General features: G+C 43.9%; 4 protein-coding genes across 7 annotated transcripts in view; 1 reads left to right on the top strand and 3 right to left on the bottom strand.

Moving 5' to 3' along the window:
• The window catches only part of LOC134024531 (pleckstrin homology domain-containing family G member 1), a 45,057-nt gene extending 33,797 nt beyond the window's left edge, over nt 1-11,260 (bottom strand). Inside the window, exon 1 of the mRNA XM_062467009.1 lies at nt 10,972-11,260. Within this exon, the coding sequence (XP_062322993.1) occupies nt 10,972-11,068 (97 nt within the window). The 5' untranslated portion in view covers nt 11,069-11,260. The remainder of the gene's footprint in view (nt 1-10,971) is intronic.
• Nucleotides 11,261-26,433: 15,173 nt separating this feature from the next.
• ostm1 (osteoclastogenesis associated transmembrane protein 1) lies at nt 26,434-32,275 on the bottom strand. 4 transcript variants are annotated; one of them, XM_062467866.1, is made up of 6 exons: nt 32,168-32,274; nt 31,128-31,242; nt 30,677-30,774; nt 30,435-30,548; nt 29,509-29,674; nt 26,434-29,231 (listed from the first exon to the last, which is right to left on the bottom strand). In XM_062467866.1, the coding sequence occupies exons 1-6, from the start codon at nt 32,180-32,182 to the stop codon at nt 29,176-29,178; spliced, it is 564 nt and encodes a 187-aa protein (XP_062323850.1). In that variant the 5' UTR covers nt 32,183-32,274; the 3' UTR covers nt 26,434-29,175. The 4 variants fall into 4 exon arrangements, with proteins under 4 accessions (XP_062323850.1, XP_062323845.1, XP_062323846.1 ...); XM_062467861.1 differs by having other exon boundaries at nt 31,802-32,272; XM_062467862.1 differs by having other exon boundaries at nt 30,435-30,545; nt 31,802-32,272.
• An 11,387-nt stretch (nt 32,276-43,662) lies between these two features.
• nr2e1 (nuclear receptor subfamily 2, group E, member 1) lies at nt 43,663-51,222 on the top strand. The gene is given in 11 exon segments (XM_062467413.1): nt 43,663-44,267; nt 46,927-47,072; nt 47,821-47,908; nt 48,121-48,362; nt 48,729-48,875; nt 48,993-49,089; nt 49,353-49,502; nt 49,683-49,788; nt 50,093-50,139; nt 50,142-50,195; nt 50,198-51,222. Coding segments are annotated over 11 exon segments (1,191 nt in total). The 5' UTR covers nt 43,663-44,209; the 3' UTR covers nt 50,254-51,222.
• A 1,172-nt stretch (nt 51,223-52,394) lies between these two features.
• The window catches only part of snx3 (sorting nexin 3), a 12,538-nt gene continuing 9,492 nt past the window's right edge, over nt 52,395-55,440 (bottom strand). Inside the window, 2 exon segments of the mRNA XM_062468080.1 lie at nt 52,395-53,113; nt 53,115-53,166. Of these exon segments, the coding sequence (XP_062324064.1) occupies nt 53,087-53,113; nt 53,115-53,166 (79 nt within the window). The 3' untranslated portion in view covers nt 52,395-53,086.

The raw sequence follows: 55,440 nt of genomic DNA, 5'->3' as shown, positions 1-55,440 counted from the left end.
GAGAGAGATTTAACCAACGGAGGAACGGACCTTGGACTACTATTGGGAACGTCATTCTGGGTCACAGAAACTGTGATCTAAAGCTTTAGTTTATGCTCCCAAACGTGCAAAATCAACCATGCTTCAGTCAACCATGTGATTTGTATTTAGTCAATGACACTACTAAATTGTTTCTACCAGCTCAGGAGATCTGTAGAGAGCTTTCATCTCTCAGGGATCAATAACATAGCTATCAGAGGCAGGCCCATCTTGGCTCTGACTGGCATAGACCTCTTCAGCTCTCTTACTAAGATGCAAATGGAGAAGTCTATTTGACTGATACGGGCCTCTCTGACTGACATAGGCCTCTGTTATTGATCAGAATCAGACAGATCCCACTGCACAATGCAACACTATAAATGGGTTCCCCCAAACAGACCCAACCATGTGACCTCTTCCAAATGTGTGTTTTTGTTTACTCTTCCACTGGTGTCTGAACCTGGCAGCGTGTCAGGATAATCGTCTGAAAACGTTTCGAAACCCGCAGATACTTTGGCACCGCAACAAAGAGCAGCTTTCACTTGAAGCAGCCTCCCCTGACAGTGCAATAAGCTGATAACCACAGAGAGACAGAGATGGAGTGAGAAAGTGTGTGCACATATGTATGGGTGTTTGTGTGAGCGGGGAGGGAGGGAGGGAGTAATGGGATGCATGGTTGGCATTCTCACATTTCGGTCATGTGCACGTGTGTTAGGAACTGGCATGCGTGTGCCCTTGCGTTGGTATGTGGGTGAGTATGTGTGGCACTATATGTGGCCTGGATACCCGTGGACAGGGATAGTGCAGGGTGGAGATTGGCAAATAGGAGAGAGAGAGAGGGAGGGAGGAAGAAGGAATGCTTTATATTTAGCTTTGTTCCTTGCGAGCTCACCGGCGTGTGATTTAGATGCTAGATCCTGTCTGGTCTTTACTGCTCATGAAGACCAGACATACACAGTGCTTAGAGAGGACTCAAACATCAACCTCCTACTACTCTCAACTGCCCTCTTGCCCTACTAGAACAAACATCTCCGAACTGCCCCACTAGAACTGCTTCTAACTGCCCCGCTAGAACACTGACGGTGTGGTATAGGCTTCTGAATACTGATAACTGTGCATGGACATCAGCATAGGTCATCTACTAGGAATTTAAGCTCCGTTTTAGAATGCTGTAACTGCAAGACACTTACTGCATGGAACTTCCTGAACACATTCATTACTGTAGCACAGGAACTGCGTGCGTGCACGAACACACGCGCACACACACACGCACACACACACGTAAGAGGCTATTTATATGCCACTTCCTTTCATTTACCCAGTTCATTGTTCAGGCAACATCTGCTGAGGACCAAGGGCACAATGGCCACATCACTGACCACACACACACACATACACAGTGACCATCTCCCTCACCAGCTCTCTCCTCTTTCTTTTCTGGCTCTTGCTGAACACATCTGTTGGGGTCTTGCAGTACAAAGAGCAGGGCAGCAGCCAGACACAAGCCAGCATTCAGACACATCTCCAGCTATTGTCCACAGTCACATAGCCAAACTCTGACTGTGGCACCTGTTACACTGACATACCAACTCTCCTCTCTCTCCTTTACTTTCCTCCCTTTACTTCTAGCTCCCTCTTCCTCTCTCGCTCTTTCCCCATCTCTTAGATCCCTTTCTCTCTCTAAAACTATCCATCTCGTTCAAGCTGACACACACATTCAAAACACTCCATTCCAGTCAACTAAAAATCCCCCCCCCACCCACTCTAACCTCTGTGTCATTTCCTGTGAGAGGGGAGCTGCCCAAAATTGCCCTCCAGGGGTAAACAACACAGTTATCACCCCTTGCACACTCACCCCCTCCATAGGGGGTGAGTCTGTGGGACATGCAGCTGGCCTCCTCTCTCCTCACCCCACCCCGCTAACTGGTAAATAACTGGCAGTCTGAATCACTAGGGTTAGGATTAGACGGCCTACCTACTGTAAATTGTAGACCAACAGTTGACCAGACCAACAGGTCTGGGACCAGTGGTCAGATTCTGGAGCAGCTGTTGTTAAGGGCACAAGAAAAACAAAGCAACATACAGTACTGTACCTACGTATGCCTGCGCACAGACATACACACAGATACACACACCCCCCTCCCCTGGGGCCTTTCCTACCTCCTACCTTCAGTGCCCCAGACAACAGTGATTGGAGGGTAGACTCTTCATTACAGCTTCCAGCAGTCAGCTGGCACAGCCTCACCACAGCCCACTGCAGCTCTGCCTCCCTACATGCTTCTGTTTCCCCCAGACAGGAAATGGCCGTTTGTCAACGCCACAAATAAACCCTGTTTGTTTCCTGTCCTTGATTCCCCCAAAAAATTATCCTGTCTTTCTCTGTCTGGAAAACTTGTACCAAAATGACAGTTGTTTGTGTGTGTTTTAGCTTTAAAGGGGAAAAGTAACGGGATAACTATGGGCTACATTTATCTTCTTTAAAGACCAGGATGGAGTTTATATTTTCGGATAAAGTCAAACATTGGTTATCAACTGAGGTAATAGGGGGGTAACAGTTCCAGTTTAAGCACTAACAGAATTCATGAGTTCCTGTTTCCATAAACACCGGAACAACCTGGAGAGCAGAGCAGTAAGAAAAACATTGGGACACCCAGCAAACGCCAGGGACCAAGTCTCACAATCACCCCCCACCCCCGACACACACACACACACGTGGGAGGTGACATTTCCTGGTTTACATGTCACACACTGGAAAACTGTCTTGTTTACAATACAATACAATTCTGATGCACAAAATCCAACGTGAAATACTGTATGTGTCAGATCATATCACAACCCTGTCTGTTCACAAACAAGGTTTTAATCATGAGGTGGAATGTGTTTTCAGTTGGGCAGTGACACATGGACAGGTGTTACAGGTGAAGAGACACCCTGCAACTGTTTGTTTCTGTTTCTGTTTCTCTCTCCCTCCTCTTCTCGCCTTGTCTGGGGTGTAAAAACCCCAGCACCCCTCCACCTTACAGGAGGTCCGGTCCCCCTCCCTCTCTGGGTGGGGGGAGGGGGGTTCCCCAACCAGCCAAACACAATAAAACAAAGCCATTGAGGACGGAAAGTGAGAGGAACAGCTGCTGAGTGGGAGAGGGAGAGGGGGGGGTAGAAAGGGAAGGGGGGAGGGGTTCCTTCCTTTCTTTTCTGTCAGTGAAATAAATTAGTTTTATGTTAGTGCCTTGTCTATAGGCGATACTTTTGTTGGAGTGGGCAGCATGGACAGCACCACTTCTCACTCCCCTCCAGGGAAAATCCAGCCACACACAAACCACAAACACACTGCAGACATACCTATAGCAACTTGAAGCCCAGCAAGACACATTTCGAAGTGTCTCACACCTTGTTCAGCAGCACTAGTAAAAACGACACACCGCACGTCCTCCTATTTGTTTCCATCATGACACTGCACCGAGAGGATTTGTACAACTTCAGACTAAACTAGAAGAGAACCATGGGTAGAGCTTGAACTATGTGAGATGGGTGGATGTGCAGTGGGCTTCAACCCCTCCCCCACTGGTCTGACCCAGGGGGATGGTTCTGTTTGGTACAGTCCTTAGTTCTGCATAGGTGCAGCTGCTACCATCCAGTAGCCTGTCTCTAGTTAAGTAGTTAACCTCTAGCTGAACAACACTCAGCAAAAGGACTGAGAACAGGAGGAGAAACGGGGCTGGTTACAGGCTCTCCAAAATGAATTTGTCAGTTACAGAACTCAAACCCCCAGTGTTTATTTTTGTTCCCGTTTTGAAGCCTTTCTTCTTTCCTGCCTTTCTTTCCCCTTTCTCTTGGGAAGCCTTTCCACATGTGCATTAAAATGACACGTTACCATAAATAGGCGAGATAATTTGGAGCTTGTAGACAAAATAAACCCCAGAGTAAGAGACGCCAGCCACCTCAAGACCAAGAGAACATCGCTGTGTAGAGAGGTGTGTGTGTGTGTGCGTGTGTGTGGCTATACATTCATACCATTCAAATGATAAGGACTTTCTCATTGGATTGAAACAACTGATGATTGACATTGTATGCCTACACCAATCAGAGGGTCAAGATCCCCTTACTAGCCCCGCCCACACATTTCCCCTGTCTCTCCAACAGTTCTATCCAAAGAAGCTTCCCTGCACAAGACAAGAACAGCACACATTGCAGTCTGTGATAAGCTCCAACTGGTCAGGTTAGAAATATGAAACGTGGGAACCACTGGTCATCATTGGAAATCACTGGCACTGCCAGGTCTGTGTGATGGGATGTTAACCCCCATTTTGGAGTTCTCTCAGGGTCATATCAGCATCATTAAAGAGCTATAAAACTGCTCTGGATAAACATAATGGGCCAGTGAGGGACCCTAAACCCTGCAGGGAGTTAGCAAATATGAGATCATTTATCTTGTGAAAAACAAGAGTTTTTGACAAATTCCTTCTGGGATGGATTACTGGATGGATTGACGGATGAATACACACACAGACACACACACACAATAGGCACAGGTTCTATTGAGGCCCAGACATCTGAACAGCACAGACCTCAATGAGACCTTTAATTGGTTTAAGCTGCTGTGTCAAATCCTATTGCTTTACAATCACAGTAAACACACACACAGAGATAAGTTAAACCCTGGTTGTCTGTGCCAAAATGCCAGAAACACACACATCCACAGGGGGGTTAAACCCCTGTCCTCTGTGCCAGGTGCTAACAGTTTTAAGTGTAAGCCTGTAATGTCAGTCCTGAACGCACCCTGCCACCCTGACCATCTGCTGGAGGCTAGGAGAGAAAGGATGAACTGAGATGGGTGAATGTGAGGCTTTGAACTCACACAAACACACACAGCTTTCCAGTGAGCAGTGTCGGGGGAACTGGATCACACATGGCCGTGTTTGGTGTGTGTGTGTGAGGTCCACATAGGACAGTGTTTTGTGACTTCTTTATTAGCCTCACTGGAGAGCCCCTGGAGAGGCCCTGGGCCTCACTCCTCCCAACCCCCAGGTGCCCTCAGCCCATGGCCCATATGCATGGGGCCCCTCTGTAGAACACTGGCCATGCTTGTCACTGGCCACATTGAATCTCAGTGATTTACCTAGACACTTCCCCTGGACACTCCAAGCACAAAACACGATAGGCCTGCAGACAACCTAATCTTTGTGTGTGTGAGAGAGAGAGAATGCGTGTGCGAGAGAGAGAATGTGTGTGTCTGTGTGAGAGAGCCTCAACCCTGTTAGCTACAGTACACACAGTTCTAAGCTCAAACCCTGTTAGCTAGCAAGTTACATTTACATTTACATTTAGTCATTTAGCAGACGCTCTTATCCAGAGCGACTTACAGTAAGTACAGGGACATTCCCCCCGAGGCAAGTAGGGTGAAGTGCCTTGCCCAAGGACACAACGTCATTTGGCACGGCCGGGAATCGAACTGGAAACCTTCTGATTACTAGCCCGCTTCCCTAACCGCTCAGCCACCTGACTCCCAAACACAAACAGTTACACAAACAGTTCTGTATACAGTCACACAAACATTCATGCACACACACACAATGCCAAAATAGATAGACAATGCCATCCTGTATACTGTAGCCTGTTGGTAACATTACATGTCCCAGGTGCTTCCCCCATCCTAGCATAGACGCTTCTCCCAGATATTTGGATATAATATCCAAGATATTTCAGTCTCACCCTGTGATGACCTCTGATCTTTCAGTGTTGAGTTTACACGGCCACGACAAACTGGGCGCCACCGCTGTAATGGGAGATGAGGCAAAGACACACCCCTGTTTTACCCAGCATGCCTGAACTGACACACATGCACACACACACGGACACTCACAGACACACAATAGTTTATACATTAAAGAGTGTATACTTCACAGGTGGAAGCACACCTCCCTTCCCAACCTTCCACTTGCCCTACAGGATAAGTGTTTGTGTAATAGTGAAGGTATGTATTAAAGCATTCTCAAAGGTAACCATCTGAGGCATGAAATCGGGGGGCCAACTTTCCCTCGCCAACCATGTCATTTAGCCAAACATGTTTTTACTGTAGATCCTTCTTAAGTGTCATAAGTGGTAGTTGGTACAGAGCAGAAAACACACACTTTCCAGTTTACCAAAGAGTACATCCATACACACATGCACATGCACACACTTTACACAAAAAGGCACACACACACAGAACTAAATGTCACTATAAAAGCCCAAACCATACTTCACACAGTCAGGAGAGTCCTTTCACCACTCTTATGACCTCAGAGGTCCAGCTCTCAGCCCTTGCCTGGAACCATAAACGCACACACACAAACATCATGGGTGTGAATGTAAACTCACAAAAAAACAAATACACAAACAGGCGTACACACACCTATTGTACAGCATCGTACACATACAGCATAATTTAACACACACACTCAAGCATGTACACTGACAATAGGCTGTGTCTCAAGAGTGTGTGTGTGTGTGCGTGCGAGTGTATGTATATAGAGTTCAGGTCAAGGTTTTCTATGTGGACTATCTGAATATAGGCCTTGAGGTGACACGGTCAATTCATCATCAATCTGGATCAAATTGTTGGGGCACTGACCTGTCACAGCTAAAATATCTTCATCACTGTGAACTACACCCCAGACGACTCTGAAAGCCATCAATCCACCCCTGGATTTCAGTTACTGTGGTGCAAGTTAACATTCTTTTTAAAGCTGTGGTCAGCTCCAGCTGTCTGTGTGTACTGTGGCTTCATGACAAAGCTGGTCATGGTTTTCAAACCTTTTTCAGTCATGTCCCACTTTAAAATCGGATGCATTTGAAGCCACCTCTCCAGTTATAATTTACATTTAGTCATTTAGCAGACGCTCTTATCCAGAGCGACTTACAGTAAGTACGGGGACATTCCCCCGAGGCAAGTAGGGTTAAGTGCCTTGCCCAAGGACACAACGTCAGTTGGCGGACCGGGAATCGAACTGGCAACCTTCGGATTACTAGCCCGATTCCCTCACCACTCAGCCAACTGACTCCCTAATCCAGTCCTCTTCAAATTGCAAAACATCGGTCAGGATGTTGCATATATTCAGGATATTGCTATCCACCAGGGTGTGTCTCCCATATTGTCAAAACAGAGTGTTTCACATCCAGAGTGTTTCTGATCCAGGGTGTTTTCATCCAGGGTGTAGATACAGCTCCGGTCAGCCCACTGGAAGATAACTGATTTCTGAGTCACCAATATGTTTAATTGGTGAACATTAAACATTAAACCTACACTACTACCTGAGATTCTGCAACCACGACAGGGGACAGAGCACCTCCTAATTAATGCTGCAAGGACAAACACACGTCTAAACCATTACCGGAATCCATTCTGTACATAAGCTTTGTGTTCTCCGATGAACAATGATTTGCCCTGACTAGTTGGGACAACATAAACACTTCAGCTATTTACACAAAGTCATGTCTCCCGGGCACATTCCTCACCACAGCAACCAAAAATCATTTAGGCTCCTAAAGGAAGTGCTGGGAGATTTTTTTCCTGGATGAGGAGGGGGAGGAGGAGGAGGAGGAGGAGGAGGAGGGGGGATCTGCCTGAGGCGCTGCTTCACTCGTACACAACAATCCCAAAATATCAATGTGCGGTTTGGAACAGGTCCATGCCTGCCCCCCTCGAGTTCCAGAGTCTGGGACATGAAAATGAGGGCTGGACATCCACACTCACTGGTTCATACACATCTACACCTCAGGAAACATATGGGGATGCCTTTCAGTTCACTGTCCTTCAACCAAAAATATCTACACGTGTGGGACAGATGACAACGCGTCTGTTTTGTGAACTACAACAGGAAACATCAGCAGATGTCCTCTAATCAAGGGCTCAGTCTGACATACACATAGAAATCTACCATCATGTCCCAGCCGGATGGACCCAACGGGCACTGCATCGTTCCAAAATGATCCTTGCTTTCTACCTGGTGAGACCAAAGCACCAGGCCGGGCCGAACCCAGAGGGACTGGAACGTTGCTTTGCATAATGGGAAAGGCCAGGTTTTGAATGTGGTTCTCCAGTCCCAGGCCCTGGTTTGCATGTTTCAGGAAGGCCAGACCGAGAGGGGGAGGTTCTCTATGAGACACTGTGGGAGAGACTGCAGAGTCTCAATACGCTACAATACCATTTCTCTTACAGTTATTTAGAAAGAAAAAAAGATTTAGTATGTCCCAATACATAGCATGTTTTATACAGTATTTTGAAAATATCAGGATGTTGTATTAGATAAAGTAGCATTTTGCAGTATGCAAGCAGGATGCTTTTCAGTCTTATACGACCCACAACTCTTTGTGCAGTGGAAAAGGCATCAACTGCTGAGAAGATAAAATAGTGTTATGTTTGTTGTATGCATACTGCATGCAACAGCGTGTACCGTGTAAGGGCAACTGCAGTATCGACTCCAAGTATAAAGGAAAAGTCTGATTTTCGGGCACAGCAAGCGTCTTGCTGTTGGCCCAGATCACTTCCTCTTCGGTAAGCAGGAGAGGTCAAGCAGCTGGAACGGAAAACACTCCGATCTGTCTGACAGGGCTCCAGAAGGAAGGTGTCGGAGGCTTTTCTGAGCTGCAAGGACTAAATGATATGACAGCCATCCATCCTCTCACTAAGAACACACAGACATCCGCTTCCAGACAGACACACACCGGTCCCAAAACCCAGCATATCAGCAAACATTCACATTGTGTTGCTGCCTAAAAGTGTCAACACTGTTGTCTGTGCTGTGGTCCATCCTCCCTGTTCTTCCTCTCCTTCCCCTTTCATGCCACTCTCCTCACCCCTCATCCATCTCTCTCCTCACCCCTCCACATCTTCTCCTCACCCCTCATCCATCTCTCCTCACCCCTCCACATCCTCTCCTCACCCCTCATCCTTCTCTCTCCTCTCCTCACCCCTCCACATCCTCTCCTCTGCTGCCCAACTGTCTTGTCCTCTGTCCTCTCCTCCCCTCTCTCCTCTCCTTCATGCCCCAGCTCCCAAACGCAACCTCACAGCAGGCAGGGTCACCAGTAGCAGGCGAAAGGTCACAACCCCACACACAAGGAGCCCCTCCTCCTCCTCCTCTCCCAGCCTCGGCTTCCACAGGAGCTTAAACCAGCCTCCAAGGGACACTGACATAGGGTGAGGGGGTTATCCAATCTTTCAGCAAACTCATTACAGAAGTGGCGCCAAAACACACTACAGACTGCCCCACAGGCCCCCATACACAGCCACACAATGCACAGCGATCTAGATCGAAACCAAACAGGTTTGATCCTGACTGAACCAGACAGTCGCTTACTTACCATTGGAACATTTATGAGAAGAAATACCTCAGAAGAATCCTCAAAAGTGGGTCCCTAATTCATGTTTTGTATCTCCCTTAGCAGGACATCCTACTCCCCCAGCCCCCCTTTGCCATGTAGTTACTCTGTAGCTACATCCAGCAATAACAGGACCCCCGCCCCCCCGCCACACACACATACAGTCCTCCCACCCAAAGGAAGACATCCCAGCCATGCGTTTCATGTCCTCTATGAAGAGGGGACTCACAGCTGGGTCTCTTCCACTTACAGCGGGTTTGAACTCCACACAATCTGGAACTGGGACATGTGTGCACATTGGCAGTATATGCAGCGCATATCTGCTTCTCTTTTGGTGTGCCTCCTTCTTGACAACCACACGCAACAATGTACAATTTCAGTCACTTGCCTTCAGCATGGGGCTACTTCTGTTACTTTTACTACTACACCACAGCCTGAGAGGACCCAGTAGCTGGGGCTGTACAGTATGTTACACACCTCCAGACAAAATACACCCTCCCACCTCCACCTCAATCACAAATCACAGGTGTCCAGAATCCCTGACAGCCCTGCTGTTTAAACCAAACCAGCTCCATAACCTCGTTAAAGACCAGTAAATCCCTGGTCTTTAACAAGACTAACTTCTACTGGGAGAGTAGTGAGGACTACAGCCTTCTCTCCCTGTCCCAGGTCCTGTCTCTAACCCCGTTCTCTTCTGTCCCTGTCTTCATCTCCCTCTTCCTCTGTCCTCTGTGTCCCATTTCCCAAGCAGCAGGGTGTAGAGCGTGGGTGTGTTTGTATAGGTGGTGGTGGGGGGGGGTACCGAGGTCATGTTCTCTCAGGTTATGTTCCCTGGAGATTTAGACGCCAGTGGAAACACCTGCCATTCTCCTGGACTGGTGACCCAGGAATGCTATCCCTTGCTCATCTCCTCCTCTCTCCTCGTCCTTTTTTATACTCTCCCTCTTTCCTTCTTATTTTTGTTCAACATGCATCAATAACGGCTTGCTCAAAATGTCAAAATAATATTACAAATCTCATGAATATATAATCAATCTGTACAAAACAAAATCTTTGAGAACTTTCATTATGTAAGCTCCGTCTGGTTATGTAACCCTGTATCAGACCAGTCAATCTCTGGGCGATGACTGATCCCAAACATGTGCACTAAGTAGACCATAACTCATCCAACACCAGGGCCTCAAGTTCTTCAAGCACATTACTCTCTTCTATCTTCCCCATCATCTTCATGACAGGATTTTTCTTTCAATGTTCCTTGCCAATGGTTATTTATGCCTCCCCTCTCTTGCACAATTATTTTTGTCCCAACTCTCCTCAAAACATAGAAATCACGTCCCTCATGGAAGTGTGATGTCTCGTAGCCTGCAGTAGTCTGTACATGATCATGTTGCCACGAAAAAACGTATGGGCCGCTACTGCACGTCGGTAGGTTGTTGAAGAGTCCATATGCAGCGCTCACAAGGCAAACTCGTGGTAACCGGCTTTAGGGGCACGTGCAACAAGAACGCTCATTGACATGGTCAATTATCATTGCTTTAGTCTCTGTTAATGTTGCAAATAGGTTGATGAGACAATTGTATATTAATCACTTACTTGCTCTTTTCTTTGACGCTTTTGGTGAACATAATTGCCCCAAACGTCTCAGCCCCACAGACGCAGAGCGCATTGAATTTGGGGAATAATTCTTCATTGAAACAGCCGCTACCAGATAATTTATCTTTCTTCAACGACTCGATAATTAAAAAATAAAGATAATTTGTGCCAGTGGCTACTTTCTTTAATTGTCCGAAAACAGTTACCAAAGTTAATGTCAGCTTAATCCAAACATTCGTGATCTAGAATGTCAAACTCAACACGCATGTCTGTTAGACCAATTATCGCAGGTACTACAACCTGTCACGCTTCTGCCAGTGAGTCTGGGCGAGGCGGTCACTGCTCTGCTGTTCAGCTGATTTGTTTACATACCCTACACCTCTGCTGTGTGAATGTTTTAGGGGAGTTTCTAAGTTTGTATATCATATCAAATTGAGACATTAAGAGATATTTTGTGTTTCTTGATTTTAACAGCATAGCTCTGTATGGCAAAAACTTGGTCTGCAGAAAAAAGCTTGATAACATATTTAGGTCTAAACAGTGACATAATTTCTCACTGATTACACCCATTACGCCATTACACCGAGTGATAAATCACCTACCAAGTTTTATAACATCTTCTAAAGACACCTGTAATCCAGGTGCACTAGTTTGAAGAGAAAAGCTAGAGCATTACACAATGCTTATCTCCTCTTGTTCCCTTGTGTGCTGTTTGTTTTTCAGGCGTGGACAACAGGTAGGATACGCACTGTAGATCAATAATGGGATGACAACAATGCTGCCCTACAACAGATCAAACACATTTTATTTTGGTTTTGCCTCATCATGAAAGACTATACCGTGCCATGCACTATAGCCAATGTCCACTAAAATCATATTGTGATTGGATGTCTTTGAATTGGAAAACCTAGACTAGACACAATCACACTATTGACACACACACATACATACGCCTGCAAAGTGTGTCTCCAGTGAATCTTAAAGGAACAGATATGAATAATATACAAACACCGTGAACAAAGAAGACGGAAGGCTGTGGAGTTGGCGTGGGGATATTTTTTATCACCTTGATTTATAGTAATGACCCTGCGACTGCAGGAAGCAGGGGCTTATGGGTAAATCACACCGGAGCTGGTCTGGACAGAGACGGTAGGTGATTGGCCCCTAGGGAACCAGCCTTGCCCCAGAACCTTTCTCCTCGCTGGATCATTTTTCCTGGCGCAGGATGACTTCATCGTCAACTGAGACACAGAGGAACCTAAGTTGTCAACAGCCTCTGTGAGGATGTATCCCCAGGTAGCCGGCTAACAGACAGACAATCGCTGCCAGGCCAACGACAAGCAATGCTATCCTCCAAGAGATGGTTGAGTGGGGCTTCCCGTTCAGCCAGACAGCAGCTTAGGTGAATGTCTATTGAGACAGTTATAAAGGGAGTGGCTGTCCATGAAGGCAGGTTACATAAAACTGGGTGGTGTAGTGTAGAAGAGAGAATCTACTGTGTGTGAGCTGCTAATGTTTATACAAAGTGGTTAATTTATTCCTAAATAGTAGTGTTTTGAGAGAGTCCTTGTCAGTCCACATGATTTGTAGCTAGCTACCGTTGTAGATCCTTTATACTTTCAGTCTAGCTGTCCTAGCCAAAAGGCCCTCCATTAGCTAGCAAAACACAAACTAACGGAACCCATAAATAGATCCTTACGTATATGTATGTAAATGTACATTAAAAAACATTGTTATTCATTCTTAGCAGTGGACCAACTGGTCCAGCATATTAGGTTAACTATTGTGACAACACTGCCAAGATTGCTGGCAGTTGTTTCCTCATGAAACTGTTGAACCATCGACAGTAGAAGTTCTCTTGCATCATATAGAGTAAAGGGCAATCTGATTACATCATTTTCATTGGGCTGAAATTGCCCTCGATTTCAGTTGTTTGCGTGAGTGTACTTTTCAAACATAGCTCAATTAGAGCATTATCTAACCATGAGGAAATGAAGCACTGGACAGTATGGTTCTTTATCTGTGGTGACTCAGGCCGTGGTAGGCTGCTCGATGATGGCTTCCTTGAGTTAAGATAAATACTTCCTGTGTTTGTCAATGTCTACACCCCTTTTCATGTGCACTGCATTCCTATTCTGAGAGTTGTTTGTCTTGCTTTGTCATAACAGTTTATTTCATCCTCTGTGTCCTTAAATAGACAATGCTGATGTTGTTACCAAATAAAAATAATGTAAAGTATATAGTTACTGTTTTACAGGCTTCCAGCCTCGACAGGTGATTAGCAATCCATGGACACAATGATTTAGCAAATGTATCAAAGGCCACTCTTTTTAAGCAATATTCTACCCCTTTCATTCCACTGTGTAACAGTCCCCATCACCTCAAGAACGTTCTGTAGCCTATTTTATAAAAGTACAGAACACTGTGGCCTGAAATTGGAGGTACAGCACGCTCTGTGTGTTAAATAAGAGACCAGGTTTGGTGGGAGACCATTGAGGGAGCTTCAAATCAACTTTGTGTCCTCATCACTCTTTATGTAAGTGGAGCGAGCTGTCACACAGGTGAAACCTAAGAGCGAAAAATATATAATTAGGAAAAGAAAGAGAAAATGTAGTATGTGTTAGAGATAAATAATGTAGGCCTACAGGTATCATTATATAATGTGCACTGGTGCGCATTCAACACAACTATCCATGGTTGTCTGAGAGGTTTGATTTGTTTAAAGATTCTAACATCACCTAATTGTAAATCTGCTCTGCCGTTGCAAGGACGGTATTGCGGTGAGCGTGCTTGTGAAACAACTTAGCAGTTTTTCTGGATGCTTTACCAGAAAACAGTAATTAAGGCTTGGTGGGTAATTGAGGCTTGGGCTGACAAACAGAAACAGAACAGAGTTTACATTGGCTTGTAGTGTGAGAGTGTGGGGATCAGTGGTGTGTCTGATCATTGCTAATGATGCCATTACAGTTACCCAGATGACGCACCGTCTGAATAGATGGAGGGATGAAGAAAGGGAGATTTATGGGTGAAGTGAAGTGTGACAGTGTTGTGATGAGCTAAACATGCAAACCCTGGAGGGTTTACTTCACGTAACGATTACGGACTGGGACTGTGTCTCCCCATAACTGACTTCTGTAAGTGTGTGAGTGTGTGTGCGTGTGTGTATATGCACTTAAAACAGAGTGACTGGTGGTTTCTATGTGTGCATGTGTGTCTGTTTGCTGGTGCAATTGTGGTTATGGCGAAGCGGTGGGAGGTCAGATGGTTAGCAGGCTAATCATGGGTAGCATGCTGTGGACCCAGGGTAGAGCCAGACCTCTGGCTGAATGGAGTCATGCTGGGAGATAAATCACGTCAGATGATCTTTTATGTCAAAGGGCAGAGGAGCAGATGAGGAGACTGCGAGTTGGGCCCCGTGAATAATTAGATTGATGCACAAAGATAAACAGGTCAGCAACACAATCCTTCCAACACAATCCATTCCTTTTGCCTTGAAATTGTCTTGCATTGGAAAAATACAGAATCTAACAGCTCTTACACACACACAACTAAGTGTCACCATTAGCTGAGAAACACTGGGAACATGTCACTTTAAAAGTGATCCGTTCTCTGAGAGAGAGGGAGAGAGAGGGAGAAAGGAAGAGAGAGAAAGCCATTGTAAGTTCTGTGTCTGAGACAGAGAACTGTAGGAGGCTGGCCAGGATTAATGGACATTAGCATATGAACTCTGATAGAGAGCAGGAAACGCCACAGGAAATGCCTCAGAGGGTTTGTTATGCCATCTCTGATGGCCAGCCCAATACTCCCCTCTGATTGGATGAGAACAAAAACACACAAAACACAACTCATTTAGAAAGCCTTTGGCAACATTGAAGTTAAATTAACTACTTTGTAACTACATAACAATACCTAGTAACAACATTGTAGCTACATAGGACCTGCTATATAGTCACACTTCATTAGTATTTGGTGGTACAAGTGGATGTTAACATTGATGAACACAATCTTCAACTGTCCCTTTACAGCATCCACTTACCCCTTACACCCCACTAACACTTAAAACCATTTAGGTACACAGAAATTCCTTTGTACTTACACAGTTTTTAGTACAATGTTATGGTATACAGTTTAGTAGTACTATATTGCTATGTTGTTACATGGTCTTTAATGTAATCTCAATATTTTGTGTTGCCAAGCCTTTCAAAAACGAAGAAGAAAAGGATCATGATAAAACACATTGTAGACAAAACAAATCTGTGACTTTAGCTACTTCAGAACTGTTTAACCAGCACCTGTCCTGGTGTTGTATACTCTCCTGCCCCCTGCTACTGTACTGCTGCTGTGTGTGACCAGCCCATGTGTGTGTTTCATACCCAGCCAAGCACAGCGAGTAGCTCCTATCAGATCACACACAGGAAGCAGCTACCTCACCCTTTCAGCTGCAACATTGTGCCCAAACACAGCTCCTTCAAATGCTGTCCAGTCAGGGTTTTATTATTATTGAGCAAATAGCTAAAAAAGTTGTTTTCTTCAGTTCAGTGGTTGTGAAAGTGTGGTTAGTTTCCCTGTCGGACATATAAAAACAGCTGGTTTCATTGCTGGAAGGTGTACACAGTATCACCTGTATTCATGGTGATGTGGTGAAGATGGACACACATAAATACGCATTCTATTCTTTGTTCTTATTGTTTCTTGTTCTTTTTGTTTTTAAGATGTATTTTATGGCATTCGTTATGCTTTATTGGATAGCTTGTAAGCAAAGTGTAACAGGGAAGGCAAGGAAAGAGAGAGGAAAAGACAGTCAGAAAAGGGCCAAGGCCGGGTTCGCGCTCAGGCCGCTGTGGTAATTAGCCAACATGGTACATGCACTCATCCGGTGAGCAACCGAGGCGCCCCCTATTTGTTGTTCTTTTAATGTTACACCTAACAATCACTCATATGTGTTCTCCTCCTCCAAGGAAGCTTCAATCAACAACCACAAAGCCTGCAAAAAATGTACATTCTTAAGGAGAATTAGAACATAAAAACGACTGATAGAATCTGGTGCTGAAGAAGGTGTCAGAGAAGATGAATATGTGTCATATTACATACAACGATGGTGAACTGTGTGCTGTGTGAAAAGGTCAAAAGAACACAGACACACCTGAGGGGAACATCTCAGTAATGTGGATCATCTATCAAGACCCAGGAAGACAGAATGTTAGGTAATGAAGAAACAGGTCGTCTTCTCCTCTCTACAAATCACTGTTTTTGCCTGGGGAGATCCAATACATCCATGTTTAACTCCTACCCCACCTCCTTCCTGAAACATGCTGATACATTCATTCTGTGGTTTTCACACCTGTTAGTCAGTTCCCTGTTTTGAAAATAGAAACATGTTTCAGCTTCCTAGCTCCATTATAATGGTATTCTCTACCTATAGACATATGGTCATTCAGCACATCTTCCTGCTGTCAGAAGTCCCCTTGGTAATCTTCAGGATGTTTGTGATGCCTTTCTCTGATTGGCTCGCTACATCAAATCAGGCCAATGAAAATCAGGCCATGGAGCAGGTATAAAAACATCTGTTAGTCAGATGTCTTATCCAGAGATGCCTCGTCTCCATAGTTGTAAGAGCTCACTCCGACGCACACACACACACACACACACAGACTTCCGCCTCCCTTCAGCACACCCTCACATCTGAACCCGCTCACTCCAGCTCAGAGACCCACAAGCTGGTTCCCCCGGAGATAGAACCAGCTAGAACATTCTAAAATGAGATTCTGTGTCAGCGTCACCAGGCTAGCTCCCTCTCCCCCAACATCCTTTTATAGACAACGGGCAGATGGAAGTAGGCTGGCGCTATGTTAAAGTTAGCCACGCAATTAGTTCACACATTAATTAGCTGGGAGAGAAGTAGAGGTGGACCAGATTTCCCCGGTGTCACATAAAATAAAATAAAACAAGAGCAAGCGACAGCTGGAGAAGCCCGAAAATAAAAGTCTGAAACATGGAATCTGTGAGGTAAAGATAACGTAGCTAATTTGAAGGGAGAGGGTGAAGACATGTAGCAAAGCCAATTTCCAGGGCTAAATTCAACTGTAGCAACACCCAGTCCCAGTTCTAGACCTAGAGTCCAAATGAAGAAAAAAAACATTATTCGACAGGACACAAAACATTCACAGACAAAAGGGAAGTTTTGAAAACTTTCTAACAATTTCTCAGAACCTACTGTGTGAGCACACAGAACAGCTGGTGACTCCAAGATCATCATTTTCATTCTGATTTGAGTTGAGTTTGTCTCTCACTCCTCCTCCCTGGTCTGGGTTCAATGTGGTTTCACTTTGGGGCCCCGAGGTCCTTCAGAGGCCACGCTCCCATGTGTGCACAGTGTAGCTAGCACCGCCAGTCAGCCATAGCACCTCCCTGGGTAACAAGAGGAAAAAGTACAGGTCCGATGAATGTTCCTCAATCTGTGTGTGTGTGTGTGCACGTGTGTCTGTATGTGTGTGTGTGTCTGTGTGTCTGTGTGTGTGTGTGTCTGTGTGTGTGTGCGTGCATGTTGAGGTGAAACCACAAGCCCAAGAATGTGTGGAAAGGAAAATACAACAATTCCAGCTCTGTTAGGGGAGTGCAGGTCTGGCAGACATTCCCCTTCAGGTGCAACCTGGACCCAACAAAGGATTGGTCTGGAGGAGAGATCCATGTCACACGGATCGTTTATCATGGCCAGGACCTAACATTTCACTGGACAGACTCGCTTGGAAACCTTGGACATTCAGATCAGTCACATGACTCAGGACACCGGAAGGTCATTCTGTTGCATTCCACCCAGAAGTGCTTCAATACAGGTCATGCCATGGAACAGAATAGCTGTAAGAGTTTTTCCTTGATTATTTTGAAAATAAAAAAACTTTCATGAAAGTCTTTTCTTTTCGGAAAAGAGGTTACCTGGCCTCGTTGATAGGGAAACCTCCTGGCCCTACATCTACCATCAGAGGCTGTTGCTACATCATCACATGACTCTGTAACTGTCACCTAACACAACCTGTGAATCACACCATTATCCCAGAACTCCCAGACTCTTCACAGGCGTATCAAGTCACGTTTACCCCAAAATGCCACCAGAGCTACTTTCTTTCTTGATAGATCAGCAACCCCCCACCCTCCCCCCCCCCACACACACAGACTGCTACATTATTGTTACTTCCAGGATTCATCTGAAACACAGAGGAGAACATTCCCTGGCATCCAATCAAAGCACAAAAGTGCCTGGTCCAATAGCTGTACTTCTCCAGTATTCCCCTGGAGTGCTGGGGCGGTGTTCCTGCCTGTTTACCAGAAACTGGGGTGCGTCCAGGACAGATCAAGCGTATAGCCTACTGATCTTGACTGACCCGGACAGAGGTCTATGTTGTTGTTGTTTGGTTGTCGTTGTTGTTGTTTCCTGTGATGTGGCTGGATTAGGGAGCTACGGGTGAGACAACAGTAGCAGTCTAGAAGACACCAATTGTACATATATTTAGTATAGTAGTCATTACAAGTGTATGTAGTCAAAAACAAAACAAGGGTCGATGAACAGTCAATATATTTCCATGTAAAGTGTTTTCCCATAGTTAGATTCATGTAAATTAGGATAGATAAATTAACACAGACAGACAGATAGATTATATTCCCTGACCACCCCTGTCACCCCAGTCTCACACTAGTGCCGCTGCAACAGGACTCCATCTTGAACTCTTCTCTGATCAAACCCACAGCACCAGATGGAGACATATAAATCACTGACCAAAAGTACGCTAGGAAGCCCATAAAAGGGCAGTGGGCCGGGGGGAGACAGATAGGCGAGTCCCTGGTCTCCCCTTAAGGCCCAGAGGGCCTAGGCCTAACAGAGTTTCTGCCCCATAACTCTTCCATTCTTTTGTAGCAGAGCTCTATCTAATGTTTTGCAGGGAGTAAATCACTCTGGGGAAACGCTCCCTCAACGTCTGTGGCAGACACACACACAGACACACACATACACACACTTGCCCCCACCCAGAGATACTAAACAGATGTCAGAACAGGGAGTGCAAAAGAGAGTGAGAAAGTGTGTGGACACACACTGTTACATTCACTCAGACGAACACTGTTACACACACAGACGAACACCCACAAAATTACACCCACACAGCTTTGCCCAGTTACACTTGTCCTATGCGGGGAGCTTCATCCTCCGCCCTGAGTAGTCCAGTCCTCCTCCCTTGAACCAGCACTGTAAATATGAGCAGCCATCTGAGTTGATATGTTTAACCCCAGGACCGTTATTGCTAGTGTTCAGCAGTGGTCATGGTCTACAGGGCTGTTGTCCTGACCGTGTTTCAGTTAAGCTCCTGTGAGTGAATTTATTTTGTGAGGCACCTCTGACACTCATCTGGACCATAACAATACCCCCTTTCTCCTCCTCCCCTCACGCCTGGCTGGGCACTCTCAATACAGCCCAGAGCAACATAATCCATACCACTGAACCCCTGCTAGGCTCACACACACACACACACACACCTCCATGAACACATACAATGAGCACACACACACATTAACAATCACAGTAACACACACACACACAAGTGTAGACATGTGTATGCACTTATATAGTCACACACACCAAACCATGCAAAACATCTGCAACACTCCCAAACAGCACACGCACAAAGCACAACCCCACTCCAGTCACAACAGATGTCCTCCCAGCATTGGAAATCACAACACTGCACCCATGTGGTAATCTGGAAAGGAAGTTCCTTTCCACATTCAATGTCATGAAATAATGAATAACAACATTCAGCACAAAATGCTCACGCAATTTACACTGTTAACACTTCTTCAGGTCTAGCACTGAGTATAACATGAAAGCTACCCCCAGACATCAGTGGAACGTTTAATGGAAGTCAGTGTACCAGTCAGTGGCCATGAGGCCAGTCGCCATTTTGTGTGAGACTGTGAGCGTTAGCCATGGGGTAGTTTGAGAGCTGGGCTCACGTGAGGTCAATTAGACGTCAGAAAAGAGTCTCAACATGCTTGAACACCATGGGTAACAATGCTTTATATAGCAGTCATTCTCGGCTTGTTTCGCTGTGTGTGAGTGTGTGTATGTGTGTGTCTAGCTGCCAGACTGTTGTGGGCTGTATAAAGAGTGAACAGTAGCCATTTGTCCATGGAATGCCTGAGCTTGGTTGTGTTTGTAGAGAAAACGCTCTGTTGCCCAGCAACAGAACAGGCATCAGTCTGCCTCCATCTCCACTGCCTCCATCTCCACTGCCTCCATCTCCTCTGCCTTCATCTCCTCTGCCTTCATCTCCTCTACCTCCATCTCCACTGCCTCCATCTCCACTGCCTCCATATCCTCTGCCTTCATCTCCTCTACCTCCATCTCCACTGCCTCCATCTCCTCTACCTCCATCTCCACTGCCTCCATCTCCTCTGTCTCCATCTCCACTGCCTCCATCTCCTCTGCCTTCATCTCCTCTGCCTTCATCTCCTCTGCCTCCATCTCCTCTGCCTCCATCTCCACTGCCTCCATCTCCTCTGCCTTCATCTCCTCTACCTCCATCTCCACTGCCTCCATCTCCTCTGCCTCCATCTCCTCTGCCTCCATCTCCACTGCCTCCATCTCCTCTGCCTTCATCTCCTCTGCCTCATCTCCACTGCCTACATCTCCTCTGCCTCCATCTCCTCTGCCTCCATCTCCACTGCCTCCATCTCCACTGCCTCCATCTCCTCTGCCTTCATCTCCTCTGCCTCCATCTCCACTGCCTCCATCTCCTCTGCCTTCATCTCCTCTGCCTCCATCTCCACTGCCTCCATCTCCACTGCCTCCATCTCCTCTGCCTTCATCTCCTCTGCCTCCATCTCCTTTGTTTCTCCTTGTCCCAACAATGAAAACAGCAAACCTTCAGAAGACTCTTACGGTAAAGGTTTTGAAACGGTTTCTAAAGAAAAGCACCAGAACTAATCTTTTCTGATTGTGTTTCTACTGTTTCTACTCGCTATGATGAACCAGTGCAAGTCTCGAGTTGAATAAAGAATAGAACCTTATAAACATTATAAATAACATGGTCTATCTCTGCCATAGTTTTCGTCATTGTTCTACGTCTGTCTGGAGCCAGAGGCCCCTTTACTTTGACATGTCTGTCTGCTGTGTCTCTGCTGTCTGTCTGCTGTCTGTTTGATTCCGGGCAAGAGCACGTTTAGCGTGTAAGCGTGTTAGCATGTTTGGCTGACAGAGGTATGACGTGCTGACAGTAAGCTGACAGGAAGCCCAGAGACTGATGAACAAGTGGGAACAGAGATCGAGGGGGGTAGAGAGAGAGACAGATACAAGAGAAACAGAGAGATAGAGAGAAGTATGGCAGAGAACGAGAGAGAATGTAGAGAGGGAGAGAAAGAGACATATGGGGAAGGAGAGTTAGAAAGATATAAGTTTGTTAACAATGTGTATGTGTGTGTGTTACGTTCCTTTGGGTTTGCTTTGTACAATGCAGGCATGTGGCCTCTGTTTGCATGTGGCTCTGTGTATGTCCTACACAGTGTGTGTTAGAGATGACAACATAATTGACACCCCTACCCCTCCCAGTATGTCTCCTGGTGTTTCCTTACCTCTCCTCCCCTGAACTTCTCACCTCACCTCACCTAATCTCTCCTCTCCCCTCCTCTCCACCATCTTTTCATGTTCTCTTCTCTCCTCCCTTCTCTCGTCTCCCCCCTCTTCTACTCTCCTTTCCTCTCCACCTTCCCCCAATCCACCCTATGCAGTCTCGGTTTTCCTGAGCAAGATCAAACACATTTTTGGCTGTGTTTGGGTCCAAACAGACTTGAAGGAGACAGAGGTGTGTGATGGTGCCTGTGATGGTTTGGATTGTCTCTCAGTGTCATTACTCTGGTCTGAGGCCTCAAGGCCCCAAACCCCACCATGTCACCTCTATCTGGATTAGCAGCAACCACAGGGTCATATTATCTCAAACTGACCCGGTTGCCTCAACCCAGATTTTTATCATGCATAAGTGAGTGATGAGGGGAAACTCTGAGCAACTAAATGCATTCTGTAGACTGCACCACAAAGACTACACATGAGCTAAACTGCACACCCTATGCTACACTCACAGACTATCTACAAACAGGGACTATGATACAAACCATGACTATATAACACACACAAACACTATATACCACACACACAGATCATAAAAGATCTAAAAAACGCTACTCACTTATGAGCATGTCATTATGAGCACACTCAACCCACTTGTTACAGTAGCAAAAGTAGTTACCTGATGCAAGGATGAAGCTAGCAGACACACATTTCACGCTTAAACCATGAAACTACTAGCCTGGTCCTAACCAGACCCTCGTACATTTCATTTGTACAGAGGGTCTGGGATCACTCCATTGACAAGCGTTAACAACCACAACCGCAGAATAGCTTCGCTTGCATCTTTCTCCGCCGTCATTACTGAACTACAACTCAAACTAGTGCACGACATCAACGTCATCGTTCTCAGCCACTCCCTCTGTTCGCTGATTGGACCTACAAAAAAATTGTTTCTGAAAACCGACTGATGCACTGAAATCCCAGACCTACTACAGAAGCAAAATCCAAATTGAGCGGAAGTACGTATGAGGGCAGAGCCAGGCTATGAAACTAATGCCATCTACTAGTAATAGAAGGTACTATGATGTAGGAGAGATTATAGCAATTTCTGCCAACAGAGGGCAGTATAACCTTTCTGTTGGTGAGTCATAGAACAAAGCTACCCCTGGTTTCATCAAACATCATTGTTGAATACATTTTTTCATGTCTCTTCACACTCAAACGTGTGTTTTGTGTTTTTACTGCTTGATAGTAACTAAATTTGCTATTTTGATTCCTCTGTAATGGTGACACATCCCCAGGGAGATCAATAAAGTGATATTCTTCTGAACTCTACTTTACATAATGTAGAGGCACACTGAATCCTGGATGCATGTTTCTGACACGTGTGACAGACAGGTTTTTGCTAATCAAAAACTTGCTTCAAGCCCCTTTAGAGGCCTTTGTGACATGGTAAACATGGTAAGGGTTAGGATTGATAAATGTATTGATTGCTTGATTGATGTAGTTATACTGTAAGATTTACTGAGACAGGACATACAAAGACAACAGGCAACAGGAAATAACATATTACAACACCCCATCACTGTTCCCTGACCATATTAAATCTTCTGCCCCTTACACACGCACACACACACACACACACACACACACACACACCAGAGACAAAGAACAAGTGAATAAGTGTCTTCTCAAGCTGATGGCAAGACCATGGGCACATCCATCAGTCTGTGCCACCGGGGGTCAGATGTTCTTGCCCTTAAGAGGTGCCCCCCACCTCCCTGCCCCCCTGGCAGCCCCGGCCCCCCTGGGATGAGACCCCCGCTCTGGGGGCACTGAAGTGGCCCCTTCTCTGCCATCCACATCATTCTGCCACAGGGGACACAAGTCAGCCAGCAAAGGTTTCTGACATATGATCCAGCATATGTTATGTCAGCAACAGCTGACCTGTCATAAGACTATTGTGACAGGGGTGGGACATGGGGGGGGTAACTTTCAATGGTCTTTTAGAAAGAAAGAGAGAGAGAGAGAGAGAGAGAGAGAGAGAGAGAGAGAGAGAGAGAGAGAGAGAGAGAGAGAGAGAGAGAGAGAGAGAGAGAGAGAGAGAGAGAGAGAGAGAGAGAGAGAGAGAGAGCAAGAGAGAGAGAGAGAGAGTTGAGGAGGAGGGTTTTGCATCAAGATCCTGAGATTACAAACTGAATGACTGCTGTAAGAGAGTGATTCTATAATCCATCATAATTCCATAAAACCATGGATTGACAGACTTTGACCCCTCTTGCAGGTGTAAACTAAAGCTCCTTCACTTTGCTGCACATGCTCTGTGTGTGCTTGCATTTGTGTGTGTGTGTGTGTGCTTGCATTTGTGTGTGTGTGTGTGTGTGTGTTTGTGCCTCCCAGGCCTGTATGTTTACTCCCTCACCAACAAAGCATCATATTGATGGTGAAGGCATTGAGAGGTGGCTTAGCTTTCACTTGCAGCCAGGTCATTAATTGACAGCTTAAAGGGTTACAGTTTTTGCACAACAACTTAAGTCCTAACTAACAGTTTCTTAATATTACCGTGAAGAAGGAAACATTGGCTACTTCATAACATGGGAGGCCGCAGAATACCCGAATACAGGAATAGGGCTGCATGGTGGTGAAGGGCTCAGGATTGGAAGCTATTAGTAGGCCATGACCTTGTAGAAAGTACTGCAACACACACACACAAAAGCCATTTGTAAAGAACAAGATTTGATCATTTCTTGACAAATTGAAAAAATAAAAAGTAAAATGGCAGAAAAAGGAAGGCAGGGTTTAGAAATGTTTAGGATAATATTAATTTCCTACAGATTTTTATGAACCAATAAAGGCTGCCATTACTGATGAGATATCTCTTTAACTGCTGTTTACCTTTTGCAGGGCCTTTAAAAGTGATAGCATGGTATACCTTGATGAACACTGCTAAATCACTCTGACCATGAGACAGAAGATGAGTGGTCATGGTTGCCATACTGCACATTGTAGAGTTGAGGATTGTATATTGCAGTGCGCCCAATTCCACTCCCAACTCTGTCCTCCTCTTACCCTCTTACCCCCTAGATCCTTTGTTGTGTCCTTACCAGCTTTAGTGGTGAGTTACCCAACACTTCACACATTACGAAAGTATGTAGAGGCTTATAGGAGTGAAACATAAGCCTCATGTCTGTCTTTTCTTTCTTTGTCCTATTGTTCTTTTCTCTTCAAGGTCATGGCTCAGTTTTACAACTGTTATTTTGCCTTTTTACTCAGTTAAAATAAAGGTAAGCAGTGTCAGAAACAATATGTAAACCGGGAGTCAGTTGGCTGAGCGGTTAGAGAATCGGGCTAGTAATCAGAAGGTCGCCGGCTCGATTCCCGGCTGTGCATAATGACGTTGTGTCCTTGGGCAAGGCACTTCACCCTACTTGCCCTACCCTACTATGTCCCTGTACTTACTGTAAGTCGCTTTGGATAAGAGCGTCTGTTAAATGACACAATGTAAATGTAAACCAAAGTGACTCAACGAACTGACGTCTTTACCGTTCAAACACGAAGACCACAATCTTATACAAGTTACTGGTTGAATAAAGGTTAGACAAACCGAAGCATTAATTAAAGCTTGAGAGGGCAGAGTATAAGTCAGTTTCCAGAATCGTATTTTCTATTCAAATAAAAGGTCACTTACTGTGAAATTATTAGAACAGTAAATTCCTGTGAAAGCTCCTTGCGAAGGTATTAGACCTGTTATAGCAGGGCGTCCAGTGGTGCACAGCAATGTGGGATTGCATCAGTGATGCCCTTAGGTACCCTTCTCTGCAGGTTAAATGATTACATATTCTTGAAAAGAGAGAAACAGAGAAAGGAAGACGGGGGGAGTGGGATAAAAAGACACATTTCATAATGGAAGAAATTATTTGTGGAGGTCAATGTTCTGGAGAGGCAAACGCACACATAAAAGACCAGATGCGTTTTAAACGGCAGGCAAACTTCAGCCTAGCCAAAGGATGTGGCATACAGTATGAATGCTCCAAATTGCAGATCTGATTATACCATTTCATAATAATTACATAAAGCTGCTAAAGGTTCAAAGTCACTTTCCTGATACTTGAGGCGAAAAGTGACGTGGGTCTAAATATTCCAGGCCATATTTCCCCCAGTCAGAATGTAAAGATGTTATGTGCCTTAATGACACGTCACTGAATCCTTAAGTATTTCAGCTTTGCCATCAGTTTTCTCCGTCACGTGGCGGCTTTAGGATCACTTGCATTCTCGTTAACGGCTCAGGAGGCCTCAAGACTTTTATGACTTCGAGCACCGCTTACCGGAGAACCCAGTGTGCTGCAAAAAAGCCACGAGGTTTAACTGAAATGAAAGCTGTCATTCTCGAGCTCGGGCCATAGCCTTGCACGAGTCGCTCAGTGAGCGAAGGCGCGCGAATGAAAGGCCGTGTTTCAGCTTTTCTCCGGGGCGCAACGGGATCATATGATTCGGGATATCAGGGGCTAAAGGTAAGGCTATTAGAACCGGTGTTCTGGCCAGCAGGGATACAATGGCTGCGATCCATAATACCAAAAAGCCAAGGGAGTTAAAACGGATGTGTTGTCGAGATTATTCGGCCCCGCATCTCTATCCCACTTTTAGATTAGCTGCTATGACCGAGAAACACCGGCCCCGTTGCAATCTAACAAAAAAGCTATGTAACCCGAAAACAAGAAGCATGTCTGTGTGAAGAAATAGCTCTTTTACAATTACACCACAGCAGTCCTCTTGAAAATACAGGGGCCCTAGAAATGATGACCCCAATGAATAGAGTACAAAGAATAAAAAGAACACAAAACAATTGTAAAGCGATGCGTTGACACATAAAATGTTTTATTAATTGATATTATGATGTGACTGAATAATTCTGATGGTAAATAAAGACAGTTGAGATTGTAATCTTAACCCCCAATCTTAAAAGTTTTAAGAATTTCAGTTTTTTAAATACATATTCAACGAATACATTAAATTAATCCTCCTGATCAGAACTAATAGTCCATTTGATACTCTTGTTTGATAAGCAGTTTGTCAAAAATCATTTTTTATGTAAACATTCACTCTAAAGAGGCATCCAATATGAGAACATGATATCTTAAATTGCGTAATAGGCTACCCATCTAATTACAGTGAATCAAATTCACAGTATCAGATGAATATGGAGAATTGGAGACGTTCATAGCAGCCCAGTTAGCAGGCTAATAGAATCTAGTCGAGTTGGACAAAAAGCTTAATAGCTCCTTGGCAAGGAAAGAAGGTTGGTTTGTGATACCATGGAGTGCTCTCACCTATAGGCTACATTATGTATTTCCTTTTTATGTTGTATTTCAGATGTGGCCTTCTCTCCCTCCCTCCCTTAACACTGAGGATATGTGTCACCACTAATGGCCATCAAGTGCTTTCTGTCTGTCCTTACCAGCTTTACAGTGGGCTCACATTAGTGACACAAAACCCATTTCTTCCTTCCTCACAGGAAAAGATAAGTAACACACATAATACTTCAACCTCACATAGCAGCTGGTATGTCTGTAGTCATCCAAGCCCCAGTATAGTCCAGCATACCCTCTATGGGGAGCGGGCCTTATGTGTCATATGTACAGTTAGGTCCATAAATATTTGGACATTGACACAATTTATCATTTTGGCTCTGTATACCACCACAATGGATTTGAAATGAAACAATCAAGATGTGCTTTAAGTGCAGACTTTCAGCTTTAATTTCAGGGTATTTACATCCAAATCAGGTGAACGGTGTAGGAATTACAACACATTTTATATGTGGCCCCCCCCCCCTTTTTAAGGGAATAAAAATTATTGGACAAACTAACATAATCATAAAATCTAATTGTCACTTTTAATACTTGGTTGCAAATCCTTTGCAGTCAATGACAGCCTGAAGTCTGGAACCCATAGACATCACCAGACGCTGGGTTTCGTCCCTGGTGATGCTCTGCCAGGCCTCTACTGCAACTGTCTTCAGTTCCTGCTTGTTCTTGGGGCATTTTCCCTTCAGTTTTGTCTTTAGCAAGTGAAATGCATGCTCAATTGGATTTAGGTCAGGTGATTGACTTGGCCATTGCAGAACATTCCACTTCTTTGCCTTAAAAAACTCTTTGGTTGCTTTCGCAGTATGCTTCGGGTCATTGTCCATCTGCACTGTGAAGCGCCGTCCTATGAGTTCTGAAGCATTTGGCTGAATCTGAGCAGATAATATTGCCAGAAACACTTCAGAATTCATCCTACTGCTTTTGTCAGCAGTCACATCATCGATAAATACAAGGGAACCAGTTCCATTGGCAGCCATACATGCCCACGCCATAACACTACCTCCACCATGCTTCACTGATGAGGTGGTATGCTTTGGATCATGAGCAGTTCCTTCCCTTCTCCATACTCTTCCCATCATTCTGGTACAAGTTGATCTTGGTCTCATCTGTCCATAGGATGTTGTTCCAGAACTGTACAGGCTCTTTTAGATGTTTTTTGGCAAACTCTAATCTGGTCTTCCTGTTTTTGAGACTCACCAATGGTTTACATCTTGTGGTGAACCCTCTGTATTTACTCTGGTGAAGTCTTCTCTTAATTTTTGACTTTGACACAGATACGCCTACCTCCTGGAGAGTGTTCTTGATCTGGCCAACTGTTGTGAAGGGGTTTTGCTTCACCAGGGAAAGAATTCTTCTGTCATCCACCACAGTTGTTTTCCGTGGTCTTCCGGGTCTTTTGGTGTTGCTGAGCTCACCAGTGCGTTCTTTCTTTTTAAGAATGTACCAAACAGTTGATTTGGCCACACCTAATGTTTTTGCTATCTCTCTGATAGGTTTGTTTTGATTTTTCAGCCTAACGATGGCTTGCTTCACTGATGGTGACAGCTCTTTGGACTTCATATTGAGAGTTGACAGCAACAGATTCCAAACACAAATACCATACTTGAAATGAACTCTAGACCTTTTATCTGCTCCTTGTCAATGAAATAACGAACTCCCATGAGGGAATAACATACACCTGGCCATGGAACAGCTGAGCAGCCAATTGTCCAATTACTTTTGGTCCCTTAAAAAGGGGGGGGCCACATATCAAATGTGTTGTAATTCCTACACCGTTCACCTGATTTGGATGTAAATACCCTGAAATTAAAGCTGAAAGTCTGCACTTAAAGCACATCTTGATTGTTTCATTTCAAATCCATTGTGGTGGTATACAGAGCCAAAATGATGAAAAATGTGTCAATGTCCAAATATTTATGGACCTAACTGTATTTGACTATGGTGGTGGTGATGGGGGGTAGTGCAAATACATTTCAGCTTTGCACTTTTAACATTTTCTTTTTAATTTAATTTAATGCATTAAAATAAACATTTCATATTTTAACACTGATGATTTGGCGTTGTCCTGTTTGGACTTCACAGGGACCTTTTGTGGAGTCCTGCCATTGGTGTCCACAGGCAAATAAATTACAACTCAAATAAATTACAACTCATTTCAAGAGGTTCCTAGAAGTTGTTCTGGACAAACTGAGTAGGAAAACCGTTCCTATTCTTCCTCATCCCTTGCTCCACTCAGCTGAATTTATCCTGGATGTTCATGAGACTGGTGCTGGACTTTGCCCGTTTGGCTGGAGATGGGACAATGGGAGGAACAGTTGTCAGAGAGAGGAGGGAGAAAGGGAATGAACAACAGTGTTAGAGAGGAGGGAGAAAAGTGCTGACTTAGTCTCAATCTACCATGTCAACCAAGAACTGTCCATACTTTCACCAGTAAAACCTGTGATCCCAACCCCATGAAAAACTAGGACCAAACTTCCATACCCCAACACACAGACACCCCCCCCCCCCCACACACACACACACACACACAGAGTGTAACAATAGGGGAATTAGAAGGTTACTCACGGTGTATGAGCTTGCGTTTCTTTTGTTCAGAGTGAAGGAAGCTGCTCAAGTAGAAGATGATGGGCAGAAAGAGCATGAAGCTGGACACGGCGATGACAGGAACCGTCTCCTCACGGGGCAATGAACAATTGAAGTTCTTACTCCACTGTCTACGGGTCATATTCATCTACCAGACAGACAAGGTTTATCACACAAACACATACACCCCGGACACCACAACAGATTAGATCATCACAATGGGGACAATGTCTCTCTCTCCATACTCTGAATGTAGCTGCCTGTCTGTCTCGCTGTCTCTCCATACTCTGAATGTAGCTGCCTGTCTGTCTCGCTGGCTCTCCACGCTCTGAATCTAGCTGCCTGTCTGTCTCGCTGTCTCTCCATACTCTGAATTTAGCTGTCTGTCTCCGTGTCTCTCCACACTCTGAATCTAGCTGCCTGTCTGTCTCGCTGTCTCTCCATACTCTGAATTTAGCTGTCTGTCTCCTTGTCTCTCCACACTCTGAATCTAGCGCTGTCTCTCTTTCTATACTCTGAATGTAGCTGCCTGTTTGTCTCGCTGATTCTCCATACTCTGAATCTTGCTGCCTGTTGGTCTCTGTCTCTCCACATTCTGAATGTAGCTCTGTCTCTTGCTATACACTGAATCTAGCTGCCAGGCTCTCTTTCCAAACTCCAAATCTAGCTGCTTGTCACTTTCTTATTCTTGTCGGCCATAGCAGCTCAACTGTGCAAAGCTTCATCTTTTTGACTGATGTCACTCTTCTCTAGTTTTCAGACCTTTTGAAAGACAATCTCCAACTTAAGCGGTTTTGTTAAAATTAAGGCTTCATGTACACACACACAAACATATTTATATATATATATTTTTTTTTTTAATAAAACATGAGGTGAATAGGATACAGTCCTTGAGCTGAGTAACGTACCGCGTCCTCGATGTCAATGCACAGAGTGCTGTTCTTCTCCATGCGTCCATACAGCTCATTCAGTCCCTTGTATGTCGCCTTGCACTCCATACACAGCTCTGAGTGGTTTCCCTGCTTTAGTGGAAACACAATACATGTACAAACCGGCTTCACTTTTTGTTGATGACCTTCCAAGCCGACCTAAGATGCCTTGGCATTGGTTATTTGCATTTCGGAAACCACAACCACAAAGACTTACGCACCTGTTGGTACCTCTCAAAGCAGGAACGGGTTTGGTTGAGGACAGCCATGAAGTAAAATGTGTCATTGGTCAGCTGGTTAAGTCCTTCGTTGACACAATCTTGGAGACAGTGACATCAAAGATTAACCTTTACTGAAATGGCCCACTGTGAAACAATATATGGACATAATCCGACTGTCTAATTTTGGAAAATGTTATTAGGGAAAATGTTGGCAATCTACATGGTTGTGTCAAATTTAATTGTGGCTATGGATAAGAGTAAAATGCTCAAAATATGACAGTACTTGGCTTTTACAGTGTCAGAGATGTCAGTTTGTAGATGTAAAATCACAGTAAAATGTTTTCTAACAAACCATACTATCTTTTTACAACTGCCCTATCCCACATCCTCCAGTTATACCCATGTTGATACATAAGCACATATGTTTAAACGGATCAGCCAGGTAACTCACGGTCACAGCCTGAGGTAGTCCAGATCTCCTCCAAGTTGTCATACAGCAGATAGATCAGCATTAGTCTGTCAGAGCGCAGGAGACTGTCCCTGCAGCTGACGTTGCCAGGGCCCATCTAGAAAGGCAAGGCAACTTTATTTATATAGCATATTTCATACACGAGGGTAATGCTTTACCCGATGATGCATAATACATTATTTTATGTTTGCATCTTGTAAATTAGACATTTGAGATTGGTAATGAAAATTATAACAATAACAATAAGCAGTAGAAAAATGTTTGAAGAATAGAAAGGCGTTAGTGTATTAGTGGTTTGAGGGTCTGTCATGATTGAGATTGCCGTATTCTGGTCAGAGACAATAAAGCTCATTCTAACTCTAACCATGAAAAAGGAGAAAGAGGCAATCTTTTCCAAAACTGACAATAATCGTTACAATAGCACGGCTAACATTTGTTACTAGCCACGTAGTAAGACTATGGCAGTATGTTTGACTTGTTAAGGTCTTGTGATCTGAGCCAAGTTCCTCAAATGTTTTTCCAAACATCCTTTATCACGAGATATGGGACATGTGACCAGTGCCCACCAATTACACTCGCGCCACAACAAGGAAGAGCAAACAAGAACGAATTAATGGTTATGATTTTATAGTTAGGTTAAAAATAAAATCGTCCACCTGGTCCGATGAGATGTTGGTGTAGATCTCAGTCAGACTGTTGTAATGGACTAAGCAGTTCTCACACACTTGGACAGGACGCGCATAAGACACCAAGCAATTGACATTCGAAACGTATCGCTGTCCAAAGATACGCAGTAGCTCGACGCAATAATCGCTGCCCTCCAGATCTTCTGTAAAAGCTGACAAGAAGTTGAGAGAGACGTGTGGACCAAAACTAGACTGGGATACGGCCAACTCGGACACAACCGGTCCCAGAACTGCGCCGTCTTGGCTGGGATCTGAATTTGGGATAATGGTGTTTACGCCCTCGGTTGATGCAGTTATGATACTGTACATTATCAACATAATAAACAAGGCACTTGCGTTAAAGAGAGACATTGTCAACGATATTTGATGCTTCTTCTTCCTCTGACCGACACTTCTCTCCTCTTCATAACAACATTCTTCACTTCCTGTTTCCAATTTTTACGGTCATGTGATAAAGCAAGAGGGAGCATGCGCTGTCCACGCCAGTGCTTGTCAGTCACAGTGACTGAATCCTCAGAATAAAGGAGAATAACATACGAAAGTTTCACTGGGCGTGAAAACAATGGGAAATGGGAACGCGGTAGTAAAACAACCGAAACAACAACAAATCATTAGTAAAACCTCTCTGCAAAGTTTTAAATGTGTAGGTTATAATATCTTTGCTTTATGTTTATTTAAAAAGCCTAGGCTCCTTCCTGACGTGCAGCCATGTAGACCATATCCTTATGATGAAGATTATATGCCAAACTCATCGAGGTCTTAATTGCAGGAAAGTGTCTAAATTGGGCCAATATCTGACTTTGAAAAAAAATATTTAGAAATAGCATTGAAAATGAGGCTATAGCTTTATACGGAGTTCTGCCCACAATACATTACATTTACACAATTTAACAGAAAAGTTGCTTGTAATTGCATGGCCCATAGACCGGTTACATTAGACATGAGACATAAATATTTGACTTAAAATTGTATTTCCATAAGCTATTGCTCGTGGGGGGGGGGGGGTTGGAAGGTGTGTGTGCGTGCGCTAGGTTGTGTGTGTGTGATGCAAAACTAGAGGTCAGATAACGAGTGCGAAGAAGAGTGTGAGACCGTGTGTTGGAGAGCTTGGATATGGAGATACGCACCCCTCTGATGCCCCCGTTGCGCGCCCCCTCATTATTTACCTCGGTAAGGATTTGACACCATGCAATTTTCAAATGTGCGCGTGGATTGGCGCAAATAATCACGGAGTCAAGGTAAATGATCTGGGCTCAAATTCTGATTGTGATAATTGTCAAAAACCCTCGAATCAAGCCACTGCAGTCAATGGTCTTTAATGCGAAATTAGTGGCTCTTGATAACTTGCAGTCCGCAGCAATTCCACAGCCATCAGAGCCTAATGAAAATAAGGGAGAGAGAATGCTGGCATTAGGGCCTATTCTGATGCGTCTCACTTGTCTGGCAGTAAATATGCAGTTTTTATGTGGATTCTGGCCTCCGGTGCTCCACTCAAAGCCAACTAATGTCAGCTCATAAACCGTTTTGTATGCGCTTGAGACCATTTAATTGTTCAGATGTTCCTTATCCCTTTTGAGAGTTTTCACATGGCGGTACGAGAATGGAAGACATCTTTCTAAACTTAAATCGATATGGGTCATAGTGTTAAACTGTCAAAATATTCGATTGGACTATTATTATTAGGCCTACTATTATGTTAGGCTTTTTATTATTTGTTTATGATGTTTATGTTGTAATGCCTTTTATTAGACTAATGCAGAATATTAATTTGAATAGGCCTACACAGTAGCCTATGCTAAACAAGCCTTGTTTGAAGTCATTAGGCTAGGCTATAGAAAACTAAAGTTTAACAAATGTTTCTTTTTGATTCTCGATGCATTTCCTTTTTCTCATTCGACTATTGATTTGGATAATCAACATTAGACTTTGACAAAAAATATGCACATCATTATTTGAGATGACCGTTAATTTCCAATGGAAATGACAGAGGAATTCATTAACATCAGATAGAATAGAAACCAGCTCCACGAGGACAAAAATCACTAATTAGGCTCGCGGAGTGTCTCCCATCGCCTCGAGTGCTCTTCAGTAAGGTGATGAGGGCACGAGACTCAACCAAAGAACCGCCTTGCAATTTGGCACGTTAGATAGAAATGACTACAGAAAAATGGGTCATCTCAAACTAAAAGACACAACACATTTGGAATATATAGGTTCAAATAGGTTTCAGGTTTTAGAGCAAAATTATGGATTGTTGAAAATTATGAAACATCAGGATTTACTTATAGTATTGTGCCTATTGTGATGTTTAATTCTCGATAGTGTAATACGCTAAGAGAAGGTGTATATGCAGTAGCGTATTTCAATTGTGCTGTTATCTATACCTATAGATATATATATATATATACAGGCTTAATTTAAGCAGATAGGATAGCCTAACACCCAAGAAACGTATTGTGAATGTCAAACATTAAACGTGTTTTATGCTTCCGAAAATCTGTGAAACTGGATGCCTTAAGGGGTTAACTTAAACCGGTTTAGCCGTAAACTTGGCTCTTGAGGACGAGGGGGAAAAATAGCTGTAAAGTTATGCAGAAGTTATTCTTCATCCTTCGGGCCGTCCCTAATCCGCCAAAACCTCATTCTTTCATCGGAGAACTGTGCCTCTTTTCTTGTTTCTCTCTCTCTATACAACATAAAGTCAGTCTGCATTTAATGGTTATGTCGGGATGTGAGAGGGCTTTTGGAAATGCTAGGCCCCTTTCACCGATGCATTGCCCTCTCTTCATCGTGTGAGTCTACCAACCCATCGCGGCCCCATATTCTTCCCTGTGCGTCTGACTCGAATCACAAACTAGCCAGATTTTCACTACATTGCTGGGAATTGCAGGCAGTGATAATAGAGATTTCGCTTTCATTTTTTACGCTTGACTTGGTTATTGTTGCTTTTCTCTTCCCCGTGATTCTCCGTCCAGGGATTAGCCCTGACTTCGCCTATACTGGCGGCCAAAGTGGCCCGAAACGCGGGATGGTGACAATTGATGGGGATCAAGGCGAGACCATTCTGCGCAGTAGCGCGCTCTAAAGGAGTGATCTGAGCCGGAGAGAGAACCATCAAGTCCGCCTTCAATGAAGGCGTTCAGAGGATTGAAACGCCCTCTCCCCTTTTGGGGGGATGGGGGGTGGAAAAAAACGGATGCTCTCAAACTGCTTCCCAAGACCGCCGGGACTCAACTGCCAACAGTATAATTGCTTTTGCAAAGTTAGAAGACATTGTGCCAAACCGATTAAAAGTTGGTACTCTAGGGTTGAAAATATGAGCGCGGGGAAGGTGCAGTTAATTTTTTTCTTACAAGGTACTATCGTCCATCTTATGTCAACTCAGGAACAGTGAAGTAGCTAAAGCCTAACCGCTGCTCATGACGATGATGTAAACGCAGGGACAGGTTGGGGAACTCTTTGTAGAGAAGGAAGACAGTAGGCAATAGTACTATTACTTGGGGACATATAACCTAACTCAACAAGAACTTTTGTCTGACATGAGACAATTGCCTACCGTTGCCACTTCACGCAGTATGGTTTTAATTAATGAATACATTTTTATTTAGGCTTTTTATTTTATTCATTATTGCAACGTCTTCAATCTGCAGTCAAAGTAGCACTCAACAAGAGCTGTTAATCTTAACAGTGTGTGCTCTTCCGTCCACTGGTTGGTTGGATCTCTCTTGGAGCCCAAGTCTGCACACACAGACGGGATAATTAACAAACACGCAGCCGGCAGAAGCAACACAAAAGCCGCTTTGACTTCCTCACTGCTGGTCGTCTCTTGGGATGGGCTGGCGCAAGCCTGCTCTCCCTGCTCGCCTAGACCGCTTCTCATGGCTCCCGCGAGCTGGTAGGCAGAGATGTCTTGTTTCATAACAAGACAAAAAGCTGACTTCTTTCAGCTCCGCTGAACTGAACATAAACCTCGGCTGACAACCTCCAGTGCCTAAACAGAACTAACGGGCGGGTGGGCCAGAGATGGCGAGAGGGGACTGGGGAGGAAACGGGCGCACCATGCAGGAATAAAATTGTTGGTCGGCTTAATAACGACTTAATGATGGTTAAGCTGTCGATCAAATTCACTGTGGCTGAAGGATTGCCTTTCAATCTATCTTAAAGTTAGGCTACCATTTGCGAATGGTAGGCTATACGAACTAAGACAGGTTACGCTTTGTATTATTATAGTTATTTACCCATACACACGGCATTTTAATTGATATGCATAAACGTTAGGCCAAACATTTCGCCCAGAGGTTTCGTTTGGCCTGAGTCGAGTTTTAGGAAAAAACTCCCTTTTTTACACCACCTTGTTAGTGGCTAACTTTTTCTCTCTCTGAAGAGCAGTTTTGTGAGAGTCGCTTCTCATTCACTTCTCGGCCTTTGTGGCCCGTCTCCCCCTCTCAGTGCTCAGTGCGTTACACCAATTAAAGAACGACGTGCTGTAAATGTAATGGACCGAAGGGTGATTGTTTTTGACAAGCAACAAAACACATAGACCCTCCCCTACCATTAGTCCGCGGGAGGCGGTGCAGCATGGGGTTCACGCCGGTTCGATCCCGGGGGACGCAGTGACAAGGGCTATAGGCTACTTCACAGGGATAGGCTATATGTCATTTGTGTGTGTGTTAGAGAGAGAGAGAGAGAGAGAGAGAGAGACAGAGAGAGACAGAGAGAGACAGAAGGGGGGGTAGGGGGGTCAGAAAGAAAGAGTGAGAACTTGAATTATGTTTAATACTTTTATACGCCATTGTCTTACATTTGTCTTATTTAAGTAAAGTCATTACATTATTAAACTAGTATTCAACATCATAATCCTCATCATCCTCATCATTGTCATCATTACAGATGCCAGTCGGTTTCCTTATAAGTCCATTCATGTGATCTAGACCTCAGTGCCGCCATAGATCATATATTTCAAAGGGAGGAATTAATGTGACCATGCAAAAACCGTAAAGAAGACAATGAAAAAGAACACACAAATTAAACTGTGTATACTGTACATAAAATAATTTCAGCTTTGGACTACTTTTGCACTCTACCAAATTAGTACTCTGTACAATAAGATAAATGTATACCCTTATAATCACCTATTAAAATCAAATTTGCCATTTGAGATCATGAATATATTGATAGAAATTAATAGTAATTTATTATTTAAAATACTGCTTATAATTGCTATTGAAAGCTAAGGAATTATTATTTGGTCAGAAAGGGGAGTTAGTCTAGGGGAGTTTGTTAGTGAAATAGTTAGGCTGCCTGTTTGTTATTTAAGTAGACATCAGTGGCTCACCAGGTAGAGCGAGTACAGCCTCACTATTCCCCTCACTCTTTTCCCTACATTTCTTGTCTCTCTGTAACTATCACTGTCACATTAAGGCAGAAATGACTTAAAAAATATATTGAAAAGTCAGTTAGGGTGATAATATCTTATGTTGTTTTGTAACTTTTTTTCCTGAAGTTTGTCTAGGGCTGGTGGAGAGGTGTGTGGGGCTCAGGAAAGTTTCTCTGTGCTCAGAAGAAAAGGACTTGGCTTGGCCCAGATGCCGGCAGAGATGTTAACTTTGAGTGGCCCCTGTGGCTTGAGCGTGGTGTGCCCCCCCCCCCCCCTATCCTCAAATACACCCCTGCCTCCTCCCTCCTCCCACCTCCCCCTCTTCCCAAGCCCCCAGGTTGCCTTTGCATGACATCATCTGAAAACTATGCCCCCCATACCCATGTGAATTTGAGCTGTCACAATCGCCGGCTCCCCCCATTAGACTGTACTGCACTGGAAACACATACGTTTCTTTTTCTCTCTCCTTTATCCCCCCCCCCCTCTCTCTCCCTCTCTCCCCTCCAACCAACCAATCTCCTCCTTTCTCTTCTTCTTCTTTTTTAACCCCCAGAAAAGGCTTTGTTTGAGAAAGGGCTTGATCAAAAAACTGTTGCCCGCCAACCGCGGGGCTTTCTGTAAATTCAATAAGCCCACCTTAAAGATTTTCCTAATTAATGGATGACATCTTTGGCTGGAGGAGAGGCGAGGCATTCTCCTCCGGCTCGCTCTTTGTTAACCTCCTAATTAACTTTGGTAGGTCACTCAGGTCCCAGCAACCTGGGAGTGAAGAGCCCCCATTGAGGGGGGAGTTGTAAACTTACTTTTTTTTGCCTCGGCACTTAAAAGGGGAAAGCAACTATAGGGAACAGAAAATATCCTATTTAAGTCCTTTGTGAGTGAACTGCCTGCACATGTTCTTATAAAGAAAGTCTTCTAAATAAGCTGTCGTGTTGCTACCCCTCTATACCCCCCCTTCCCACCCTCTACCCCCCCACCCTCCTCCTCCACCTCTTTTCCCCGGACCTCCACAGAAAGGTTATGAATGATAGTTGTGGGATAGAAGAGGGGGACAGCGGGCCAAAGGACAGCATTTGGGTGTTGTCTGATTGTTTGTATTTGAGACTGAGAGGGAATGTGAAGATGGAAAGACTCTGCTGCTGGGAGGCAGGGAGAGGTGAACCAGTGGAGGAGAATGCAGAAGGGGCACAAATGTTTATAACAAAAAAAACAAAGAAACCATGTGGAGTAAAACACCCATACTTGTCTCCCCCTTCCAGAAGTAGAGGTCCTAAAAGTCCATGAATGTGCATATTAAAATTAAGTTACATCAACTTGGCACTGCATCATAACAGAATGCCAGTACAAGGGGAAGGGAGAGAACACAGGATACCCACAACAACAGGGTTGTTGTTTTTTCCAACAACAAAAAAACATGTAATTAACCTCACTATCACTGCTAACCCCTCAATCTCCTGCCCCCTCCCAGGACACTTAAATCTAACAAATAATGACTAGAGTGTGACCTTCCCACAGGGAAGCAAACATCCTTACTAGTAGGCTAACTTTCCTTCTGCTAAAACCTTGAGACTGTCACTGTCTATACTCACAACTCATCCCAGATATATGTTTTTTCCCACCTAATGGTCACAATGAAGACCACATCATTTACAAAAGTTTATTGTGTTGCTGTCATCTATGACAATTTATTTAACAATAAATAATGTCACAGCATGCTGACTGGACTCATGCATAATGTTACATTGGACAAAATCAATAATTCAATCAATATATCAATCAATCAGTCAGTCAATCATCAATCAATCAATCAAATCCCCAGCAGGGTCTGTAGTGCCTTCAGACTGGATAACAACACAGACGTCTGGTCTGCTTCTGTATTAAGTCACACTAAGTGACTGTGAGAGACCTGGTGACAGCCCATGTTACGAGAGGTTAATGACAGGGAGAACCATGACCCCAAACTGTGACCGTTGAACCTGGTCCGCCCAGACTGCCCCTCCTATGACCTCAAAGCCAGAACAAGACTCGACTGCGTCACAACTGCTGCTATTTCAACCATTTCAGGAACTCAGACACAAACAGCCCAGAGCTGGTCGGGTGTCATGAGTCTGCCAGGATACCGCAGGTGACCCAGAGAGGAGCGAGACTGTCATTGTGGCAGACCCTAACGATGGCCATTGTTGGCTTAATCAGTGTGATGTCCACGACTGAAGTCTCCAGGACAGATTGTCAGCTAGACTGATGCCTTTCAAACACAGAAAATCAACTGATGGCATTCATTCAGGGACTGTGTGTGCGTTTGTGTGTGTGTGTGTGTGTGTGTGTGTGTGTTTGTGTGTGTGTGTGTGTGTGATTGCATGTGTGTAACTGCGTAACTGTCTCCCATTGTCTGGTGATAGGGTCAAGTAACCTAAAATAACCTAAAATGTCATAATCTGAAATGTGTCTGTCGTACAGTGTTGGAAGTATGTACAGTGGACAGTTCACTGCATGTTTACAGTAAAACAGTGATGCATAGATCCCCTTAGACACATAAAGTCAAACACAATGGAAGAGCTTACATCCGTGGTTCATGGACTCCTGCATGTTTGTCTCTGCAGTGGGAACGGCTTAAGCCTATCTGCTCAGCTGTCATAATTTGTTAACGAGTCTTTTCAAGGGGGAAGAAAAAAAGAAAGAGAGGAAAGAAAGAAAAAAAAGAAGGCTCTTCACGAGTGACTGAAAGCAAAGGTCTGTCCTGAGGAGAAGCCAGGGGCGACATCAGACTGATTTCAGAGCGACCCGTGATGGCATCTCTGGATATTAGAATATTAATAGAGGTAGAGGCTGCAAAGCCGGGCCTAAGCCTCTAACAGGTGCCTCAGCCCCCATCCAGAGGCAGAGCCCCGTACCCTTCACAGGCCAGGGGGTATCAAGCGTCCCCCTACCCAAGAACCCCCCCCCCTCCAGAATCTCCCCACCCTAAGAAAAGAAAGGAAGACAAGATGGCAGGGGAAGACAGAGTTACCAAAACAGGAAAAAAGAGATGGAGTCAGAGACAAAATAAAAGGATGAGGAGTTAGCGAGTTAGTCATCCCTGACCAATACGTTTTCGAGTCACTTTCCCGAAGACGAAACACTGGTCGATATTTTTTTCCCTCCCCTTGAGAAAGAGATTGACTTTTGTTTGGAGTTTGTGAGAAGTGGGAATCAGGAGCAGGACAATGAGGCTCCCTGGAGTGAGAGGCTGAGAGGAGCCACCTCACATCAGTCAGCCAGGGGACTGACTAATCCAGCCATTGTCCCCCCCCCCCAGTCACCGGCCGCACATCAACACATTCACCCCCCATTGTCCCCCTCTCTCATGCAGCGGGATCTACCCCCCCCCTCCCACCTCCCCAACAGCCAGTTTTGTCCCTGGCAGTTCGAGCGGAAGCTTCTCACTGATAATTTGCCCCAAATAGATTTGTCAGAAGGTCCAACCACCACACTGTGGCGATGGACCCACTTGTGGCTGGGTTTGGGTCGCCTAGTCGGGTTTTTCTTCTATCTAGGGTATTTCTTTCTTGGGGAATTTGGGGGGGGGGGGGGGGGGGGGAATGGATGTGATACAATGGGCAGAGAGGGTGTATGTGATGAGTGTATTGAGTGTGTGCATGTGTGTGCCCATCCATGTTTTAGGATTGTTTTGAGGGTCATTGTCTTCATGCGTTGTTTCCCCAGACAGAGGACCTTGGGTCCAATCCCCTGCAAAGCCTGTCATAGGAAGGAGTGTGGCAGAGGTCGTTTTCAACCCAGCAACCATGTTATCTTTGTCTTATGGTATTTCACAATAACAGTACACTGAAAGGTACAGTGGCCATGCAAAGGTGGACAGTACATTGGTGGAAAGGAGAAATTATTTTGTGGATTTCAGCTTGATAAAGTACATATGGATAGGGCTTATATAACCACTATCAATAATTTTTATTTTAAAGGATATTCTGTATGTCCCTGGAGGTCCAGAAGCAGCACATACTTTGATATCATACAGAGATAGTAACTCTCTTAAACCGAATGTGTGGATTGGAAATTATAGTTTAGTGTCAACAGTAAACAGCCATCAGTCTGAGAGTATTTCTGAATCCCAGACCATGGCTTCACAGGAAGCCCCGATGTCCACCTAAAGGGTCTAATAGGTGCATTCATCAAACGTCAAAATCTTGTCTGGTCCCATCCCACGTTGCCACAATAAATTAAGCAAATTGTGTACTGCACAATTACATTGTCCGTCCCTGTAAACGTCTCCACGTGTATTACAGTGTCATCCCGGGATCTGTCCATGGTGCTGAAATGTATATGCTTGACTAGACTTGTGAAATAGTGTTGTTTAGCTTATGCCTTATCATATATTAGTTCAACAGGTTTTTAGATAGATTAATTTATCGATTTTTTGTAGCCATACATTTTGAAATTCCTCTAAAACTTTTTTTTAAAAATGTATGGTATTCGATACTTATTTCTTCCTTTAAACGAAACGGAATAATAAACATTTGAACCAAAAAACAGCACCGTGAGTGGTCCCCGCACGGAATTAAGCTCTCCTGGGTCAGTTTTAAGGGTTGACTGGGCCTTTGGTTGGACCGGAGCGTCTCTTTTATGTTTGCTCTGCGGCGCTTAGTGACTTCTTTCCAAAGCCAATGGTTTCTGCTCGGCTAGTTACATTAGCCTTCTTCTTCTTCCAATTTTAGTTAAAATTACAGCCAACGCCAATCCAAGGCAAGGTAGTTTTCATGGCCACAACTGACAGTAAATCCACATATCTAACCGATATTGAACCGGTATCTCATATCCTCCTTGTTAGTCACAATGACTTCCAAAGTAAGTGTTGACACTTGCTTCTCTCGAATTTTAAATACTATTTAAGTAGTCGCATACCAACGCCGTCAAGCCAAAAACAGATACACAACCCCCTGTGCCATTGTTAACGATTTTTCATTGACTGCTATAGGGAAGAAGAGAGTCAATAATACAAAAAGTGAAAGCAGGCAACCCGGGCAACCATGATGTTAGTTATGTTTGTGTAAAGGCTATCAGTGAATGACGAGGATTAGAACGAGTTAAGGAGATTATCTCGCACATCGCCCCCCCCCCTCCCTCTCACAGACACCACACACACACTCACATATATAATTTGTAAAGACAGGCCTGATGATATATGATATAGTCGAACATAAATTTGTGTGGAAATAATTGTGAGAAACACTGTTTAATTGAGTAGTGTTATGCTGTCTATGTGTCGGAGAGAATCAAACTAATTTTAACAATTACTTATACTTATTTTAAGATACTCATAAGTTTTTTTTACTCAAATATTTTGCTTTATTTTGTGATGTGCGTAAATAAAAAACATTAGGCTACATTAGTTAATCTGGAAAATGTTTTATATATTCTTATTTAATAACCAAAAGGGAAGTAGCCTAGCACACGTGGAATGCTCGATCATGTTTAATATGGCCCTAATTCTGCAGCTGAAGGTTTAAGGTTGAAAGACTAATTGCAATCAACTGGCATTGTACCCCGCCCTTGTCCGTTTAATCGACACTTTCAGCGTCCATATGGTCTCCTGGGTACCGTGGGAATGTACACGATTAAAAAACGGAATATGGATTTCTGGAGTTACCGGACGAGAGCACCTCAAGCTGTCAATATCGTGGTAGGCTATCAGTGAATACGGGTGCGGTCCCCCCCACCTCCGGTCTTCCGTCCTCATGTGCTCCTCAGATACACGGCGCGCATATTCAATCCCGGCTAGCTAGACTTGGACAGAAAGACTACAACTGCAGAACCCCTGCCTCGAATGCACTACTCGGGAATTACCGCCTCTGTCCGTCACACGCAGCCATGGACGTGGAGAGATGTTGAACTAATATGTAACTGTCACGTAGCCTATGGGACCACCATAGACTAGACAGATCGTCATTAATAAAAAGCCAACTGCTCCGGTTGAACTTAGAACCACCTCCTGCACGACATAAACATAGACCAGAGAAATCTACGCACAACAAGGGCACAATAAAGTGCGCGTGACATAGCCTATAGACACATTATGTTGAGGAAAGTTTCTACACTCAACGCCTGTCCTGATTGAAAACGTTTACACTTTTTAAGATAAATATACCTAGACCTAACGCCAAAAGATAGCCATGACTACATAAAATTGGTTGCTCCGGTCAAACAGCCAAGATACGGATAAAGCGTTATTTAGCCACAAAAGTGTTCATAAATTCATTAAGAGCGGCGTTTATGATGGTTGCTTTTCTTTATCTCCTCGTTTTCAACCTATGTCTTTGGAACCATCACTTAATTTGCCTCCTGAGTGACCCCCCTCTCGCTCCCCTTCCACCGGATGACGTCATACTGGCACAGGAGTTGGGAGTAGAGAGCATGGGGGAGCTAAGTGGCTAAAGGAAGTGGAGTTCTCCACCCTCTGCCTCCTCTCACACTTCTCATAAATATTACTATGCTTTCATCTAACGACTTACATCAGTAAGTCACCACGACTTCGGGTTTAAACAAGCTGTCTTTGCGCTAGTTGTTTAGTGACACTGGAGAATATATGAGTTATCTTGGATCAGTTGTTTATACCCGCTCCGTATACTTTGCTGTCTGTTTCTTTCTTTAATTCTGACTTTGTGCGCCAGTTGCGCTCCGAGAAAACAAGGACCCGATCTCTTTCTCCCCTTTAAACTGTTCTGGCTCCCGGCTACTGCGTTTCCCTCAGCCAGTCCAAGACTTGGACTGACTCTACCAAGACTTGACGGAACCGATCCTACAACGTGACACCTGGATTTGTGCGAATCGTGGAGAATCTGCCAAAAAGTTGAAGAACCGGACAGCACTGAAATAAACTGGTTCCAGAGGATACGGAACGCAGATGTTATCATTAATCAGCTTTGATCACAAATATACACAGAGCCAGTAACCGTGGATTTTGACTCGTCAGAAGTACTGAAAGTATTCCTGAAAAGAAAGTATCCACGATGAGCAAACCCGCTGGTTCAACAAGTGGCTGTTTAGATATTCTCAATGTTAAATCAAGTAAGTGCGTTATTTTGTCTTTGCGCTGGAAGACTATATATAATAGTAACTTCAACAATCCAATAATAGCCCTATCATACTGAAGATATTCAAATTAGACAGCTATGTTGACATCCGACGTTAAAGAAATATGTTAGGCTACGGTCCGATGTCGGATGCGTATCTCTGTCTGTATGTAACTAAATGGTACATTTACGACTAGTTCTTGTTTAGTTGTAAATAAACGTTCGAAATATTCATGCACTTATCATAAATAATATGATATAGAACTACAATATAGAAGTAATTGTTATCATTGTACAATACCGTCTTTTAATGTAGGCTATTATATTAGGCTAGTAACTGCATTTCTTTGCTGGTGTATTTTTCATGGGGTAGGCTATTTATTTCCTTAGACATAGGCCTATAGATCTTAACGTGTAGGTTTGAATGTTATTTAATTTCTGTTAACAAATCCTATCTATTGGCTAGTAAGACTGTACAATGTAGAGATAAATACAATGCTTCTAATCAGTCTAACTTGGGTTCAAAATAGCCCTTTTAAGTGTTTAAAATAATGCATTAACACATGGCACAAATGTGGGTGTGCGTGTGTGTTGTGATCATTTGTAAAGTAACCCCTAATGGGCTGCCGTCATTTGGTGAAATTTGATAAACTGGTGAATTCATCGAGTTTGGAATTATGAATGTTTATTGTGAAGAGCAAAAAGTCATTTTCTCACCACAAAAAACCTTCAATCACCAAAACCACACTTCACACAACTTGGTAACTGTAGACCCAAATAAATTGAAATAGGAATAAGACGCCTATTTTGTAGATCTTTATCTGATAAAGACATAATTTGAAATCATATTTTGCAAATGGCGTTACATTGCACATATGTTTGAGACTATATATAATCTACTGACAGATGTATTAGCTTTTTGCAACGTTAAAAGTAGGCTACAGGACCGTTCACTATAAACGTCTTCAACAACCTTGTAGTTTCATTGCGTTTTGGTCTAAAGTTTCAATACACGCAGTCTTTATATAAATGTTGCTGCTTCAAGTTCATTCACACATTGTGGGTGGTCACAAAATTAAAAAAAAAAAAACTTTTCCCTTAGTCAGTAAAACTCAGTCAGGTCTTTCAGCAGGTTTTCTGCTTGATGGTAATTACGTTAATGGAATATGCCATATATCTTTAAGCAATTACGGAACACAATGGCGACGAATAGGTCCCCCATGGCGAGAAGTTAAAGACGTTTTCTCGTTGCACAACAAACTCGTGGGCAGTTTTATTCCTTCCAAACAACGTTATATAGGCTATACATTTTACCATAATATATGCTTTATTATTAAATTAGGCGATGTTTAGACAATCTTGATGTGCTCGTGTGCGGCCTGTACATAGGCCTCAAATTTCAGGACACACTCTGGCCTGTAGCAGTGTAAACAACTTGCAGGCAAATATTTCATGTTTTCGACATGACGACAAAATAACTACAAAGAGTGTATTTCTTGCCAAATAACAATTACAAAGCATTTCTAAAACACATTTCTTTACATCGAATATTTTTTCAACAACGAATTATAATATGTTGCTAACTAATTTTAGGCTTAAGTTGTTGTTCAGTTTTTTTTCAAATAGCCTAAACTTTTCCTTTGCAATATTTGACATTGTGGATTTTTTTTTCGATCTTTTTATGTTAACTAAATTGTAATATGCCATTTCAATTTAATTCCGCTTTGCATATTTGGGGTAGAAGTCCCAAATCTTCACCGAAGTCGATTGTTTTTGCTTCCCTGTTGTTATCAGGCGGGCAGAATACGAATTCCCATGCTACCCTTTTTGACGGGTCACTGGTGCAGCAATGAGCAGGTGGCAAAACGTCAGTGTAATTACATAGACAGCTTTCCCCTCCATGAAAAAGACTCCCTCATATACATACAAATATACTTCTTTTAAATAGATTTGAATACAGAATCTTTACAAAAATCACATTTTTTCATCTACTCCGGGTCGATTAACATACACTTCATTTGAGTTCGTGAAACGAGTTGGTGTGTATTATTCTCGGTGCCGTGTCACTCCCTAATCCGCAGGCCTATAGACTAGCAGGATAAAGCAGCTGTCGAGTCCCATTATGAAGGGGAGTTGGCAGCTTGTCGAGATCGGGGCAGTCAGACGAAGTTCAATAGGGAAAATCATTAAGTTAACACTTTCCCTAATGTCTCCATTGTGTTTCCACGGACATTGTCTTAGAGAACCCAGATATGACGCTTCCCACCGGACTCACCAGAAATGCGCGCGTTACATTCCCATGGCTGGACAGTAAATTAAGGCGCGGAAACTCTGTCTATTGTCATGTTGCTCTCTCTCTCTCTCTCTCTCTCTCTCTCTCTCTCTCTCTCTCTCTCTCTCTCTCTCTCTCTCTCTCGCTGTGTGTGTGTGTATGTGTGTGTTGTTTCCCCTGATGTTATAGTGGTGAGAGGGGCTGCATGATGTTGGGGGAAACATCATGAAAGTTGGCATGACACCAGAAAGTTTGACCCTTTTGGCCACACTCTTTTAAAGTTTCGATCTTTGTTATTCGTGTTGTTATTTTTGGAACGGGCTATTACGGATGCCCGCAAAGCAAAAGTGAAAAATAAGTCCTAACATGTATTTTTCCTCAGGTCGTATATTGGATATCCCGTGTAAAGTGTGCGGCGACCGCAGCTCGGGTAAGCACTACGGCGTGTACGCCTGTGACGGCTGCTCAGGGTTCTTCAAGAGGAGCATTCGCAGAAACAGAACCTACGTCTGTAAATCCGGCTCACAGGTAAGACTTGTTTGTAATTATTTTAATGAAACAAATGGGAATTTATCCTTTAATACATTACTTATGTAATGCCCAGTAGGTACACCCAGGTGATGCCCCCCTATCTACCGTTTTTTTTGTGATTTCATGTGATTTTACGCACGCTTTTACGGGTGTTAAATCTCCTCCACTGCGAGGGGTCTAGGGCCTAATCTCAACACCCCAAGTCCCATTAACTGAGGGCTAAACACAGTCCCGCTTTAATGTATTAGGTGTAATCCAATCTAATGTAATGACACTAACGCGAGGATTTAGCCAGCAGTGGGCGGGAGAGATAGAGCCTACTTATCCACATGAAGGGATGAGACTGCTGTTGAAGCCGCAGGGATCAAGTCAATGACTATGATAATAACACGATCCTTCACCTGTGGATTGGCATACTGTGAAGAAAATGTTTGAGAACCCTTTGACGTTCACCGTGAGAGAGCAATTCACCTAACCCCAACCCCAACACACTCTCTCTCTCTCTCTCTCTCTCTCTCTCTCTCTCTCTCTCTCTCTCTCTCTCTCTCTCTCTCTCTCTCTCTCCTCTCTCTCTCTCTCTCTCTCTCTCTCTCTCTCTCTCTCTCTCTCTCTCTCTCTCTCTCTCCTCTCTCTCTCTCTCTCTCTCTCTCTCTCTCTCTCTCTCTCTCTCTCTCTCTCTCTCTCTCTCTCTCTCTCTCTCTCTCTCTCTCTCTCTCTCTCTCTCTCTCTCTCGTTTCTATCAAAGGGGGGATGCCCCGTGGACAAAACGCACAGAAACCAATGCCGAGCGTGCCGCTTGAAAAAGTGTCTGGAAGTGAACATGAATAAAGACGGTAAATAGGGTTAATTAAATTATCATTTTGGCTATACGCCGGTAGTGACGTTTTGATTTGAGGTGGCGAAATCGGATGGGAAGTCGTTACGTTCTCATGAGAGGCAAACCTATTCACCACTCAGCCCCCACAAAACACACATTTTAGTAAATAAGGCGTTCACAGACGAGTAGGTTGCTAAAGAGTCTCGTCTTTGCCCCCTGATTACACAGCCGTGCAGCACGAGAGGGGTCCAAGGACATCTACCATACGCAAGCAGGTCGCCCTATATTTCCGGGGGCACAAAGAGGTGAATGGTTCATCGACCCATTTTCCGGGTTCGTCTCTAACGGGGCCACCGTTCTTCACTACGGTCACGCAACTGGAGCCACACAATTTGGAGATGAGCACGGTAGCCAGCACCCCGGAGAGACAGACCATTGTGGGCCTTGCACAACCACGCCCAAGGTAAAAGGTCCCGGCCCTACAGTTATCTTCTTTCTGCCATTCTTTCGGCCATTCGGTCCTATTCCCAAGCCATGTTTTTTTCCACTCTCGTTCTGTCGTAAGAGGTTTAGAAGTACACATTCTGGTCCAGATTCAACAGCTTCGAGGCACACAAATCTGTCCTTCACATTTGCTCCCGAAATCCAGCTCACAGCACGAATATATAATATTAACACTTTTGTCAGCAGGTGTTTATGCTACATTTTTTACCTGTTAAATATGATATCCACAGAGCTAATGTTGTCACATTTTACATTTTACAGAGGACATTTTGTACGTTTTACAAATGTACAAAAAAAAATTATGACTGTTTTGTAACATATTTCCATTACAGTACCCTCACGAGGTCAGCGGCACGCCAATGTACTTGTACGAGGTCGCCACCGAGTCCGTGTGCGAGTCTGCTGCGCGCCTGCTGTTTATGAGCATCAAGTGGGCAAAAAGTGTTCCTGCCTTCTCCACTCTTCCGCTACCTGACCAGGTATGATTGCGTACTAACGAAATCAACCATAACTCGGCTTGGTCAGCAGGTTTAATGTCTAATGTGTGCTCAGTTGTGGTCATTTGGGAAACTGAGGTTTAGTGTCCCCTTTTCCAGCTGATCCTCCTTGAGGACGCCTGGAGAGAGTTGTTTGTACTGGGCATCGCGCAATGGGCCATCCCCGTTGACTCCAACACTCTTCTTGCTGTTTCCGGTACGTAAAGTAATGCGCACGGGCTGTCATAGCATTGTTTAAGATAATGTTAAGTATTTTTAAAAATCGTTTATAATAATCTGACGTTAAAATAGCCACATTTTTATAACATGACCCTCCTACGAAAAAGATATTAGGCTATGACCGAGTGGCACTAAAATAGATCAATTTGCATAGTAGCCTAGGTAAGTCTACATTATCACGTTATTTATTTTATAATGCAATTTAATATTTACTAAAACATGTATCATTCCCTCTCTCAGGCATGAACACAGACAATACAGAGTCCCAACGATTGAATAAGATCGTCTCAGAAATACAGGCACTGCAAGAGGTCGTTACCCGTTTCAGGCAGATGCGTCTAGACGCCACCGAATTCGCCTGTCTGAAGTGCATCGTGACATTCAAAGCCGGTAAGTTGAGGAGGTGGTTCAGTCTAGTCATGGTAAATGCAGTAATTAGGATACAGCACTACATCAAAACAAGGATTGATTTAACGCTAACAACGCAAACAAAGAAGAGAAGGTAAGAAAAATGTAATGATGCAAAAATATTTTTGTATCATTTGTGTGTTTCTCTTTGTCCATATGCAGTACCAACCCACAGTGGTGCTGAGTTGAGAAGTTTCCGTAACGCCAGCGCCATTGCCGCTTTACAAGATGAGGCCCAGCTCACTCTCAACAGCTACATACACACTAGGTAGGTCAAACAGGAGCCTACATGCATTGTTACAAACAATGCAAATGTCATTCCATATATCAAAGTAGACTCAAGTAAAGAATGGTTTGTTGCCAAAATGAACAGTTTTAGCATACGTGTTCAATGTGTGTGTGTACTAGACTGGTCTAAAAGCACAAGTGCCTCCTTAATGTGGTTAAAAGGCTATTGATTGAAGAAAATAGGTACTTGTAGGCCACCGTTTAAAGAAACGTAAAATAATAGCATCCAATCTCAGAAAAAAACTGAAGACAGAATCTCATGCAATAAATATGATTTATTTCAGATATCCAACTCAGCCCTGTCGCTTTGGGAAGCTGTTACTCCTGCTGCCTGCCTCAGGTCTGTCAGCCCGTCCACCATCGAGGAGGTCTTCTTCAAGAAGACCATCGAAACGTCCCCATAACAAGGCTGCTCTCTGACATGTACAAATCAAGTGACATATGAATTTTGGAAGAACAAGAGTCACACATTTGGAGAGGAGTGTCCATGAGTGGGCACACAGACAGAGACATAGAAAGGAGCACTGGGGTTGTAGCATTCGTTTTCTGAAGGACGCAAAGTGTCAAGTTATCCTTGTTTATTTTGATACAGTTCAGCATTATTACAGCATGTTGACACGATTGTAAAACAGCTTGATTTCACCAAGTAGGTTAGAGAATAACCGTTACCTTAAAGCCAAGGTTGCAAATTCTCTTATAGAATTGGATGTAGCATATTGAAAATCTTCAGAAGGCACTGCCAGCTTTGGTTTACATACATAGGCCTACTAAATCTATATAGTTGTAAATAATCACTCGGGGATGAAAACCTGTGTATAACAAAGGACTTTGAATCTTTCCTGATGTTTTTGAGTGTGTGCAAGACCAATGAGCTTCACAACCAATGCATTTTCAATCCTTTATTGCAATGTTCAATCCGAGCGACTGGAAGAAACCAAAAAGACGACGCCGGTCTACGACAACGGGATTTGTCCAAACTGTCTGTCATTGACCCAGGGCTGAAACCAAACACGGTGGCGCGTCAGAACTGCGCGACAAGGCGCACGCAATGGATAGGGGGAGAAATTAGGTCAGGTGGGAGCTCTTAACTATTCCCCACGAGCCCCGCTGACCTGACCTGCAACAGCTCACTCATGGACTTAAATAAGCCGCCTCAAATTGTCTGTTGGACTCTTGATACAAGTTTAATTTGAGCGTTCAGGTGTCTTTGGTCATCGTGTGTGTGTTGTTGTGTTCGTGTGAGGCGCAGCATTAAAAACTTTAGCCTTTGTGATTTTTCACACTAACACTGAAAAACAAATGTTCAGCACTTGAATTTTTTGCTTGCTGTAAATATTTTTTCTGTTGTACAAAGTGGGAGTTTTAACTTGTGAGAGGTGTACTGAAATATAATAGAATAAAACAAAAATAACTATTAGTGCATTCTGTCTTCTGTCTTACACAAGCAAAACATTACTTATTTTGTATTGCTGGTGTTCAGTTATGGTAAAGTCAATATCCCTACAAGTTTAAAAATAAAAATGAGTAAAATGTGCCCTTCATAGTGAAAACTGAGGAGATGCAATTGGTTGGACTTTGATGGTAACATTTCATAGAACACTCCTTGGTAGAATGCCAAGTAGTCTCTTCAGGGCTAAAGAACATTTCCAAATCAAGGGTGCTACTCTAATTCCTGTTCAGATTTCTATGAGAATTTCCCTGTGTGAAAAAGTAACAGCCCAAAGAACAGTGCCACACAAATGAAAGACAATCGTCGTTTTGATGAATTCCGTTGCCCACAGTACAATACTATAAACTGTTCCCAGAGACTGTAGCAACAAAACTACCTGTAATGAAACCCTAACCCTGTACCTGGTCTGTAAACAATGCCCGTATACTGTCTCTGTAGCCTGTCTTAACCCTCGTGCTGCCTTCGGGTCACATGACCCAAAGGTTCATAACGAACCATCGTTGTGTTTACCAATTTTACCCAATACAAAAACAAATTAAAATAATTTTCTTTTAACCTTTGCAATGTGGGGGGTCCTGAGACAGCCAACGGTTAAAAGAAAATGCTTCACTTTGTCTTTGTATGCGGTAAATCTGTCGCAATACGACGGTGGGTCACAATGACTGATGGGTCAGAATGACCCGAAGATAACACAAGGGTTAAACTTGGACTGTGTCTGTAAGTCTGTAACCATTGCCCTAACCAACCTGTGCCCCTAACCCTGTCCCCAGAGACGGCTGCCCTATGCATGTACCCAGCCTGTAAACTGAACCTCAAGCCTGCACAGAGGATGGGGTCAAGTCCCAACTGGTGTTAATTCTACTGAAGTGCCTTGCCCAGGGACACAACGTCATTTTTCACAGCCGGGAATCGAACCATTTACATTTAGTCATTTAGCAGACGCTCTTATCCAGAGCGACTTACAGTAAGTACAGGGACATTCCCTCGAGGCAAGTAGGGTGAAGTGCCTTGCCCAAGGACACAACGTCATTTGGCACGGCCGGTAATCGAACCAGCAACCTTCGGATTACTAGCCAAATTCCCTAACCGCTCAGCCACCTATATTGAAACAAGAATCACAACCCAACACAATCACCTCGTGCATATGAGTGCGTTTGACCTGTTTTATTGGAAAATTTTCAAAATAAACAAAATGGCACAGCAGTATACAAATCTCGAAACGCACATGGCCAGTAGAAATGCTTCAGGTTCCATCTGTGCATCTGTTTTTGCTCATTAGAAAATCATTTACAGAAGAACTGTTGGCTGGTGTACACACACATGCTTCTGTTCACTGTGGAAGGGACCATCTACAAAGTGTGATTTTCAGAGGCAGGGACCGTCTAAAAAGTCACAGTTATGGTGCGGACATTCCAATTGTACAACGGTGAGGAGACAACTATCAAGCATGAGGCTTGTGCACACGGAATAGTGGACATTCTGTGTTTCTTTTTAAAATGACTATATATCCAGGACATACCATACTGATAATACAGGTAACATAAAATACCCAAGTTAGTGGCATCTCCAGACAAATAAAATAAGAAAGACGATTATACAAATTATATTCAACCACAGTTATAAAGAGTAGACCATTCTTAGTAGGATCTCCAATAGAGAGTTGAAAACAAGCCAAAGACAAGATAACGAATCAAACAAGACTAAAAGACAAAAGACAGAGTGTGACTGCAAAACAAATAGTGAAGATAATACAAGTGTTTGTGGACCAAGTAGGACCCCGTTAGCGATTGAGAGGGCTTTGGGTATTTGGGCTGGCTGGACCATGCTCTTAGGCTTGCCGTATTTTGGAAGGGGTTGTAGGTCTTGTCCACAGACTCATCCTGTAGAAAGAACATGTGCAGGCAGCGGCTCATTTTGAGCTAAGGGTGGTGACCAGCCACTCTGAAAACACACCAGAGGACAGGTTCAGTACAGGGCAGGGGCACCCGACACACAGTCAGCAAATCACAGACAGCATCAGATACAGTCAACAAATCACAGACAGCATCAGATACAGTCAGCAAATCACAGACAGCTTCAGATACAGTCAGCAAATCACAGACAGCATCAGATACAGTCAACAAATCACAGACAGCATCAGATACAGTCAGCAAATCACAGACAGCTTCAGATACAGTCAGCCAATCACAGACAGCATCAGATACAGTCAACAAATCACAGACAGCATCAGATACAGTCAGCAAATCACAGACAGCATCAGACACAGTCAGCAAATCACAGACAGCATCTGATACAGTCAACAAATCACAGACAGCATCAGATACAGTCAGCAAATCACCGACAGCATCAGATACAGTCAACAAATCACAGACAGCATCAGACCACAGTCATCAAATCACAGACAGCATCAGATACAGTCATCAAATTCACAGACAGCATCAGATACAGTCAGCAAATCACAGACAGCATCAGATACAGTCAGCAAATCACAGACAGCATCAGATACAGTCAGCAAATCACAGACAGCATCAGATACAGTCAGGAACAGTATCAGACACACAGAAAGCAACAGACGCAAAGAAAGCAACACAGACAGACACACAGAGACACACATGGCAACATATATACTGCAAGGAGGTTACACGGTTAAGCAAAATCCTGCTTACATACGGTCACACACAAAAAAAAGACCCCAATTGTAAGGTCAGGATGCCTCTCTTAGCTAAACGGAACTGCACACCATGCTCGACCTTCTTCAGTACAACTGGAATTTCAATACTATATTAGTTGAGATATATATTTCTCAACTAATATAGGATTAAGAGAGAGAGAGAGACATGACGATGGCGAGAGAGAGACAGGGAGTAAAGAGAGGGGAATTTGCAGGACATTTTCAAATGTTCAATCTTAAATCTCTGGTGAGAGACATTATGCTGCAGAAGATGGGGAGTCTGATTAGGACCACTCCGTTCTTAGAACCTTCTAAAAAACCAATCAGGTTCACTTGAGGACACATCATCAAGATATGCTGAAGGAAACGTACGAAAGAGAGTTAGGACAGAGAAGTGTGGGCTGGTGGGAGGAGGGTGGGGGTCACTTTGGGATCAGAAGAAATGATGTCCCTCCCCTGTGCTACCAGTCATGATCACAGTGCATCACTGCACTGCAGCTCAACTCTGCCTACTCAAATGAGAAATATCTCAAAGGGACACAAACATACGAACCCTGGGGTAATCAGCCATTAACAACATAATTTGTATTTTATTTTATTATTTCTTTATCTGCCAAATTCCAAACCCACCCACACCAGGAATTACAAGACCAAGACCCAGAAGAAGCAGGACCTTGTCACCCAGACCCAGCAGGTCCAAACCAGGACCAGCTGGGACACCCCACCCAGGCCAAGACCTAACAAGCAGGCCAACTCATACTTCATTTCCCAGCATGGTGATGGATGTAGATGGATCTACAAATGGATGTAGATCCATCTACATCCATTACTAGATTACAGAGGAATTTCCTGGGTCATGACTCGTCACACTAAAGACAACACTCACCCCCGGCCCTGCCCACAACCAGTCCAATTAAGGCTCGGGGGGGGGGGGTTCAATATCTTTCTCTCTAACTTTCTCTCACCCTTCTTGACTTTATCTTGAGTCTTAATTTCAGTTGATAAGAACATGTCCATCTCCTTCAGAGTGTACTAATCTGTCATCTGTGTCTCCAGTGGTGCTCATGTTCACCAGCAGGCAAAGTCAGAGGGAACAATGCTCTCAATCACAGATTAAGCAACGCTGCTAAGCAGCTCTACAGATATTAAGTTTGAACTAAGACATGATCAGATCTGTGTTTAATTCCAGAGAAAAAACACACACACACGCACACAAAAAAACATAAATACTGAAACATTCTCAATTCAAACCATTTTATTGACCTTTTTTTCCTTTTGTTCTCACCCCGTCTTATACATATTTAATATTCAAACACGTACAAACTAGATGTATTTGAACATGAACCAAAGATAATAGACCAAGTGTGCAATCAAAGCAACTAATTACAACCCCACTAACTTTATTGTTCTGGCGTGGGGTTTGAAGACACGCAGGATCAAAAATAAGCAGAGGTACACATACACCCGTCCCTTTAAGGAGGCGCTGTGCTGTAATTTCAGATGCAATTATC

Source organism: Osmerus eperlanus, chromosome 8 (genome assembly GCF_963692335.1).
Source record: "Osmerus eperlanus chromosome 8, fOsmEpe2.1, whole genome shotgun sequence".
NCBI classification, from domain to species: domain Eukaryota; kingdom Metazoa; phylum Chordata; class Actinopteri; order Osmeriformes; family Osmeridae; genus Osmerus; species Osmerus eperlanus.
The sequence above is the reverse complement of the archived record's forward strand: the minus strand, read 5'-3'. Positions and strand labels throughout refer to the sequence as shown.

Coding starts and splice junctions, on each gene's coding strand:
- ostm1 (XM_062467861.1), bottom strand. CDS start 32,182: ATGTCTCTCTTTAACGCAAGTGCCTTGTTTATTATGTTGATAATGTAC. Junction 31,243..31,801: donor CCAACATCTCATCGGACCAG/GTGGACGATTTT, acceptor TTGCCTTTCTAG/ATGGGCCCTGGCAACGTCAG. Junction 29,675..30,434: donor GCATTGACATCGAGGACGCG/GTACGTTACTCA, acceptor TCTGTCTGGTAG/ATGAATATGACCCGTAGACA.